This window comes from Bombina bombina, chromosome 10, assembly GCF_027579735.1.
Source record: "Bombina bombina isolate aBomBom1 chromosome 10, aBomBom1.pri, whole genome shotgun sequence".
NCBI classification, from domain to species: domain Eukaryota; kingdom Metazoa; phylum Chordata; class Amphibia; order Anura; family Bombinatoridae; genus Bombina; species Bombina bombina.
In genome coordinates, this window is record NC_069508.1 from 150,004,664 (window position 1) to 150,076,752 (window position 72,089).

The window sequence follows — 72,089 nt, forward strand, 5'->3', positions numbered from 1 at the left end:
ACTGCATGACAGGAAATAGTGCTGCCATCTAGTGTTCTTGCTAATGTATAACATTAGTACTACATGACAAGAAATAGCGCTTCCATCTAGTGATCTTGCTAATGTATAACATTAGTACTACATAACAGGAAATAGTGCTGCCATCTAGTGCTCTTGCTAATGTATAATATTAGTACTACATGACAAGAAATAGCGCTGCCATCTAGTGGTCTTGCTAATGTATAACATTAGTACTACATGACAAGAAATAGCGCTGCCATCTAGTGGTCTTGCTAATGTATAACATTAGTACTACATGACAGGAAATAGCGGTGCCATCTAGTGCTCTTGCTACTGTATAACATTAGTACTACATGACAGGAAATAGTGCTGCCCTCTAGTGCTCTTGCTAATGTATAACATTAGTACTACATGACAGGAAATAGTGCTGCCATCTAGTGCTCTTGCTAATGTATAACATTAGTACTACATGACAGGAAATAGTGCTGCCATATAGTGCTCCTGCTAATGTATAACATTAGTACTGCATGACAGGAAATAGTGCTGCCATCTAGTGCTCTTGCTAATGTATAACATTAGTACTGCATGACAGGAAATAGTGCTGCCATCTAGTGCTCTTGCTAGTGTATAACATTAGTACTACATGACAGGAAATAGTGCTGCCATCTAGTGCTCTTGTTAATGTATAACATTAGTACTACATGACAGGAAATAGTGCTGCCATCTAGTGCTCTTGCTAATGTATAACATTAGTACTACATGACAGGAAATAGTGCTGCCATATAGTGCTCCTGCTAATGTATAACATTAGTACTGCATGACAGGAAATAGTGCTGCCATCTAGTGCTCTTGCTAATGTATAACATTAGTACTGCATGACAGGAAATAGTGCTGCCATCTAGTGCTCTTGCTAGTGTATAACATTAGTACTACATGACAGGAAATAGTGCTGCCCTCTAGTGCTCTTGTTAATGTATAACATTAGTACTACATGACAGGAAATAGTGCTGCCCTCTAGTGCTCTTGCTAATGTATAACATTAGTACTACATGACAGGAAATAGTGCTGCCCTCTAGTGCTCTTGCTAATGTATAACATTAGTACTACATGACAGGAAATAGTGCTGCCATCTAGTGCTCTTGCTAATGTATAACATTAGTACTACATTACAGGAAATAGTGCTGCCATCTAGTGCTCTTGCTAATGTATAACATTAGTACTACATGACAGGAAATAGTGCTGCCATCTAGTGCTCTTGCTAATGTATAACATTAGTACTGCATGACAGGAAATAGTGCTGCCATCTAGTGCTCCTGCTAATGTATAACATTAGTACTACATGACAGGAAATAGTGCTGCCATCTAGTGCTCTTGTTAATGTATAACATTAGTACTACATGACAGGAAATAATGCTGCCATCTAGTGCTCTTGCTAATGTATAACATTGTTGCAAAACTGCAACAAAGTATAACAAGAAAACGAAGACAATTTGCTAATAGAAGTAAATTGGAAAGTTGTTTAAAATTGTGTGCTTTATCTGAGTTATGAAAGAAAACGTTTGGGTTTTATGTCCCTTTAAGACACATGCACACTCCTGACTCACCTATGATTACTCTTTAACAAAGGATACAAAGAGGACTAAGCAAAATTGATTACAGAAGTAAATAGGAAGTTGTTGAAAATGTCATGGTCTATCCAATACATTTAATTATAATTGTAACTTTACTGCACTATAAATACTTACAAACGTTTATTTATTATTTGTGCTATAAAACATGAAAATGCATTTGACACTTTTTATGTGTGTAGCTCAATCAAAAAGCACCAAACAGCGATGTTAAAACGCTATTGGCTAGATTCATAGCAACTCATGAGGGGCCCCTTTGTAAAGATGAAACCATTCTTTATATTCACTTCACCTTTCTTCTTAAAGGGACACTGAACCCAATTTTTTTTTTCTTTCGTGATTCAGATAAAGCATGCAATTTTAAGCAACTTTCTAATTTACACCTATTATCAATTTTTCTTCTTTCTCTTGCTTTCTTTATTTGAAAAAGAAGGCGTCTAAGCTACTATTTTGGTTCAGAACCATGGAAAGCACTTTTTTATTGGTGGATGAATTTATCCACCAATCAGCAAGAGCAACCCAGTTTGTTCACCAAAAATGGGCCGGCATCTAAACTTACATTCTTGCATTTCAAATAAAGATACCAAGAGAATGAAGACAATTTGATAATAGGAGTCAATTAGAAAGTTGCTTAAAATTGCATGCTCTATCTGAATCACAAAAGAAAACATTTGGGTTCAGTGTCCCTTTAAGCATATTTTTAGTAGGCGTTCCTACCATTAAAGTGAAGGTCAATTTTGATGAATTAGTGCCCTGTTTTTAATAATCCTATTAAAAACAAGGGCACTTTAATTCATCAAAATTGACATTTCACTTATTTTCTTTAAAAACTTACCTTTTAATCCTGGCAGCCGCTCCAGCACTTCCTCCGCCCGTTTGCCGTGATTGGAGGAAGCCGGGTTCATCATTTCTGACGTCTGCAGAGGCTTCCGACAGCCGAGGGAATCGCTGGAGCGGCTGCCACGATTAAAAGGTAAGTTTTTGAAGAAAAGAATTGAAATGTCAATTTTGATGAATTAAAGTGCCCTTGTTTTTAATAGGATTATTAAAAACCGGGCACTAATTCATCAAAATTGACCTTCACTTTAAAATCTATATTGGCGTTACGTGCCCATTACAAGAAATCTTGCACATCAAATGAGAACCAGTTGCTAAACAGTTAAATCAATTACAAACATCAAAAACTTTGAAGCATGGTTTATTAAATGTCTGTAGATGCAGAATAGTTGCATAACTATTTTGTTATAGAAAATGAGTCTCTCTGGATAGAACGAGAGGCATCTCGGAAACTTTGCAGACAGAATATCAAGCACCTGGAAGCTTACGTGTGCGCAGTAGGGCCCATGCTAAGTTTAGTATTAGATGTTCATTGACAATCCGGGGGCAAACTAAAAAGGAGATTGTGAGTGCGTCTAGAGTTGCGCCAAGAAGCTGAGATTTCAGACCACTGATAGTGTGGGGTGTGCTGTGTGCATCCCAATGTCTTAGATGGAGGTGTGCTAAGATTATCTCACAAGATCTGTAGACTTCTTCTGATAATGTTGTGAACTGTGTGACCTGCACTACGGATAGCACAATTTGTATCAGTGACCATCTTGCTGATTTGGTGTCAAGACTCATGGTGGAAGAGTTAAAAGGCTCCTAATGTCAATCTGTGCTTGGTTATTCTCTATGGAAGTCCTGGCGTTCTTGTTTCTGGCCTGCTCCCCTGGTTTTGTTTCTAGCATGCACCCTAGTTTACATCTTTTGCCTCATCCTTGCCTGTACCTTGAATTGTGGACTGATAAACTGGCTGCTACTGTTTTGCCTGCCCCTTTTGCTGTGGCATTTGTCTGTCATTCCTGTATTGGACCCTGGCCTGATGACTGAAAACTCTTCTGGATATTTCTTAGCTGCTGATAAAAAGTCCTTTATTCCCGGTGACCAGGGCCGGCTCAACTATGGGACCAAGTGGATCTAGGGACCCAGGCAGCACTTGAAAAGGGGCAGCACTTTATTGACTGAGTCAGTCACTGTCAGACCTCTGTCCTCTGTCTCCGTGTGGGAATGCACAAAGACACAGAATCAACCCCCTAACTTCTTTCCCACTTATGCTGAAATTGTGCATAAGCATTGGTTGCATGCAGGTATGCAAGCTTAGTAAGGTCAGTGACAAGGCTAGTAGGTTGATATGTTAATCAATAATGTTATTATTGGGGGGCGTCATTGTAATCTCTGACCCAGACAGCATAATATCTTGAGCTGGCCCTGCCGGTGACAAACTTGGCCTGTTCCTGACAATTGCTTGTAACACATGTCCTGATTTGGTTCCAAATCATTATCAAGGTAAATCCCTATTTACCTTATACAGAACAAGAAGCTGATCTTGGGTGTTCCCAGGATGTTGTTAGTATTTTTTACCTTAATCTTAGCCAAGCATGTGGAATTCAGAATGACTTTATTGTCCTTGTGAAGTATCTTGTTTAAGGGTGGTGTCTCGCTATTTCAAAGCTCATCAGGTTGCCTGTTTTTTATTTTTTGTTTAGTTTTACTATTGTGGACTGTTATAGAGGGTGTCTTTTTTCCTGTTTTAATGTGATTAATTTGTAAGGTTTTGAAGGTACTTTTGCGATTCTGTTATCCACATATTCTATGCGCCCAGAAGTGATGTTACAAGCTTTATATTCAGCTCTATTGGTTATAATATAGAGTAACTCTCAACTTGTGGCTGTGATAAGAGGTGAGTACAAATCTTTATGAATACTGAAATTTTCACATTGCTATGTTGCGACAATGTTTTTCCTGGAGATATTAGTCTTATGAACAGATTTTATTGAATCTAGACCAATGAGTGCAAAAGTCTAAGAACTGGTTCAGCACAAGAATAATAATTGGCTCTTCACTAAAAGGGTTACATTGTTTATTTTCCCTATAAAGTGTAGAGATCAATCCCATCTCTTTCCGATCCTGTTAATCTGCTGTTTATTGGCTCCTGATATGTGTTTCTCAAGTTCAGAGCAATCACTAGGCAAACGATAACACAATTTCCATGATGAGAAAAGTTTGGATTGGATCTGAACAGATAGCAAAAAAAAATCAACCACATGATTCATGGAAAGCATTGACTTTGGCAATTGCAATCCACCTGACCATGAGCTTTCACTATATTCTCAACACAAAATGGACATATCAAATTCAACAGACAAAGGGTCTTAATAAATTGCACAACTGGCCTTTTCTACATACAAGTATTCCAAGAAGATTAGGATATTGTGGTGATATTTTAAAATGTGTTACTTAGCGGTTTCACAATTTAGAGTATGAGAACTGTTAAAATCCCATTTTAGAAGATGAGGCAAGTTGTGGCCTACTTGTAAATATGGAAATCCACTTCCCACAGTGTTCTTGATTTTAGATTAAAATCTTGCCACATCAGAAAACAAGGTTCTCTCAGTTAATTGTTGAAAAAATATATACTTTTAAAATATTAATGTTTAAAAACATCACTGAGCAAATATGCCCAGTATACCCTTCATGTCCATATACAAATGGTATTCAGATTGTTTAACACCATTGTATCCAATTGCAACACACATGGACTCCATTAAAGAGACAGTAAACACCTTGGGGTAGATTTTAGTAGAATTAGTGAAATATATGTAGTAGAGTTAGAGGAGATAAGTCAGCAGGGTGCTTTTAATGCTCTGAGAATTAGAAATTAGCTGAATTTTTAGAGCTTAAAGGGACAGTCTACACTGAAGTAATGTTTAACTGAACAGATTTATTACCTTCTATAATGCTCCTTCAGCCGGTGCCCCATACTGCAGGACCAATGGCAAATGACATTTTCAAACAAAATATCCATTACTCAGCTGTTAGGAAATGGCCGCCTGACTCCACCCCCATGCTTCTTCTTCCCTCTTGTCATTTTTTGCGTGTTATGCTCATTCTCGTTAGTTTGCATGACATCACAACACCGTTCGTGTGACGTTGCGCATGCTCAGTTAGTCAGGGAAAAATTTGAGTATAGGACAGTGGAGGACTATAATTAATGTAAACAATTTAGGGCATCATCACGGCGTATCTTTTTATAGCGCATAGATTATGGCTCATTGGGAATTTAAAATAAAATAAACAATTGGAAAAAAAAAAAGTTAGTGTAATGTGTATGGTTTGTAGGTACTGGGTAAGGAGGCAGGGTGCGTGTTGATTGCAGTGCTTATAAATGTGCTTACAGTATTATCAGTGTATTGGTGCAGTTAGATCTTTGTGTGGGCAATTACTCTAAGCACTAATACACTGATAATACTGTAAGCACATTGTTTATAAGCACCACAACCAGCACGCACACTGCCTCCTTACCCAGTACCCACAAGCATGGGACACTCTGCCGTTCTGCAATCTCAAAACTTCCGGGGGGTTTTGGGTAGTGATGTTTCAAAACACAAGGAGCGCATGCGCAAAACACAGCAAAAGTGTACACACTAGTCTTCAATGGGTTATGTACGATTCCATATTATGCATAGGCAGTGAGAAAGTAAGCTGGAATGAAGATGTCATTAATAGGTGGAGTCAGGCGGCCATTTCCTAACAGCCAAATAATGGATATTTTGTTTGAAAATGTAATTTGCCGTTTGTCCTGCAGTGTGGGGAACCGGATGATGAAGCATTATAGAAGGTTATAAATCTGTACAGTTAAATTTAACTTCAGTGCAGATTGTTCCTTTAATTACATAAAAAGAGGGCAAAATAAATAATGAAAATATACTGCAAAGTTGTTTCATTATATATAACTAAACATTGTATATAGAAGTCTTAAGGTGTTTACTGTCCCTTTAACCTCATTAACCCGTCTTGGTTTTCTGTAACTAACAGTCATTATTGGTCTTTCTGGCTAAGAAAATGGAGATCAAATCTTATGGCAGTTCTCAATGTCAGCTGTCTTTGACTCGGAAAGATTTTGATCGATTTGATAAATAAAAAAATATGCCAATCCCGCATTTCCGATATCAACAGAAAATTAGAAAGATTAACATTGACCCCTTAGTCAATCAATCCAAGCTGCAGTCTTACTAGTAAAAGCTTCTGTAAGGATATTTTAAAAAGGGACAGTCTACACCAGAATTTTTATTGTTTTAAAAGAGAGATAATCCCTTTTTACCTATTCCCCAGTTTTGCATAACCAACACAGTTATATTAATACACTTTTTACCTCAGTGATTACCTTTTATCTAAGCCTCTGCAGACTGCCCCCGTATTCCAGTTCTTTTAAAAGACTTTCCTTTTAGTCAATCAGTGCTGACTCCTATGTAACTCCACAGTTGTGAGCACAATGTTATCTATATAGCACACGTGAACTAACACCATCTAGTTGTAAAAAACTGTTAAAATGCATTCAGATAAGAGGTGGCCTTCAAGGGCTAAGAAATTAGCATATGAGTCTACCTAGGTTTAGCTTTCAACTAAGAATACCAAGAGAACAAAGCCAAATTGATGATAAAAGTAAATTGGAAAATTGGAAAATTACATGCCCTATCTGAAAGTTTATTTTTGACTAAACTGTCCCTTTAACTAAAATGTGCACATCTATTGCATAGTAACATAATAGATGAGGTTGAAAGAAGACATAAGTCAATCAAGTTCAACCTATACAGAACCAATTTGATTTACAATAAGGAAGCTCAAATTGAGCTTAAATTAATAAAATTAGAAAGCCGACCCATTTATCACAAGCAATCATATCCCTGAATTCTGTTTCTAGACAGAAATGTATCTAAGCCATTTTTAACTATATCTAAGGTATTGGCATTAACTGCCTACTTAGGCAATGAGTTCCACAATTTGATTGCTCTTACAGTGAAAAAACATTTATGTTGCTGGAGATTAAATCCTCCAGCTTTAAATTGTGACCGTTTGTCACAAACAATTGCTTCCCGCCAACTCTGAATATGGGCCTTGAATATATTTATGTAAAGCAATCATAGCACCTCTCAAGTGCCCTTTTTCTTGAGAAAAATAGTCTAAATCCTCCATTCCACTTTTTTATTGTCCTTGTGAAGTATCTTGTCTTAGGGGTTTGTGGACCTTTTCTGAATTTTTTCCAATTCTGCAATGTCCTTTTTTCAATTTATTCCCCAGACCTGCACTTATACTCTAGGTGAGGTTTAACCAAGGATTTACATAGTGACAGAATTATGCTTTCCTCCCTAGCATCCATGCCTCTTTTAAAGGGATGTTAAACACTTTGAGATGGTAATATAAATTAATAAATTGTGTATATAAAAACAACTTTGCAATATACTTTCATGATTTATTCTGTCCCCTGTAATTCCATTCTGAAATTCTGAGCTTTTCAGTTCCTGTTAAAAATGGAAGTGCAGAAAACTGTTAAATCCAGCACAACCATTGGCTGCACACTCTAATGACCTATGTATAACTGTTTCTAAATGGCCACAGCAGAGAAGGTAACACAAGTTACAACATGGCAGCTCCCATTGTTTTATAGACACTAAAACTTTACACTTATTTTGTCAATATTTAAACAGCTAATGCAACTTTAGAAAATACATCTACATGTTATTCTCAGACTAATTTTTTCTTTGAATGCATCATTTTATCTAACATTTATTTAGTGTTTAATGTCCCTTTAATAGATGCTAGTATCTTATTAGCCTTAGAAGCCACCACCATGCATTGTGCACTTATTCTTAGCTTGTTATCTATAAGTAAGCCCAAATACCTTTCTTCCTCTGAGTCTTGAAAAATTAAGAGTAGACGTTTGGCTATGATAGTGCTAATTTCCTTTAGAACCCTTGAATGTACTCCATCTGTACCTGGAGTTTAAAGGGACACTGAACCCAATTTTTTTCTTTCGTGATTCAGATAGAGCATGCAATTTTAAGCAACTTTCTAATTTACTCCTATTATCACATTTTCTTCATTCTCTTGGTATCTTTATTTGAAAAGCAAGAATGTAAGTTTAGATGCCGGACCATTTTTGGTGAACAACCTGGGTTGTTCTTGCTGATTGTGGATTAATTTTACTGACCAATAAACAAGTGCTGTCCAGGGTCCTGAACCAAAAAATGGGCTTAGATGCCTTCTTTTTCAAATAAAGATAGCAAGAGAACAAAGAAAAATTGATAATAGGAGTAAATGAGAAAATTGTCTGCTCTATCTGAATCACAAAAGAAAAAAATTGGGCTCAGTGTCCCTTTTTAAGTTACCCTAATTTTATACATTTTTCCTGATATCATCTAGACATAACCCAGTTATTGGTAAGGGTTTGTATGTTCTAGTTTGTTTCAATGTCTCTCCCAATAGTTCCTCTCTTTTGTTTAGTGCAAAAAATAAATGGTTTAGTGCCTCAACCTTCCTTTGGTCACTGTTAATAATGCTACCCTTATCACAATTTAATGTACCTATATTTTTTTTCTTAGGTTTTTTTGTCATTTATATACTTAAAAAAACCTTTAAAGGTTTGACTTAGATATTTTACAATTAATCTTTCATTTTCAGTTTTGGCAAATTTGATTGCATGCTTTGTTACATTCCTTATATATTTGGAATGTTGAGTCTATACTATTTTCTTTTAATCATTTAAATGACCTATGTTTTTCTTAATTTCTCTTAACACATTGTTATGTAGTCACATTTTATTTTATAAGCGCTAATTGTTACCGCAAGCACATAAAGCTGGTTAATTATCACGATAATTTAGCGCTCCACTTGTAATCTAGTCCTTAATAAGCACTGAATGTTATGCTTAATTTTAATGATTGATTTAAGAAGTGTGAATATTTTTTTTAAGTAGTCACTGAACACACCTTATTGATTAAATGGTTAACATATTGTTTGTAATGTGCTGATTCTGTTTTATTATGTAATATAATGGAAATCTATTATCCATTTTTATTTATTTATTTTTATTGATCAGAAATTGCGTATTGTAATACGATGTATTCATTAAAAAAAAACTGATTTTGAAGTTTGGATAGTAGGAATACTGTTTTGTAGTATACAGATATGAAATTCCTTTTTATGTTTCGTGTTTTGCAGGTGGAATGTATTCCAAACCTTGACATACTATGTCAGCTGGATTATAAAGCACCCATAGCATCTCCCAGGGGCCACAGAGATTTGCCTCGCTGGAGTTCATGTAAATCATTATCAGATTCAAAAGAAGACCAATCTGATTCTGGTTAGTAATGGGTAATTTACAAATTCTACATAAAATGTTATTGATTGTTTGTTTTACACAATCCCTACATATTGTGAAAATAACAACCAGTGCCAACAAATTAATATTCTCTGAATGCAAAAACTGGTTATGGAACATGAAGGTCAACACAAGAGACTCATGATTTATATAGAGTACAATATCACAAAAAAACTTTCCATTTTACTCTAAATTTCGAATTTACCGCTTTTTCTTGGTACCCTTTATTGAACTTCAGTTCCTTTCCAGGAGTGAGCAGTATATGACATCTGTGTTTGCAACAATGCTTGTGACAATGTTGTACATATCTTTTTCAAGAGATGTAAATGCTCCTTAGCTGTTTCGGTAAAGAATACCAAGACATATGGGTAAATATGATTAGACGTGTATTCGTCATTTGTTTTTATAAATTAATGCTGAATAAGGCTGCGGGTAGTGGCATTCGGATCTTTGTGTGTTGCACTACTAACTGAATATGATAACAGAAGTAAATTTTTTTAATTGTGTATTCTGTCTGAACCCTGCAATTTAATGTTGACTTCCATATCCCTTTAAAGGGACATACATTAAAATGCATTGTAATTCTAAGCTGATACTTCTGCGTTGTATACTGTTTTGTTCTGTATTATTTATCAGTATTTATTCTTATCCCCTCTGCTGAGACCAAATAAGGACATATATGAAACTAAATCAGGCTTGTGAACTGAACAGGGGACACAATAAATAATGAGTGTCCAATGTGCCTAGAGCAGAGCTTTCCAAACTTTTCATGTTGGTGACACACTTTTTAAACCTACATCATATCGCGACACGGTAATTAATTCAGTTGTACTAGCAAAAAGGAGGTTAAACTAACTTGTTTTAAAATATATGGACACATACATAAATTATATAATAATTAAATGTATTTACAAGTAACAGTATGTATGTGCAAGAATTAAAAAAAAGTTTAACACCACCAATAGCTACTTACTATTTTAATGGGATTTATGAGGTTGATGGGATGAACACAATTTCTGAATATTTGGTGGAATATTAGATAAAGACACTCGCATTTCATCATCAAGCATTTTTAAGCTTCCACTTCCTATCCATATATCAAGAGCAGGAGCAGCAATGCACTACTGGGAGCTAGCTGCAAAAAAAACCCTCTGACTTCAGCTCAGCGTTTAAGCTGCCGCCCTCAGAGCTCCGTGAGCCCTACTGACTACTGCCCGTGCTGCAAACACACTGCTGTCCCACTCACTGACTACACATGCAGTCACGAGCCAATTAAGGAGACTACACGTGCAGTCAGGAGCCAATGTTCCGCCAAAGCCGCCAATGGGAATAGTTTCAATTCCCACTGAGCTGCGCCAATTGGTTAAGATGATCTGTGACCCACTAAGTATCAATCTTGTGTCAAACATGTGATATGCGTAGCAGGCAGGCGGAAAGTCAGAAACCAAAAAAAAGTTTTTTTTAAAAATTAAATAAAAAAAAAAATTGTGCTGAAGCAGGGACACACCTACACACTGCTGCCGACACACTAGTGTGTCCCGACACACAGTTTGGAAAGCACTGGCCTAGAGGGATATGGCTGCACCACACTGACGAGGCCCACAGAAGGCCAAAATGGTCATCAGGAATTGCTATATTCCTTGTTCAGAGAAGAACTGCCTGGTATTTTAGGACTAGACCATCCTTTATAGGCAGAATCAGGCTGATATACTTCCGGAAAGTTCGCTTCTGTGAAAAAGCACAATTGAGCTAAAAGAGGCTGCTCCCCAGGGTTGAGCCACCAAAGAACAAGCTACAGAGCCTTCTTTTTCTTTATATAGCAGTGGGGGCAAAGTGCCTTAGTTTATCGTTCATGGCAGTGAGATAGTGAAAAGTCAGCACTCAGTCAGCATTCCAGTTCTATAAATAGAGACCGTTATGATTTAATAACATATATATTATTTCTCATTTTATATATTATTTCTCATTTTAAATTGATTTTTTTTTACTACATGTGGTCTTCCTGTCACAGCCCTAGAAGGAGGAGGGGCCTTTACAGGAAGGTTTATCTTAGCCTGATGTCTAGTGAATAGACTAGATAACAGGAAGTCAGATTGGCTCATGCCCAGAACTGACAGAATAAAAATTTAGGTTTTGAAAATCTTCTGCTCTTATCACACTGTGGGGCAGGGCTACACTGAGAATTTCTAAGTTCTAATTTTGCAAGAAAAAAAAAAGTTGTTTGCTGTTTTTTACACAATCTTTTTCTTTTTATAAATAAAAAGAGAGAAGCGCTCAACCTGGAAATGAACAATAGCATAATAGCTTGTTCTATGGCTAGTTACCACCCAAGAAGCAGCCTCTTTTTGCTCAACATGTGCCTTTCACAGAGAAGAACTTTCCTGAAGCATATCAGTCTGATCCTGACTTCACAGTACAGTCCAGCCCCGAAATACCAGGCAGTCCTTCTCTGAACGAGAGAAACAGCAAAACCCCAGATGTCCCTAAGTGTGATGCGGGAATCCAGACGTGGACCTGTTGCTCAGTGTGCCTAGAGGGAAATGGCTGCACCTCACTGACGAGGCCCACAATAGGCCAAAACGTACGCCTGGGGTTTTGCTGTTTCTCTCGTTCAGAGAGGAATTGCCTGGTATTTTGGGGCTGGACTGTACTGTGAAGTCAGGATCAGACTGATATACTTCAGGAAAGTTCTTCTCTGTGAAAGGCACATGTTGGTCATAAAGAGGCTGCTTCTTGGGTGGTAACTAGCCATAGAACAAGCTATTATGCTATTGTTCGTTCCCAGGTTAAGCGCTTCTCTCTTTTAATTTATGCAAATTATGACACTTAGGGAAGTCTCCCTAAGTGTGATGCGGGAATCCAGATGTGGACCTGTTGCTCAGTGTGCCTAGAGGGAAATGGCTACACCTCACTAACGAGGCCCACAATAGGCCGAAACGTACGTCTGGGGTTTTGCTGTTTCTCTCGTTCAGAGAGGAATTGCCTGGTATTTCGGGGCTGGACTGTACTGTGAAGTCAGGATCAGACTGATATGCTTCAGGAAAGTTCTTCTCTGTCAAAGGCACATATTGGGCATAAAGAGGCTGCTTCTTTGGTGGTAACTAGCCATAGAACAAGCTATTATGCTATTGTTCGTTCCCAGGTTGAGCACTTCTCTCTTTTAATTTATGCAAATTATGACACTTAGGGAAGTCTCCCTAAGTGTGATGCGGGAATCCAGACGTGGACCTATTGCTCAGTGTGCCTAGAGGGAAATGGCTGCACCTCACTGACAAGGCCCACAATAGGCCGAAACGTACGTCTAGGGTTTTGCTGTTTCTCTCGTTCAGAGAGGAATTGCCTGGTATTTCTGGGCTGGACTGTACTGTGAAGTCAGAATCAGACTGATATGCTTCAGGAAAGTTCTTCTCTGTGAAAGGCACATGTTGGGCATAAAGAGGCTGCTTCTTGGGTGGTAACTAGCTATAGAACAAGCTATTATGCTATTGTTCGTTCCCAGGTTGAGCGCTTCTCTCTTTTAATTTATGCTTTTTCTTTCTATGTTCACTTTGATTTGACATATTTGTTTTTACCAAATGAGATCTGTTTAATATTATTCCCACTGCTAGGCTGCTCTTTACAGCCTCCTCAATCAGTTTCTTTTCTTTTACTCCTGCCTGATAAAATTCTCTCTTTAGAATTAACCTGTCACCTGGTTCTTAGCAGTAGCAGCCTCCTATATCCTAATTCTCAGCAGAAGTATTAGCCTGAGAGTGCTGGTTCTCAGAAGCAACAGTAGTCATTGTGGTGGTTCTTAGCAACAGTAGTCATTGTGGTGGTTCTTAGCAACAGTAGTCATTGTGGTAGTTCTCAGCAGCAGCAGTAGTCATTGTGGTGGTTCTCAGCAGCAGCAGCAGTAGTTATTGTGGTGGTTCTCAGCAGCAGCAGTAGTCATTGTGGGGGTTCTTAGCAACAGTAGTCATTGCAGTGGTTCTCAGCAGCAGCAGTAGTCATTGTGGTGGTTCTCAGAAGCAACAGTATTCATTGTGGTGGTTCTCAGCAGCAGCAGTAGTCATAGTGGTGGTCCTCAGCAACAGTAGTCATTGTAGTGGTTCTCAGCAGCAGCAGTACTCATTGTGGTGGTCCTCAGCAACAGTAGTCATGATTGTGGTGGTTCTCAGCAGCAGCAGGCTATTCTAGATCACTTGGATCTAGAGTGGATATAGCAGTAACGTGTGTCCTAGATATCACCACTAGTAATCTGTATTCTGGTTTTTAGTATTAGTCATTGTGGTGGTTCTCCAGCCTTGTGTTCTTGATCTCATTAACAGCAGTACCCTGTGTCATGGATATCAGCAGCAGTAGCTTGTGTTCTGGTTCTCAGCAGCAGCAGAAGCCTGGGTCCTTGATCTGCCCATAAGCAGAAGCATGTGTCCTGTTTCTCAGCAGTAGCCTGTGTCCTGATTTTTAGCTTAAACAATAACCCGTGTCCTGCATCTCAGCAGCAGTAGTAGCCTGTGTCCTGCATCTCAGCAGCAGTAGTAGCCTGTGTCCTGCATCTCAGCAGCAGTAGTAGCCTGTGTCCTGCATCTCAGCAGCAGTAGTGGCTTGTGTCCTGCATCTCAGCAGCAGTAGTATCCTGTGTTCTGATTATTAGCTGAAGCAGTAGCCTGTGTCCTAATTATTTGCTGAAGCAGTAGCCTGTGTCCTGCATCTCAGCAGCAGTAGTAACCTGTGTCCTGCATCTCAGCAGCAGTAGTAGCCTGTGTCCTGCATCTTAGCAGCAGTAGTAGCCTGTGTCCTGCATCTCAGCAGCAGTAGTAGCCTGTGTCCTGCATCCCAGCAGCAACAGTAGCCTGTGTCCTGCATCTCAGCAGCAGTAGTAGCCTGTATCCTGATTATTAGCTGAAGCAGTAGCCTGTGTCCTGCATCTCAGCAGCAGTAGTAGCCTGTGTCCTGCATCTCAGCAGCAGTAGTAGCCTGTGTCCTGCATCTCAGTAGCAGTAGTAGCTTGTGTCCTGATTATTAGCTGAAGCAGTAGCCTGTGTCCTGCATCTCAGCAGCAGTAGTAACCTGTGTCCTGCATCTCAGCAGCAGTATTATCCTGTGTCCTGATTATTAGCTGAAGTAGTAGCCTGTGTCCTGATTATTAGCTGAAGCAGTAGTCTGTGTCCTGATTATTAGCTGAAGAAGTTGCCTGTGTCCTGATTATTAGCTGAAGCAGTAGCCTTTGTCCTCATTCTCAGTTGAAGCATTAGCATGTGCCCTGGATCTCAGCAGCAGCAGTAACCTGTGTCTTCTCAGCTGCAGCAGTAACGTGTGCCCTGGATCTCAGCAACAGCAGTAACCTGTGTCTTCTCAGCAGCAGCAGTAACCTGTCTCTTCTCAGCAGCAGCAGTAACCTGTCTCTTCTCAGCTGCAGCAGTAACCTCTGTCTTCTCAGCTGCAGCAGTAACCTCTGTCTTCTCAGCTGCAGCAGTAACCGCTGTCTTCTCAGCTGCAGCAGTAACCTGTGTCTTCTCAGCTGCAGAAGTAACCTGTGTCTTCTCAGCAGCAGCAGTAACCTGTGTCTTCTAAGCAGCAGCAGTAACCTGTGTCTTCTAAGCAGCAGCAGTAACCTGTGTCTTCTCAGCTGCAGCAATAACCTGTGTCTTCTCAGCTGCAGCAGTAACCTGTGTCTTCTCAGCTGCAGCAGTAGCGTGTGCCCTGGATCTCAGCAACAGCAGTAACCTGTGTCTTCTCAGCTGCAGCAGTAACCTGTGTCTTCTCAGCAGCAGCAGTAACCTGTGTCTTCTCAGCTGCAGCAGTAACCTGTGTCTTCTCAGCAGCAGCAGTAACCTGTGTCTTCTCAGCAGCAGCAGTAACCTGTCTCTTCTCAGCTGCAGCAGTAACCTGTGTCTTCTCAGCTGCAGCAGTAACCTGTGTCTTCTCAGCTGCAGCAGTAACCTGTGTCTTCTCAGCTGCAGCAGTAACCCGTGTCTTCTCAGCTGCAGCAGTAACCTGTGTCTTCTCAGCTGCAGCAGTAACCTGTGTCTTCTCAGCTGCAGCAATAACCTGTGTCTTCTAAGCTGCAGCAGTAACCTGTGTCTTCTCAGCTGCAGCAGTAACCTCTGTTTTCTTAGCTGCAGCAGTAGCCTGTATCTTCTCAGCTGCAGCAGTAACCTGTGTCTTCTCAACTGCAGCAGTAACCTATGTCTTCTCAGCAGCAGCAGTAGCCTGTGTCTTCTCAGCTGCAGCAGTAACCTGTGTCTTCTCAGCTGCAGCAATAACCTGCGTCTTCTCAGCTGCAACAGCAACCTGTGTCTTCTCAGCTGCAGCAGTAACCTGTGTCTTCTCAGCTGCAGCAGTAACCTGTGTCTTCTCAGCTGCAGCAGTAACTTGTGTCTTCTTAACTGCAGCAGTAACCTGTCTCTTCTGAGCTGCAGCAGTAGCCTGTCTCTTCTGAGCTGCAGCAGTAACCTCTGTTTTCTCAGCTGCAGCAGTAGCCTGTATCTTCTCAGCTGCAACAGTAGCCTGTATCTTCTCAGCTGCAGCAGTAACCTGTGTCTTCTCAACTGCAGCAGTAACCTATGTCTTCTAAGCAGCAGCAGTAACCTGTGTCTTCTCAGCTGCAGCAGTAACCTGTGTCTTCTCAGCTGCAGCAATAACCTGCGTCTTCTCAGCTGCAACAGCAACCTATGTCTTCTCAGCTGCAGCAGTAACCTGTGTCTTCTCAGCAGCAGCAGTAACCTGTGTCTTCTCAGCTGCAGCAGTAACCTGTGTCTTCTCAGCTGCAGCAGTAACCTGTGTCTTCTCAGCTGCAGCAGTAACCTGTGTCTTCTCAGCTGCAGCAGTAACCTGTATCTTCTCAGCTGCAGCAGTAACCTGTGTCTTCTTAACTGCAGCAGTAACCTGTCTCTTCTGAGCTGCAGCAGTAGCCTGTCTCTTCTGAGCTGCAGCAGTAACCTGTGTCTTCTCAGCTCCAGCAGTAACCTGTGTCTTCTCAGCTGCAGCAGTAACCTGTGTCTTCTCAGCTGCAGCAGTAACCTGTGTCTTCTCAGCTGCAGCAGTAACCTGTGTCTTTATAGCTGCAGCAGTAACCTGTGTCTTTATAGCTGCAGCAGTAACCTGTGTCTACTTATCTGCAGCAGTGACCTCTGTCTTCTCAGCTGCAGCAGTAACCTGTGTCTTCTCAGCTGCAGCAATAACCTGTATCTTCTCAGCTGCAGCAGTAACCTGTGTCTACTTAACTGCAGCAGTAACCTGTGTCTTCTTAGCTGCAGCAGTAGCCTATCTCTTCTGAGCTGCAGCAGTAACCTGTGTCTTCTCAGCATCAGCAGTAACCTGTGTCTTCTCAGCTGCAGCAGTAACCTGTGTCTTCTCAGCTGCAGCAGTAACCTGTGTCTTCTCAGCTGCAGCAGTAACCTGTGTCTTCTCAGCTGCAGCAGTAACCTGTGTCTTCTCAGCTGCAGCAGTAACCTGTGTCTTTTCAGCTGCAGCAGTAACCTGTGTCTTCTTATCTGCAGCAGTGACCTCTGTCTTCTCAACTGCAGCAGTAACCTGTGTCTTCTCAGCTGCAGCAGTATCCTGTGTCTTCTCAGCTGCAGCAGTAACCTGTGTCTTCTCAGCTGCAGCAGTAACCTGTGTCTTCTCAGCTGCAGCAGTAACCTGTGTCTTCTCAGCTGCAGCAGAAGCCTGTGTTCTGGTCCTCAGCAGCAGCAGCCTGTGTCTTTCAGCAACATGTCTGTCTGTTGTGGCCTCTCTACAGCAAGCCTTTTATTTCTGACCTCTCAACATTAAGGTTGTGTCTTCTGGCATCTATAGCACAATCTTGTGTATCCTGGACTATCCACAGCAAGCCTGTGTCTCCATGCCTCTATGCAAAAAATGTTCAGCCAAAATGCCCTTTTAACCACTTATCGGTAAAAGTGTCTGCTAGTTTAACTCTTTGCTTTTTCTGCTGACATTTTTACTGGTGACTACTGATTTTACTATTTAGCATTTATTTTTCTTTTGAGTGGGAAATATAATGGTGATTGAAAAAGCTACATCTCCTATGTCACCTAATCAGGACCATATAAACTTCACTGTGGTTTCTAAACAAAGCACTGATTAGCAGCCATCCATTTGTACTACAATCAATCACGTAAGTAACCATATAATCTTAATGTTCTCAAGTGAGGAAAACCGTCATGTGTGCTAGAGCCTCATATATATTGCTCATATTATAACATATTTGATAGTAACAGTGATTGTGTTGGGGCGTGTCCATGAATTGCTTCTATATTACGGCTAAGATTAAGGCACCAGCCGAAATGCGTCAGCCTCTATTTGACACGGAGGAACATTGAAGTTTTTGTTGTATAATGGATTACAATGTTTAACATAGATAATAAAGTTGTTTTATTTGGATTTGGTGCTGCACATCTCTTGGATGGAATTATAATGGTGATGTCACTGGTTGAGGAAGATATCCCTGAAACGTCACTTTACTACACTAATAAAAGTGTGATTATATTGGAAAATCCTATTTAATTGTTACATGTAACTCTGCCGGCACCCTAGTAGATGAAAGAAGAGGTGAATGTGTGCTCCGCTGCTTTAGTGTATATATATTTATATATATATATTGTTTTCCAAAAACATTATTTTTATGATTGTATAAGTTACTGTTCACTGGAAGTATTATGTGTCCAGGTTTAACTCTTTCACCTGTATTTGTAACTGAGTTCCCAGGCATATAATGTGGTTATTTATACTGTGCAGATGTCTCAATGTGTTTCAGTATATTTATGTAAATAAAGAACAAAAGGCTGTTTGCACAAATCTGTTTTGCACTGTCATAAAAGAAATGTTACATTTTTTAGGAGTTTGTCCATGTGCACATATTTGCATCATTTATCAGAGCCAGTATCACATTTTGTTCCAGTTCAATGTGATCATCTGCATACTTGTGTATGAGGGTTTGGCAACTATGATTGACATTTCAATTTACCTTATTCCTTTCTAATGTATATTTTTTTTTGCCAGTGGTGCAAGGAAAAATTGTCAATCTTTTTTCAATATGAAGAACAGAATCTCACATGTTATTTTCTTTGCTGCCATCTAGTGACTATTTATAGTAATGCAGGTTTATTTAGAGTCAGCCCTGCTTGTCAGGGTCAGTATAGTAAATGCAAAGCAAACAAAAACAAACACGTCTGTGGTATTATGAAGACTATTTTTTCTATCAAATATTCTAAAAATTGTTATATACTCACTAATCTAAGTATCTCAGTAATGCAGTCACTCCATTTGATTAGCTCAATCAGACTGTAGAGTGGTGGCTAAACTATGTGATACTGACTGATTCATATCCAGAAATTGTGTAACAGAATGCAGACCTAATTTATGGTCAACCACTGTAAAGAGGGAGATCATATCAACTACAAACTAGATATAATCATGTTTCCTTGGCAACTCAAGAATATCCAACAGTGATTTGGAATCTTTCAGGAAATGTTAAAGGTTCAAAACATACAAAATCAATAAAGAATCTATGTGATACAAATTCTAAAATAAAAGTCACCCATGAGACAATTAGAGATCTAGCATTGACTCATGTGTTGGGCAAGATGATAATGGAAGACCCAACTAACTGGACTTCTTGTTAGCTTCAAAATCTAAATAAACTGCTTTAGCAAAATTTGACATGAAACCCAAACTTTTTCTTTTATGATTCAGATATACAATTATAAACACATTTCCAGTTTACTTCTATTTGCTTTGTTCTTTTGGTATCATTTGCTGAAGGAGCAGCAATGCACTCATGGGAGACAGATAATCACATTAATGAGCCAATGACAAAAGGAATATATGTGCAGCCACATAGTTGCAGTGCATTGCTGTTTCTGAGCCTACCTAGGTATGCTTTTCAAGAAAGGATACCAAAAATAGAAAGTTGTTTAAAAGTGAATGCTCTGTCTGAATCATCAAAGTTTAATTTTGACTTTATTGCCCCTTGAACCTTTTTCAATGTTAGCAGAATATTAACATGTTTAAAAATGATATTTTATAGTTTTCTCTGCCTTCGGTGCCCCATGGGTCAAGCACAAATCACATTTCCTTGATGTGTAGATTAATGTGCTGCTATTTTGTATGTTTGACATAATAGGAAGTTACACTCATTGAAATGTTCTTTAAAAATCTGAGAGCTATCATTTCAAACATCAAATGAGATTGTTACCCAGAGCTCAACCAGCCAGGGTAATGTGTTCAACATCTGTTGAAATCTGAGAGCCATTTCATTGAATGACATTGGAGAGCATTTTTACAGACAGGATATGCTAACAAATTGTTAAAAGAACACATTTAGCAGCAAAGCGACTATAAAAGAGACGAGGGCTATCGCTAATGGGAGACAGGCGCATCCTAGATCAAATGACGAATAAGACGTTATTTACTAATAATGTCATCACTGACTCTCTTTTTTTGAAAATGAGAGTTTAGACAATTACTAAGAGTATAAGAGGCAGATTGTTAGTCATAGGGTGCATTGTTAAATAACTAGCGGCTAGATTTAGAGTTTTGTCGGTAACGACCCGCGTAGCTAACGCCGGCTTTTTTCTGGCCGCACCTCTAAAATAACTCTGGTATTGAGAGTCCACAGAATGGCTGCGTTAGGCTCCAAAAAGGGAGCGTAGAGGCATATTTAACGCTACTGCAACTCTCGATACCAGAGTTGCTTACGGACGCGGCCAGCCTCAAAAACGTGCTTGTGCACGATTCCCCCATAGAAAACAATGGGGCTGTTTGAGCTGAAAAAAAACCTAACACCTGCAAAAAAGCCGCGTTCAGCTCCTAACGCAGCCCCATTGTTTGCTATGGGGAAACACTTCCTACGTCTGCACCTAACACCCTAACATGAACCCCGAGTCTAAACACCCCTAACCTTACACTTATTAACCCATAATCTGCCGCCCCCGCTATCGCTGACCCCTGCATATTATTATTAACCCCTAATCTGCCGCTCCGTAAACCGCCGCTACTTACATTATCCCTATGTACCCCTAATCTGCTGCCCTAACATCGCCGACCCCTATATTATATTTATTAACCCCTAATCTGCCCCCCACAACGTCGCCGCTACCTACCTACACTTATTAACCCCTAATCTGCCGGACCGCACCGCTATTATAATAAAGTTATTAACCCCTAATCCGCCTCACTAACCCTATAATAAATAGTATTAACCCCTAATCTGCCCTCCCTAACATCGCCGACACCTAACTTCAAACATTAACCCCTAATCTGCCGACCGGAGCTCACCGCTATTCTAATAAATTTTTAAACCCCTAAAGCTAAGTCTAACCCTAACACTAACACCCCCCTAAGTTAAATATAATTTAAATCTAACTAAATTAATTAACTCTTATTAAATAAATTATTCCTATTTAAAGCTAAATACTTACCTGTAAAATAAACCCTAATATAGCTACAATATAAATTATAATTACATTGTAGCTATTTTAGGATTAATATTTATTTTACAGGCAACTTTGTAATTATTTTAACCAGGTACAATAGCTATTAAATAGTTAAGAACTATTTAATAGTTACCTAGTTAAAATAATAACAAAATTACCTGTAAAATAAATCCTAACCTAAGTTACAATTAAACCTAACACTACACTATCATTAAATTAATTAAATTAATTAAATAAAATATCTACAATTACCTACAATTAAACCTAACACTACACTATCAATACATTAATTAAATACAATATCTACAAATAACTACAATGAAATAAACTAACTAAAGTACAAAAAATAAAAAAGAACTAAGTTACAAAAAATAAAAAAATATTTACAAACATAAGAAAAATCTTACAACACTTTTAAACTAATTACACCTACTCTAAGCCCCCTAATAAAATAACAAAGACCCCCAAAATAAAAAAATTCCCTACCCTATTCTAAATTACTAAAGTTTAAAGCTCTTTTACCTTACCAGCCCTGAACAGGGCCCTTTGCGGGGCATGCCCCAAGAAGTTTAGCTCTCTTGCCTGTAAAAAAAAACATACAATACCCCCCCAACATTACAACCCACCACCCACATACCCCTAATCTATCCCAAACCCCCCTTAAATAAACCTAACACTAAGCCCCTGAAGATCTTCCTACCTTGTCTTCACCATACCAGGTTCACTGATCGGTCCAGAAGAGCTCCTCCGATGTCCTGATCCAAGCCCAAGCGGGGGGCTGAAGATGTCCATGATCCGGTAGAAGTCTTCATCCAAGGGGGGCAGAAGAGGTCTTCCATCCGATTGAAGTCTTCATCCAGGCGGCATCTTCTATCGACATCCATCTGGAGCTGAGCAGCAGCATCCTGAAGACCTCCAACGCGGAACATCCATCCTGGCCGACGACTGAACGACGAATGACGGTTCCTTTAAATGACGTCATCCAAGATGGCGTCTCTCGAATTCCGATTGGCTGATAGGATTCTATCAGCCAATCGGAATTAAGGTAGGAATATTCTGATTGGCTGATGGAATCAGCCAATCAGAATCAAGTTCAATCCGATTGGCTGATCTGATCAGCCAATCAGATTGAGCTCGCATTCTATTGGCTGATCGGAACAGCCAATAGAATGCGAGCTCAATCTGATTGGCTGATTGGATCAGCCAATCGGATTGAACTTGATTCTGATTGGCTGATTCCATCAGCCAATCAGAATATTCCTACCTTAATTCCGATTGGCTTGGATCAGGACATCGGAGGAGCTCTTCTGGACCGATCGGTGAACATGGTATGGTGAAGACAAGGTAGGAAGATCTTCAGGGGCTTAGTGTCAGGTTTATTTAAGGGGGGTTTGGGTTAGCTTAGGGGTATGTGGGTGGTGGGTTGTAATGTTGGGGGGGGGTATTGTATGTTTTTTTTTACAGGCAAAAGAGCTGAACTTCTTGGGGCATGCCCAGCAAAGGGCCCTGTTCAGGGCTGGTAAGGTAAAAGAGCTTTAAACTTTAGTAATTTAGAATAGGGTAGGGAATTTTTTTATTTTGGGGGTCTTTGTTATTTTATTAGGGGGCTTAGAGTAGGTGTAATTAGTTTAAAATTGTTGTAAGATTTTTCTTATGTTTGTAAATATTTTTTTATTTTTTGTAACTTAGTTCTTTTTTATTTTTTGTACTTTAGTTAGTTTATTTCATTGTAGTTATTTGTAGATATTGTATTTCATTAATGTATTGATAGTGTAGTGTTAGGTTTAATTGTAGGTAATTGTAGATATTTTATTTAATTAATTTAATGATAGTGTAGTGTTAGGTTTAATTGTAACTTAGGTTAGGATTTATTTTACAGGTAAATTTGTAATTATTTTAACTATTTTAGCTATTAAATAGTTCTTAACTATTTAATAGCTATTGTACCTGGTTAAAATAATTACAAAGTTGCCTGTAAAATAAATATTAATCCTAAAATAGCTACAATGTAATTATAATTTATATTGTAGCTATATTAGGATTTATTTTACAGGTAAGTATTTAGCTTTAAATAGGAATAATTTATTTAATAAGAGTTAATTAATTTCGTTAGATTTAAATTATATTTAAATTAGGGGGGTGTTAGTGTTAGGGTTAGACTTAGCTTTAGGGGTTAATACATTTATTAGAATAGCGGTGAGCTCCGGTCGGCAGATTAGGGGTTAATAATTGAAGTTAGGTGTCGGCGACGTTAGGGAGGGCAGATTAGGGGTTAATACTATTTATTATAGGGTTAGTGAGGCGGATTAGGGGTTAATAACTTTATTATAGTAGCGGTGCGGTCCGCTCGGCAGATTAGGGGTTAATAAGTGTAGGCAGGTGGAGGCGACGTTGAGGGGGGCAGATTAGGGGTTAATAAATATAATATAGGGGTCGGCGGTGTTAGGGGCAGCAGATTAGGGGTACATAGCTATAATGTAGGTGGCGGCGCTTTGCGTTCGGCAGATTAGGGGTTAATTATTGTAGGTAGCTGGCGGCGACGTTGTGGGGGGCAGGTTAGGGGTTAATAAATATAATAAAGGGGTCGGCGGTGTTAGGGGCAGCAGATTAGGGGTAGATAAGTATAACGTAGGTGGCGGTCGGCAGATTAGGGGTTAAAAAAATTTAATTGAGTGGCGGCGATGTGGGGGGACCTCGGTTTAGGGGTACATAGGTAGTTTATGGGTGTTAGTGTACTTTAGAGTACAGTAGTTAAGAGCTTTATGAACCGGCGTTAGCCCAAAAAGCTCTTAACTACTGACTTTTTTCTGCGGCTGGAGTTTTGTCGTTAGAATTCTAACGCTCACTTCAGCCACGACTCTAAATACCGGAGTTAGAAAGATCCCATCGAAAAGATAGGATACGCAATATACGTAAGGGGATCTGCGGTATGGAAAAGTCGCGGCTGAAAAGTGAGCGTTAGACCCTTTTTTTACTGACTCCAAATACCGGCGGTAGCCTAAAACCAGCGTTAGGAGCCTCTAACGCTGGTTTTCACGGCTACCGCCAAACTCCAAATCTAGGCCTAGGTATTTTGTCATAAAAACAAAAATGATTATTATTTATTATCGTTATTTAAAAGCGCCAACAGATTACGCAGCGCTATACAAAGTGTTATCTATGTAAGTTATAGAGAAGAATTGTGATGTAAAGCCCAGTATGTGACACCTTTATTAAATGCAGTTACAGTGGAATGAATACTTTGAAACAAATTGGTTTGTTTGTTGTTTGTTTTTTATTAACAGGACACAAACCCCCAAAAATTATTTCATGATTCAGATAGAACATACATTTTTATACAACTTTCCAATTTATTTTTATTTCATTTTCTTGTTATCCTTGGTTGAAAAGCAGAAAGGAGGAGTGTGCACGTGTCTGCAGCATTATTTGGCAGCAGTTTTGCAATAATGTTATACATTAGCAAGAGCAATAGATGGCAACACGTAGTGCCCCAGAAATGTGCACACTACCTATCTAGATATCTCTTCAACAAAGAATAACATGAGAAACAAATTTGGTAATAGAAGTAAAATGAAACTTTTTTTAAATTGTATTCTCAACCATGAAAGAAAAATTTTTGTGTTTCATGTCCCTTTAAATTCTATGCTATATCTGGATCAAGAATACAAAAAAATTAAAGGACCACTAAATACAGTAGGTTTGCATAAACAACAAATGCATGATAACAAGACAATGCAATAGTACTTAGGGGCATATTTATCAAACTCTGTATGGAGCTTGAAGCCCCGTGTTAACAGAAGTTATGAAGCAGTGGTCTAAAAAACGCTGCTCCTTAACCTGTCTATGATATGATATGATCGGGTTGATTGACACCCCATGCTAGCGGCCGTTGTTGCACCAGCAATTCACAAGAACTGCTGATGCAATGATAAATGCCGAGAGCGTATGCTGTCGGCATTTATCAATGTGCAGCGGACATGATCCACAATATCAGATCATGTCCGCTCGCACATTAATAAATAGGCCCCTCATTCTGAACTTCAAATGAGTAGTACATTTTTTTCTGACAAATTTCAGTTATTCTATTTCCCCTCCCCCTGTATTATAAGACAGCCATCAGCCAATCACAAATGCATATATGTATATTCTGTGGATTCTTGCATTCTTTGTTTAAAATGATTTCTCTATATAAATCGTGAAAGATTAATTTTGACTTGAGTGGCCCTTTAAAGTTTCAAGTCCCTTTAAAGTGTAAAGATGATGTAATTTCCTTAATATATTGTCATTTGCAGACTGAAAAGTGACAATAGTAAACTAATAATCAGATTGCTCTCATATGTATATCTCATATTTTCAAATATTTACTGCCACCTCCATTGCTGCCAAAGGTGTGCATCAATACAATGACATCATTAGACTGTGACACTCTGTTTCCACATACAAACCATACCCGCATATCCCCCAGCTGTCCTGATTTTCGTGGGACAGTCCCGATTTTAGGGGTCTGTCCCGGGTTGCTTGCCATCTGTCCCGATTTCCCCTATGCATTTTTTTTACATTCTATTGGGCCCATACTCAGAAGCAGCTGGCTTTTCTTTCCCAGGGTTTAGATACCTGTTAGATTCCTTGTGGAAAATGAATGGTGTGTGGGTTAAGCAGGAGTAAGAAGGCTGTATATCCTCTGACTTCAGGTGCATGTCTAAGTGTATGCTGTGTAGTGTGTGTGTATCTGCATGTATAAGTGTATGCTATGTAGTGTGTGTCTGCATGTGTAAGTGTATGCTATGTAGTGGGTGTGTATCTGCATGTATAAGTGTATGCTATGTAGTGTGTGTGTATCTGCATGTATAAGTGTATGCTATGTAGTGTGTGTGTATATGCATGTATAAGTGTATGCTATGTAGTGTGTGTGTATATGCATGTATAAGTGTATGCTATGTAGTGTGTGTATATCTGCATGTATAAGTGTCTGCTATGTAGTGTGTGTGTGTATCTGCATGTGTAAGTGTATGCTATGTAGTGTGTGTGTGTGTCTGCATGTATAAGTGTATACTATGTAGTGTCTGTGTATCTGCATGTATAAGTGTATACTGCATGTATAAGTGTATGCTATGTAGTGTGTGTGTATCTGCATGTATAAGTGTATGCTATGTAGTGTGTGTGTATCTGCCTGTATAAGTGTATGCTATGTAGTTTGTGTGTGTAAGTGTATGCTGTGTAGTGTGTGTGTATCTGCATGTATAAATGTATGCTATGTAGTGTGTGTGTATCTGAATGTATAAGTGTATGCTATGTAGTGTGTGTGTATCTGCATGTGTAAGTGTATGCTGTGTAGTGTGTGTATCTGCATGTATAAGTGTATGCTATGTAGTGTATGTGTATCTGCATGTGTAAGTGTATGCTATGTAGTGTGTGTGTGTCTGCATGTGTAAGTGTATGCTGTGTAGTGTGTGTGTATCTGCATGTATAAATGTATGCTATGTAGTGTGTGTGTATCTGAATGTATAAGTGTGTGCTATGTAGTGTGTGTGTATCTGCATGTGTAAGTGTATGCTGTGTAGTGTGTGTATCTGCATGTATAAGTGTATGATATGTAGTGTGTATCTGCATGTATAAGTGTATGCTATGTAGTGTGTGTGTGTATCTGCATGTGTAAGTGTATGCTATGTAGTGTGTGTGTATCTGCATGTATAAGTGTATGCTATGTAGTGTGTTTGTATCTGCATGTATAAGTGTATGCTATGTAGTGTGTGTGTATCTGCATGTATAAGTGTATGCTATGTAGTGTGTTTGTATCTGCATGTATAAGTGTATGCTATGTAGTGTGTGTTTCTGTGTATTTGAGTGTGTGTACATGTATATGTGTAGCTTGTGTTACTGTGCATTTTTGCTGACTTTAAAGGTCAGAATCTAGAATATTAATGGGGAATGCAGAGAGCAGTTTTAAATTTATTATTAAATGTCCAATTAAGATAAAAATATTTAGCACTTTCTCTGCGAAGGCTAATTAAATACAGGGTTCACATAGCTATACCAGTGGTTTGAGCTTGTGTTTGATTTGCAGCCTAAGAGTATTAAAAGATATTACTTTATTTAGAATTTTATTTATATTACTTTGGTCTTATGATTTCTTTTAAGCCCCATTCCTGCTCCTGCCCACCACATATCACACTTTTGCAGCGGGGGTGGGGGGGGGATGTCCCTCTTTTGAATTTTGAAATGTTGGGAGGTTTGCCATAGCAAAACATAATCGAAGAGCACAAATGTAGGTGGAATTAATAGTTGAATCAAACCAAGAGTTAGATTGTGTGCAAGTTGTTAAATTTTAGCTGCTATGAAAAACACTAAATTTTTCATAGGAAGCTGAGAGGAGCCTTACAGCTTTTCAGTTGATCTAAATTAATTGCAAGACCTAATTTGATGAATGCTGACATGGATGTGAGCCTAGAAATAGAATATACTGCGTACATCATTACAGCTCCCTCCTTTAAATAAATAAAACTTATATAGGATAACAATATGGTGTATTTTATATCATTTTCTATTTTTGTGTTTGTGTTTTTTTATAGAAACAACAGAAATTTTTGTATTTAATGATGAAAAAGCCATGATGGATAATACCAGTTTCCAAATGCAGAATAGCCAAAGCATCAGGTAATCTAATATCTTCTAACAAACAGGAAGGCTCTATAAATAATGATATATCTTAAAACATACTCGGCTAGATTACGAGTTGTGCGTTAGGTTTAAAAAGCAGCGTTGGCCGGTCCCAACGCTGCTTTTTAACGCCCGCTGGTATTATGAGTCTTGAAATGACAGGCTCACCGCTTACTTTTTTGGTCAGACTCAGAAATACCCCAAATCCACTTACGTCAATTGCGTATCCTATATTTTCAATGGGACTTGCATAGCGCCGGTATTACGAGTCTTCCATAAAGTGAGCGGTAGACCCTCTCCTGTCAAGCCTGGTCCGCATTTTAAAGTCAGTAGTTAAGAGTTTTACACTACAACGCCGTAGCATAAAACTCTTAACTAAAGTGCTAAAAAGTACACTAACACCCATAAACTACCTATTAACCCCTAAACCGAGGCCCCCCCACATTGCAAACACTAAAATAATTTTTTTAACCCCTAAACCAGCCGCACTCCCGTAAAAAGAGCTGATTACTTTGGGGCAATGCCCCGCAAAAGGCTCTTTTAAGGGCTATTTGTAATTTAGTGTAGGGTAGGGCTTTTTTATTTTGGGGGGCTTTTTTATTTTGTTAGGGGGATTAGAGTAGGTGTAATTAGTTGTAATCTTGTAATTATTTTATTATTTTCTGTAATTTAGTGTTTTGTTTTTTTCGTACTTTAGATAATTTTATTTCATTGTAATTAATTGTATTTAATTTAGTTACTTTATTTAATTATACTGTAGTGTTAGGTGTTAGTGTAACTTAGGTTAGGTTTTATTTTACAGGTAAATTTGTCTTTATTTTAACTAGGTAGATATTAAATAGTTAATAACTATTTAATAACTATTGTACCTAGTTAAAATAAATACAAACTTGCCTGTAAAATAAAAATAAACCCTAAGATAGCTACAGTGTAACTATTAGTTATATTGTAGCTAGCTTAGGGTTTATTTTATAGGTAAGTATTTAGTTTTAAATAGGAATTATTTAGGTAATTGTAGTAATTTTATTTAGATTTATTGTAATTATACTACACTAAAAGTATTAACAGCGCAGCTAGGTAGAGTGGTGGATGTAAAATAAAAATGCTTTGGATGATATAACGAGTAGCTATGAACAATTTTCAATTGTTAAATAGATAGATATTGCACACTGGTAGATCAATAAAAATATTCATACATGTTCATAAATACATTTGTTAAAAAGAATGAGTAAATAAATCAAAAAATAGATTAAAAATAACAAAACAACAGGTAGATAAAAGTCACAAGTGAATCAAAACCACAGGTAAATAAAAACACTGCTGTGTTTTTAAGAATGATATTACCCACTGCAGGGAAGTAGTCTTAGGAGTACACTTGTATGGCTATATTAGTTGCAAGAATTTTTGTGTTGCCAACTCCTATTCATAGATTTGAAAATGAGGTGCAGCTGGTTCCAGAGGCTTGTTTCCAAATGCTCTCTTTAATTGAAAATCCTAGGGCGAAAGAAAGAGACAGCGCAACCCCACATCAAGGTAGTAGTTTCACAATTTTAATTCACACACAAAAGTAATGCACTTACAAACAGACAGTAAAGATGTCGCATTAATCCCTTTATAGGGAACAGCAAGAGGCAAGTCCCAGTTCTTTCAGGAATCTTATTCAGCTCCACGGCTATCAATACTGCCGCTTCGATATTGCTTGCTGACACACAGTCTCAATGAATCAGAGCCGTCCTTGGCTCCGCCCCCAACGCGTTTCGTCTGTGCTATCCAGACTTTCTCAAGAGGAAGTGATGCTGTCTGGCATGATCCCATGAGTCACTATTTACATCCGCTTGTGGATTCTGATTGGATGATCACTAACCTATCCGGTATTAGTATGCGGACAAGCCTCTCTCAGCCATATATTGTAAATTTTAAGTGTTTAAGATTGAACAGCCATATATCGTTATGAGAGATTAGATGTTTGCTTTAGTCTAAGCTGAATTTATCACGTACAACAAGAGAGGCTTGTCCGCATACTAATACCGGATAGGTTAGTGATCATCCAATCAGAATCCACAAGCGGATGTAAATAGTGACTCATGGGATCATGCCAGACAGCATCACTTCCTCTTGAGAAAGTCTGGATAGCACAGACGAAACGCGTTGGGGGCGGAGCCAAGGACGGCTCTGATTCATTGAGACTGTGTGTCAGCAAGCAATATCGAAGCGGCAGTATTGATAGCCGTGGAGCTGAATAAGATTCCTGAAAGAACTGGGACTTGCCTCTTGCTGTTCCCTATATTAATGCGACATCTTTACTGTCTGTTTGTAAGTGCATTACTTTTGTGTGTGAATTAAAATTGTGAAACTACTACCTTGATGTGGGGTTGCGCTGTCTCTTTCTTTCGCCCTAGTTTATTGTAATTATATTTAAGTTAGGGGGGGTTAGGGTTAAACTTAGGTTTAGGGGTTAATAACTTTATTATAGTGGTGGTGACGTTGTGGGCGGCAGATTAGGAGTTAATAAATGTAGTTAGGTTGCGGCGACATTGGGGGCGGCAGATTAGAGGTTAATAAATATAATGTAGGGTTCGGCGATGTTGGGGGCAGCAGATTAGGGGTTCATAAGTATAATGTAGGTGGCAGCGGTGTCCAGAGCAGCAGATTAGGGGTTAATAATAGAATATAGGTGTCGGCGATGTCGGGGGCGGCAGATTAGGGGTTAATAAGTGTAATATTAGGGGTGTTTAGACTCAGGGTTCATGTTAGGGTGCTTTACTCTGCTTTTTTGCAGGTGTTAGGTTTTTTTTCAGCCGGCTCTCCCCCATTGATTCCTATGGGGAAATTGGGCACGAGCACGTTTAGCCAGCTCACCGCTAACGTAAGCAGCGCTGGTATTGAGGTGAGATGTGGAGCTAAATTTTGCTCTTCGCTCACCTTTTTGCGGCTAACGCCGGGTTTGTAAAAGCCCGTAATACCAGCGATGTCTGTAAGTGAGCGGTGAGCTTAAACTGCTCATTAGCACCGCACAGCCTCTAACGCAAAACTTGTAATCTAGGTGACTATTTGTTATACTGCGTTACATCTGCCTATCAGATGGGAAGGCAATCTCTACAGCTAAAATTAACCCTATAAGCTGGTTTATTTACCCGTTTGCAGACGCGCAATAAATTAGCGCTCCATTTATAATCTAGCCCTAAATGCCCTATCATCCCTGAGATTAACTACACTTAAAACCAAACCTTAACAGTCATAATAAGCAGTCAATTAAGACACTGACATAGGGATTGGAAATTTAAGACCCCTGGGTCATATTTATCGTCCAGCACAGGACATCTGGCATAAACTCTTTAACTTAAAGGGACAGTCTACTCCAAAGTTGTTATTGTATAAAAATATAGATAATCCCTTTATTACCCATTTTCCAGTTTTGCACAGCCAACACAGTTATATTAATATACTTTTTACCTCTGTGATCACCTTGTATCTAAGCCTCTTCTGACAGCCCCCTTATCACATGGCTTTTTATTTATTATCTATTGACTTGCATTTTAGCCAATTAGTGCTGTGTCATGCATAACTCCGGGAGTAAGCACAATCTAATCTATATGGTACACATGAATTAGCAGTCTCTTGTGAAAAGCTAATAAAAAAGCATGTGATAAGAGGCTGTCTGTAATGGCTTAGAAACAGGTAGAAATTTAGAAGTTTAAATGTTATAAAGTATATTAAAGTGCCATAAAACATGCTAAGATCTGTGTATTTCCTTAAAGGGCTAATTAAGTAAAAAATAGTTTGCATAAAAAAAATTGCTGGCAAGTATTTTAAAATAATTTACAAAAATAAGCAAAAATACTTAAATAGCCATGCTGTCTGTAGCAGTCTGTCTGCTCCACCCCCCTTATCAGTGTTTAGACACAGGCATTGTATTTTAACTGAGTTCACATCTTCTAGTCATGCTCCAGCAGATAATCACTGTGCACTTTTGCATTCTACCAAAGCAACAATAGATATAGATACAGCCATAGAAGGAAATGTGTGGGGGGATTTGGAGCTTTACAATTCGGAAACTTGGTGAAGCACTGCAGTATAAATTTGCAGGTAAAGTAATTAAAATACATATTATTATATTTTGTCTCTATCCCAACTTGTTTTATGTCACTTTAATATTATTTACAATGTTGGTTGTGCAAAGCTGGGGAATGGGTAGTAAAGGTGTTATCTATCTTTTTAAACAATAACAATTTTGGTGCAGACTATCTCTTTAAAGATACTCAGGTGGCAGCAATTTGGGTCCTAAGTAACAAACCCTTGCTAAGCTGGTCCTGAGCGGGCTACCATGTTATCTGACATAGACACATAAGGAGGAGCTCTTCAGCCTGCCGCATACCAAGGAAGAGCAACCCCAGGCCCACAACTGGGGACATTGACCCTCCTGCAATAGCTGGCACTCAACTCTCTCTCTGTCTATGGCCTGAGCCCAGACCAACCACCCAGCAAGAGTACAATGTCAACTAAAAACAACTCCAAACCAGTAGGTCCTGGGCCAGATAGTCGTACAGCATGCTCAGCCCAGGGGAGTGAAAAACTACAATCCTACGACTTACAGTTCCAGTTCGACTTGCTCTCCTCAAGCCCCAGACACATTAAAGGCTTCCTCAGAGGCCTATTACCGAATGTCGCCCCATCTCCAATAGCAAAACAAAAAGGGGAGTGAGGGTAGGAAGCTTCTTGAATCCAGAAAAAAATAGCTGGTTGAACTGCTGACTTCCTCCTATAAGATAAGAAACTCCACTTCTGCTAACTAGTAACATTGTTGCAATACACACACACAAACGCATAAACCCTGCGTTTCAGGCTAGGAGGCCCTACACTTTCTTTCTTGGACTGTGCTGATAACAAATGAAATCTGGGTATTTGTTTGTTACTGGGTGTCAATCACTGACTGAACTAGAATGAAAGAGTGTCAAACGTTCTTCTAACTGTGTTTGATCATTTCTTTTTTAATTTTGTCTTAAATTGGTGCTTTTCTAGAATGTTTTGCAAAGTTATTTTTGAGAATATGCAATGATTGAAAATGTCTCAATTTTAGGGTAAAAGAGGGACGTGGAATAAAATTTTTAGTACCGCATAAGAAATAATGTAGTGTAAACTACCTGCCTGGGTGATTGTTATGCTTTAGGTAGTTTGTATAATTTACAAATGTGACATAGGAGAATTAAAGTACTGAAGACCTTCCAAGGTAAACCTGGTGAAGATACAAAAACAGAAGGCTTCAACACTTGTACATTTAACCTAGGTAAAAAGGGCCTCCTCTGTTGCCCACCAAATAAATTTACAAAGCAAAAATTCAAGACAGTTTAACTTAATTCCCATATGCAATTGGGCAACTAAGCCACAGGATATCACTGTATGTTGCAATGCCAATAACATTTAGTGGTCCAGAGAAACTGAAATAAAACTCCAGATGTTCCAAAATTACCTCTATCGTATGGTGAGTTGCCAACAAATGCAAACACAAGCATTTTGCAAAAAGTGTGATGAAGTTTTCTTTTCACTGTAGTAAGGAAATCTCTTTTCGCAAATATAGAAACTATGGGGCCGATTTACTAACCCCCGAATGCTGCTATATGCAGCTGTTTCCGTGTGAGCCTTCATGTTCGCCGGAAACAGGAGTTAAGAAGCAGCGGTCTTAAGACCGCTGCTCCTTTACTCGTCCACCAGCTCTGAGGCAGCGAACAGCAATCCGCCAGATCGTATATGATCGGGCTGATTGACACTGCAGGGGGCAGCATTGCCAGAACTGCTTGTGCAATGTTAAATGCCAACAGCGTATGCTGTCAGCATTTAGCGATGCAGGACGGACATGATTCGCTATACTCATGTCCACCCGGGGTATGATAAATCTAAGGATAAATTATTTGTTATTTTTGTTGGTGTCTGACGAAGAGGGAAACGTTACAAGAAATAAAGAGAAGATATTCCAATCATCAATCAGATTGTGGGAGTACATCGACTTCTTAAAGCACCACACAAGACTACACACCCCTTTCCTATCAACCATTAAGGGCCACTGATAGCCCTATATAGGAACCGACATGGACACTGAGCACACATCTTGAAAAAGCCCCGAGTGAGGGGAGAAACGCGTTGATCGTGTCTCAAATCCTACAGGATAACTGCCACCAAGCTGAACTCCTCTAAGGTCTGTGAATTGAAACAACCGATTGAAGGAGCGCACCAGACTGTCTATCATTTGAACTGACTACAACGGAGTAAGGACACCTGAGAGATCCGGCTAAATCTACACCAGCTAAGTCCACATAAGGATCGCTCACAACCCCGGCAACTAACAACACCGAACTTCCTCAAATCAGCTAGATATCAGTTGTGGTATTTGAAAAAGGATGACGTAAGTGGACGACACCCGGAGAAGACGCCCACATTGCTAATACAATCCACGAACAGGCTAAACAGCCTCTAATCTCTACTCACACTGTGACATACAAATAGCGCAAGGTACCGCTCTCGTATATTAGCTTGATCCAATGCTAACATAGTATGATCATCTAAATACGATTGTTTCTTCTACTATTAGTGCACGTTCAAGATCATTGCACTTATTGACTTATCTCCTACTAGTAACTTTGGTTATACGCTGGACGTCCAGTTTTTTAGCTGTATAGCTTTTATCTGCTTTGTGTATATCTTACAGTTTTACACTTTTATTTGCTTTGTGTAGATACTACATTTTTTTTTTATATATATTTTTTGTGTGCTAGACTTCTTAAATTTATGTGAACACTGTGGTAATATATGCGAACACCTGTGGTTAATCAACCCCCTTTCTATATGCTTTCTACAAGCTAGTTTAAAGGGCCTCATTAATTACTTGTTAGTATTATATATATATCTACAGACTGCATTAACTTATCTGCCCATTTTTTTCTTGTGCATTCTATTTCGTCTTACTTATTCACTATTACTACCTGTTATTTTAACTTTGTGACAAACTAAATACATTTTTAAATTGAATATATTTTTAAACTTCATCTTTTTAGGCATTGTATTTATTATTATACAGCTGTTCATTTTATATTCATTGTGAATTTTTTATTTTTTATTCATTGTGAATTACTTATCAGTCCTTTATATTGGGTAAATCTTCCCAGAGTACCCCATCTTATATTCAGTATAACCCTAGCTTCAGCGCCAGTATTCTCACACTATCTTACTTCTATTATAAATCTACCCCTATATATGTGATTCATATCTATACATCCAGTAAAAAGATATATAAGATTATTTTTCATATATTTTGTAATATATATATATATATATATATATATATATATATATATATATATATATATATATATATGTGTGTGTGTATGTATGTATGTATGTGTATATGTATGTGTATATACAGTATCTCACAAAAGTGAGTACACCCCTCACATTTTTGTAAATATTTTATTATATCTTTTCATGTGGCAACACTGAAGAAATGACACTTGGTACAATGTAAAGTAGTGAGTGTATAGCCTGTATAACAGTGTAAATTTGCCGTCCCCTCAAAATAACTCAACACACAGCCATTAATGTCTAAACTGTTGGCAACAAAAGTGAGTACACAACCAAACAATTCCTACACGCTGCTCAGAGGTCCGACGCCGCCTCTCGCTCACTGCCAAATGGAGCTGCAAATGTTTAGGGAGGCACTAGACACTGTGAAGTGGTGCACGCCAGCGGTCGAGCATACCGCAAATACAAAATCCAAAAGATCCAATTAGCCAGCACTCGAGGGGAATATGTTGAAATAAAATCCAATACTTTATTTAGGCATGTTAAAATAACACACTCCAAAGTGTGAAGAACAAGAAACAAGAACTCCTTACGCGTTTCGTGCCTGTTGGCACTTAGTCATAGGATAGTCTGAGCACTCACTTGTTTCCCCTTTTGTCGGCTATTCGACCAATCATTTAGATCTTTGCAAGCTGAACATAATTACTGTTACTTAGACCAGCAAGAGGTGAAAACAGTGTTGCTTTTTCTTTAAAAGACATAATAATGTAACAAATTAAAACCAGAGATATATTAGATAAATATTTACATCAATACATGGAATAGCAATCTTTCTCATAGATAGTACAAAGACAAATAGGAATACAAATAAATGCACACAAGTATTGTCAAGTAAATATAAGTGCTCCAATGCATCTTTGTGTAAAAAAAAAACAATTGTTGCATGTGTCCTAGCCTGTAAGTATGATACATATAAACTACAATTATTAATAGGCAAATTATTCCAAAACACACAAAAAATGTGTATATCTTTAGAATAGAAATTTGACACTTAGTATATATACCTACTCATGAATTAATAGTATCTGGTTCATATCTCCTATTGTTGTTCTATATATACCAATGTAATAATATAATTATATAGCATTATATCTATTGGTCAAAAGCACAAACCCACATGTATTAAAACATAATGATTCCAGAACATTCAATGATCATACAGACAAGACAATCACAGTAAAATAAGTTATATACACAAAAGTAAACCCTAAAATGTGTATAAATAATGGATAATGGTTCAAACAAAAAAAGTTTTTTACAAGAGTGTTAATCCACAAAGTAACTCATCTCATTTCTTATTCATACCCTGTGGTAACTTAGTTTTCAACATAAATATCCAATACAATTCTTTTTTCAATAAAATCTTACTCCTGTTCCCACCTCTAGGTGGTAACTTAGCTAAATCAATAATTTTAACTCCAATCTTTGGTTCATTCAAAAAATGAAAACCATTTAAATGCCTGGCCACACTCGGATCTTTATTATAATTCATGATATCTCTCTTATGTTCTCCAAATCTCGACCTCAGGCTACATGGGGTTTGTCCCACATACTGATCGTGGTAAATTAAACACTCCAAAAGATATACCAAGTGCTCCGTCCCACAATTACCATAATGGTCCATTTTAAATTCCTTACCGGTAGTTGTGGTTGTAAAGGAATCACCTTTCATTTTGAAGCCACATGTGCCACAATTACTGACACCACATCTAAACGTACCCCTTTTATGTAGCCAGTTATCACCTTCTACTCTTATTCCTACGAGACACCATACTTGGCGATAGTCTTTTTGCCAAAGTTGGTGGTTTCTTTGAAACAAATCTAATATTACCAATTAAAGGAGCCAAAATTTCATCACCCTTTAAAACAGATACGTTTTTCTTCAAAATATTACAAACTTGTTTAAATTGGATTGAATATTCAGTTGAAAAAACAATAGGCTGCTTATTCCCAGCTGAATTCCAATTCTGTTTCCTTCTCTTTATAGTTTCTGAATCCATAGTTTTAATCTCTTCTAAATCTTGTAACATCTTAGATTAATCATACCCTCTGTTTTTTAACCTCTTAATAAGCATACTTGCCTGAACTTCAAAACAAGATTCTGAGTTAGTGTTTCTCCTTAATCTTAAAAGTTGGATTCTTGGAATTGATTTGATCAGATGCGCAGGGTGACATGATGCAGCATGCAAGATTGTATTGCCTGAAGTGGGCTTTCTAAACATGTCAGTCACAATAGAACCCAGCGCATCCAAGCCGGTCAATTCCAAATCAAAAAAATTAACCTTATTACCTGCTAACTCTCCAGTAAACCTAAGCCCTAGATCATTATTATTAACAAATTCCAGAAACAACTGAAATTCAAATGGTTCTTTTACAATGAAAATCAAATTATCAATGAATCTGTTATACTGTATGATGTTATCACAGAACGGATTCATATTTCCATAGAGATAGTTGAGCTCCCACCAATCAACATACAAATTCGCAAATGAGGGGGCAAATTTCGCCCCCATTGCAGTGCCACAGATCTGTAAGTAATAGGCACCATCAAACATGAAAAAGTTGTGCTTTAGTAGGAACTCAACAATCCCGCAGATAAACAATTTGAACTCTACAGAGAAATTGGTATCTCTGTCCAAAAAAAATCTGATGGCCATTATGCCCAAAGAGTGCGGTATACTCGAATATACGGAGGTTGCATCAATAACTATCCATTTATACCTATCTTTCCATTTGATATTTTTCATAATAGGTAACAAATGACCAGAATCTATAAGATAACTACTCAAGTTTCTCACCTTTTAAGACATGAATAAGTTGGTTAGAAAGTTGTCATTGAATTGTTATTTTCATATAAATAATGATGTAATAGATGATTCGTATATAGATGAATTGCATACGGAAAATGCTGAAATCATTTGTCATCTTGATTTTTAAAGATTTGGAGGATTCTACTGGTTATATCAATGATGATGAATGCCCTAAACCCGTAAGAAAGGGATCAAATTTCTACCCCACTAATTTTAGGGGTTCTTGCTTGAATGTCTTTCATAAAAAGGTGGAGCAAGAAATTATAGATTTGGGGGAAACTAATAAGAGCAAAGGGTTTCAGCACAATCTTACTGTTAAAGAAAGGAAAGCTATCAATGATTTACAAGATAACCACAACATTGTCATCAGGTCCTCGGATAAGGGTGGCAATGTTGTGGTTATGAACAAAGAGGAGTACTTTAAAGAGGCAATTGGGCAATTGCAGGATGGTACAACTTACAGGTTTATCTTGTAATCCTATACATGATTTTAGTATCAAAATGAGGAGATTACTAGATCAGGCAGTAGCCTTTAATATTTTAAAAGAGGAGGAGATTATTTCATTGGTACCTGAGCATCCTATTGTGCCTATTTTTCATTTTTTTACCCAAGATCCATAAGGATCCTAAGAGACCACCAGGGAGGCCTATCATCTCCGGGATTGGCTCACTTTTTGAGCCACTCTCGGAATGGGTAGATGGCATTTTGCAGCCCCTGGGGAGAAACTTGTGTAGTTATCTTATAGATTCTGGTCATTTGTTATCTATTATGAAAAATATCAAATGGAAAGATGGGTATAAATGGATAGTTATTGATGCAACCTCCTTATATTCGAGTATACCGCACTCTTTGGGCATAATGGCCATCAGATTTTTTTTGGACAGAGATACAAATTTCTCCATAGAGTTCAAATTGTTTATCTGCGAGATAGTTGAGTTCCTACTTAAGCACAACTTTTTTTTTGTTTGATGGTGCCTATTACTTACAGATCTGTGGCACTGCAATGGGGGCGAAATTTGCCCCCTTGTTTGCGAATTTGTATGTTGGTTGGTGGGAGCTCAACTATCTCTATGGAAATATGAATCCGTTCTGTGATAACATCATACAGTATAACAGATTCATTGATAATTTGATTTTCATTGTAAAAGAACCATTTGAATTTCAGTTGTTTCTGGAATTTGTTAATAATAATGATCTAGGGCTTAGGTTTACTGGAGAGTTAGCAGGTAATAAGGTTATTTTTTTGGATTTGGAATTGACCGGCTCGGATGCGCTGGGTTCTATTGTGACTGACATGTTTAGAAAACCCACTTCAGGCAATACAATCTTGCATGCTGCATCATGTCACCCTGCGTATCTGGTGATCAAATAAATCCCAAGAAGTCAACTTTTAAGATTAAGGAGAAACTCAGAATCTTGTTTTGAAGTTCAGGCAAGTATGCTTATTAAGAGGTTAAAAAACAGAGGGTATGATGAATCTAAAATGTTACAAGATTTAGAAGAGATTAAAACTATGGATTCAGAAACTATAAAGAGAAGGAAACAGAATTGGAATTCAGCTGGGAATAAGTAGCCTATTGTTTTTTCAACTGAATATTCAATCCAATTTAAACAAGTTTGTAATATTTTGAAGAAAAACGTATCTGTTTTAAAGGGTGATGAAATTTTGGCTCCTTTAATTGGTAATATTAGATTTGTTTCAAAGAAACCACCAACTTTGGCAACAAGACTTTATTACACTTGCATTTGGGTTTATTCCTGTGCACGAATCACTTGATCTTTTTTGTCTACTAGATTTACTATTATAGTACTATCTGTGTATGGGATTGGTTAGATTTTCAATTACAATTTCGTTGTCTCTGTTTTTTTACTCTGTACAATGACAATAAACAAATCTAATCTAATCTAATCTAAAGACTATCGCCAAGTATGGTGTCTCGTAGGAATAAGAGTACAGGTGATAACTGGCTACATAAAAGGGGTACCTTTAGATGTGGTGTCAGTAATTGTGGCTTCATAATGAAAGGTGATTCCTTTACAAGCACAACTACCGGTAAGGAATTTAAAATTGACCAATATGGTAATTGTGGGACGGAGCACTTGGTATATCTTTTGGAGTGTTTAATTTGCCACGAGCAGTATGTGGGACAAACCACACGTAGCCTGAGGTCAAGATTTGGAGAACATAAGAGAGATATCATGAATTATAATAAAGATTTGAGTGTGGCCAGGCATTTCAATGGTTTTCATTTTTTGAATGAACCAAAGATTGGAGTTAAAATCATTGATTTAGCTAAGTTACCACCTAGAGGTGGGAACAGGAGTAGGATTCTATTGAAATCATTATGTTTTAATACATGTGGGTTTGTGCTTTTGACCAATAGCTATAATGCTATATTATTATATTATTGCATTGTTATATATAGAACAACAATAGGAGATATGAACCCGATACTATTCATTCATGAGTAGGTATATATACTAAGTGTCAAATTTATATTCTAAAGATATACACACATTTTTTGTGTGTTTTGGAATAATTTGCCTATTAATAATTGTAGTTTATATGTATCATACTTACAGACTAGGACACATGCAACAATTGTTTTTTTTTACACAAAGATGCATTGGAGCACTTATATTTACTTGACAATACTTGTGTGCATTTATTTGTATTCCTATTTGTCTTTGTACTATCTATGAGAAAGATTGCTATTTCATGTATCGATGGAAATATTTATCTAATATTTTCTATCTCTGGTTTTAATTTCTTACATTATTATGTCTTTTAAAGAAAAAGCAACACTGTTTTCACCTCTTGCTGGTCTAAGTAACAGTAAATTATGTTCAGCTTGCAAAGATCTAAATGATTGGTCGAATAGCCGACAAAAGGGGAAACAAGTGAGTGCTCAGACTATCCTATGACTAAGTGCCAACAGGCACGAAAAGCGTAAGGAGTTCTTGTTTCTTGATCTTCACACTTTGGAGTGTGTTATTCTAACATGCCTAAATAAAGTATTGGATTTTATTTCAACATATTTCCCTTGAGTGCTGCCTAATTGGTTCTTTTAAAAGTGAGTACACCCCTAAGTGGAAATGTTCAAATTGGGCCCAATTAGCCATTTTCCCTCCCCAGTATCATATGATTTGTTAGAGTTATTCAGGTGTGAATGGGGAGCAGGTGTGTTAAATTTGGTGTTATCGCTCTCACACTCTCTCATGCTGGTCACTGGAAGTTCAACATGGCACCTCATGGCAAAGAACTCTCTGAGGATCTGAAAAAAAGAATTGTTGCTCTACATAAAGATGGCCTAGGCTATAAGAAGTTTGCCAAGACCCTGAAACTGAGCTGCAGCACGGTGGGCAAGACCATACAGAGGTTTCACAGGACAGGTTCCACTCAGAACAGGCCTCACCATGGTCAACCAAAGAAGTTGAGTTCACGGGCTCAGCGTCATATCCAGAGGTTGTCTTTGGGAAACTGACGTATGAGTGCTGCCAGCATTGCTACATAGTTTGAAGCGGTGGGGGGTCAGCCTGTCAGTGCTCAGACCATACGCCGCACACTGCAACAAATTGGTCTGCATGGCTGTCGTCCCAGAAGGAAGCCTCTTCTAAAGATGATGCACAAGAAAGCCCACAAACTGTTTGCTGAGGAAAAGCAGACTAAAGACATGGACTACTGGAACCATGTCCTGTGGTCCGATGAAACCAAGATAAACTTATTTGGTTCAGATGGTGTCAAGCATGTGTGCCGGCAACCAGCTGAGGCGTACAAAGTCAAGTGTGTCTTGCCTACAGTTAAGCATGGTGGTGGGAGTGTCATGGTCTGGGTCTGCATGAGTGCTGCCGGCACTGGGGAGATAGTTTATTGAGGGAACCATGAAGGCCAACATGTACTGTGACATACTGAAGCAGAGCATGATCCCCTCCCTTCAGACACTGGGCTGCAGGGCAGTATTCCAAATGATAACGACTTTAAACACACCTCCAAGACAACCACTGCCTTGCTAAAGAAGCTGAGGGTAAAGGTGATGGACTGGCCAAGCATGTCTCCAGACCTAAACCCTACTGAGCATCTGTGGGGCATCCTCATATGGAAGGTGAGGGAGCGCAAGGTCTCTAACATCCACCAGCTCTGTGATGTCATCATGGAGGAGTGGAAGAGGACTCCAGTGGCAACCTGTAAAGCTCTAGTGAACTCCATGCCCAAGAGGGTTAAGGCAGTGCTGGAAAATAATGGTGGCCACACAAAATATTGACACTTTGGGCCCAATTTGTACATTTCCACTTAGGTGTGTACTCACTTTTGTTGCCAAAAGTTTAGACATTAAAGGCTGTGTGTTGAGTTATTTTGAGGGTACAGCAAATTTACACTGTTATACAGGCTGTACACTCACTACTTTACATTGTAGCAAAGTGTCATTTCTTCAGTGTTGTTGAGATACTGTGTGTGTATGTATATATGTGTATGTATATATGTGTATATATATATATATATATATATATATATATATATATATATATATATATATACACACACATACACACACAGATTTTTCTTTCCATAAATGTTTTGTAGATGATCCATTTAATAACTTTGTGCTGATTTTCAGACTCCTAACCAAGCCCCAAAGTTTTAGATGTATACTGATGTCTACAGTTTTCTGTGGTTTCTGTTTGTGTAACGGGTCTAAACTGGGCGTTTTTAAAAGGTTTTATGCTGGATTTTTAGATCAGTATCTGTGCATAGTCTTCTTTATAGTAGTGTCTGTCACATGCAGTTATATGAAGGTGTATAATGTCTCTTTGAATGAGGATTCTGGATATTCATAATTAAGGTATAATTCACTTGCAAAAAGTAAACATGTTATCAAGCCACTTTCCTTGATCTATAATATAGGCAGAAGAAATGTGGTGCGTGTGTATAAATGGAATTTGATATGCTGCCCAAATAATTCATAGGCCGATACCAATAGTCACTCCCCATCAGTATGATGACCGGATTACGTTGGTCTGATGTAATAGGTGGGCGTGACTGAAAACAAACGTGTAATGCAACGGGTACCGGCACTTCTGATATATAAATGACCAGTCAAGCGCCTCGCTTTGTCTGTGTCAACATTGAGAAGGCCTGTAAAAGGGCTGAAACGCGTCTGATTTGTACTTTTTACGTGCTCTTCACCCCGTCACCGTTCCGGTTATCAGCCAGGAAATGGGGGGGGGGAACGTGCTTTTAATAATTAGTGTATTTTGGTGGTGGTTTTGGTGTTAGGGAGCAGATATCTCTATAGTTTACATATGTATAATAAAAATATTTTTTATTTATTTATACTCATTTATAGTAGAATAAGTGCTAGAAACCCGTTCTTTCCTTTTCTTTTTTGTTGTTGTATTTGTTCATTTAAAGGGGTAAGACCAGACAGAGCCAGCAAGAATAGGCTCAGTCCTTTTCTTCATATCTTACCGGTTCACAGTGACAGCATATAGTTTTCTTTGGTTACCATTAAAATTGGTCATTTGAAAAATATGGGCTACAATACAAATGGCGCTCAAAAATGCAAGTGGTATGGAGTGCTGGTATGGAAAGCTAATACTGCTAGTGTAAAATTCAAACCGCTTCTTTTTTGCGTTCAGATTTTATTTTATTTTTTATTTTATTTGTGTGCTTGGCAGTAATTTTGTGAACAGAATTAATTGTATTAACACAAACACTCCCATTGGTGGGTAGGGGAGATAAGTAATAAAATGATAATTTAGTTAAAATACGGAAGAATTTGTGTGTAATGAAAGTGAAAAAAGGTAAGCAGGTCGGATTTCACTGCAAGGCAAACACATTTGAATGGGTTGTGGTTTCAAAGAACAAAACCAGCTATCTAATATACAAAAAAAAAATAAAGAAGCAATTTCTCATACACTTTATTCTCTGCTGCTGGTATAACAAGTAATTGGAAACACATTAATGTAAAACCAATTTTATAGTACACTGTCCCTTTAATTCATTTTACAATTGTAACATGGTCTGTGTTATACAGTTGAAGTTAAATAGTTTTCAACTAGTGTGTATAATATTTATGTAACTAGTGTGTGTATAATATTTATGTAACTAGTGTGTATATAATATTTATGTAACTAGTGTGTATAATATTTATGTAACTAGTGTGTATATAATATTTATGTAACTAGTACGTATAATATTTATGTAACTAGTGTGTATAATATTTATGTAACTAGTGTGTGTAATATTTATGTAACTAGTGTGTATAATATTTATGTAACTAGTGTGTGTAATATTTATGTAACTAGTGTGTGTAATATTTATGTAACTAGTGTGTATAATATTTATGTAACTAGTGTGTATAATATTTATGTAACTAGTGTGTGTAATATTTATGTAACTAGTGTGTATAATATTTATGTAACTAGTGCGTATAATATTTATGTAACTAGTGTGTATAATATTTATGTAACTAGTGTGTATATAATATTTATGTAACTAGTGTGTATATAATATTTATGTAACTAGTGCGTATAATATTTATGTAACTAGTGTGTATAATATTTATGTAACTAGTGTGTGTAATATTTATGTAACTAGTGTGTATAATATTTATGTAACTACAGTAGTGTGTGTATAATATTTATTTAACTAGTATGTATATAATATTTATGTAACTAGTGTGTGTAATATTTATGTAACTAGTGTGTATATAATATTTATGTAACTAGTGTGTGTATATACTGTAATATTTATGTAACTAGTATGTATATAATATTTTTGTTACTAGTGTGTGTATATAATATGTATGTATCTAGTATGTATATAATATTTATGTAACTAGTGTGTATATAATATTTATGTAACTAGTATGCCTCTGTATTTTGTTTTTCAGTAAACAAGTTGCTTTTAGAGAAGAACTTTACCATCAAACAGAAAGTCCAACAAAAACAAAGATTATTGATTCTTCCAACACAATAAAAGAGAATAATATTGTGTCTTTGAGTATTGAAGATGAAATAAAGAAGCCGAATATTAAAATAATAACGGTCAGACAACAAAAGGAAGCTATGCCTGTTCAGGTAATTTATAAAAGGCTATGGAGTTTTTATTTTTTTCTATAAAATACTTTATTTATTCATAGTATATATATATATATATGTGTGTGTGTGAAAGGCACAAAAAGGTCAAAATTAAATTGGTTGAAGTTTAGCATGCAGTTTTAAGAAACTTTTCAGTTTATTTTTATTATCAAATTTATGAAGTTCTCTGGTATTCTTTGTTAAAAAGCATACTTAAAGGGATATGAAAAACACATTTTTTTCTTTCATGATTCGTATAGAGCAATTTTAAGCAACTTTCTAATTTACTCCTACTATCAAATTTTCTTCTTTCTTTTGGTATCTGTATTTGAAAAAGCAGGAATGTAAAGCTTAGGTGTCAGCCCATTTTTGGTTCAGCACCTGGGTAGCACTTGCTGATTGGTGGCTACATTTAGCATACATTTAGCATGCTGTTATTAAAGAAATGTTTCAACAAAGGATACCAAGAGAAAGTTGTAAATGTATTAAAAAAATAAATTAGGTTTTTGCTTAAAGGGACAGTCAACACCAGAATTGTTGTTGTTTAAAAAGAAAGATAATCCCTTTATTACCCATTATCCAGTTTAGCATACTTAACACAGTTATAATAATACATGTTTTACCTCTGTAAGTATCTAAGCTTCTGTTGACTGCCCCCTTATTTCAGTTCTTTTGACAGACTTGCATTTTAGCCAATCAGTGCTCACTCCAAGGTCACTTAACGTGCATGAACTCAATGTTATCTATATGAAACACATGAACTAATGCCCTCTAGTGGACAAAATGCATTTAGATTAGAGGCAGTCTTCAAAGTCTAAGAAATTAGCATATGAACCTCCTAGGTTTAGCTTTCAACTAAGAATACCAAGAGAACAAAGCAAATTGGTGATAAAAGTAAATTGGGAAGTTTTTTTAAAATTAAATGCCCTATTTAAATCATGAAAGTTTTTTTTGGACTTGACTGTTCCTTTAATTGTAAACTCTCTCTGAATCATGAAAGTTAAATTTTTACTTGTGTTTCCTTTCAAGCATACCTGTGTATTCTGAATAACACAAAATAAATGTATGTTATAAATAACATATATAATAATTTCCTTGTTCAATAAGATATGCCAATATTTTATAGGGACAGTAAAGGGAAAACTAAACATTCATGATTTAGATGGGACATGCAATTGTAAACAACTTTTAAATTTACTTTTATGATAATATTTGTTTTGTTCTCTTGTTTTCCTTTGTTGAATCATAAACCTAGCTACGCTGATAGGAGCTTAGGAGCATGCACATTTTTAACAGTCTATGGCAGCAGTATTTGCAACATTGTATAATCAATGTTTAAAAATTGCTGCCAAATGGCTTTAGACACATGCACGCTCCTGAGCTATTACTCTTTAAAAAAGGATACCAAGAAAACTAAGCAAAATTAATAACAGAAGTAAATTGAAAAGCTATTTAAAATGTCATACTTTGTCCAATCAATTTAAGTTTAATTTTGAATTTACTATCCCTTTAATACTAAAAATAAAATATATAAAAATAATTTAAAGGTATATTTTTAAAGTAAAGGATATACTGTCTCTTACAAGGAGATATTATGTAAAATGTTTTCTTTTTTCTTTCACAGACTGTAAGTGAAACAAATCCCATTATTTATAATATTGAGAATAAACGTTGTTTCCTTAATAATTGGTCAGTGTTGCAAAAGGATTTTATTACAAATAAAAATGACTTGCTAAATCAGATGAGCAATCCTTCCACGAGAGCAAGCACAGTTCTTCAGGACAACATTAACTACGCAAAGAACCTGATAAAAAGCAAGCAAAGTGCTATGTCTGTTATTAAATCCAACAACATTAAAGAAAGTAAAAGGTTGTCATCAGCAAAGGGGAAAATCAATCTTCATTTTTTAGGAGCTGATGGAACTAAGCATACACTGGAACGTAAGGCTGATACCAAACTTCACGTCTTCGCAGTTGACCGTACGCAGCAAATATTCAAAGACAAAGAAGAAAACAAAACTCACAATTTAGCAGATGAAAATACAAAAGAGTTATCTGAACCCATAGAGAACAACAATATTCACATTTTAGCAGATGAAGGTACGAAGGAAATTTTTGAATTAAAAGAGGAACGTACAGATCTAATGGACAAGAACTCGGCAGTTTACAGAGCAGAGAATATTACTGTACAAAAAATCAAATCGGCAATGACAGCTGTCCATACATGTAAAGTAAAAGAGTCGTCAGATGATGCCTTACCAATTATTAATGGTTTAAATCCCAGAAAAGCCACCAAGGAGATATCTTCTCATCCAAGCCCTATACTACCATTAAATTCATGCGTAACTAGTACAAAATCAACAACAAATCTACACGTTCAAACACCTGAAAATATGGTGGAAACAAGAAAATGGAGCTATATATCCATCTGTAAGCCATTAACACCTCCGGAATGTTACCTTAAATCTTCACCAAACAATAGCTTGGGACCAATACATCCCCCAGAAGTCATTAAAGACACAGTAAGACCTTCTAGCAAAAAGGAAGAGCATCTTAAATCATCCGTTTTATTTACAAGAGCTGTGGTTTTTCAATCTTGCAAAGGAAAATCTGTTTCTCTGTCTGCAGATTCCAATGTACAGAACCCAGATGTGGTGGTGGAGACTGAGAATGAAATAAAATGTAATGAAAACGTTAAGAAAGAAAGTGAATGCCAAGAAAATGTGCCACTAGATAGTTTAAGTGGAACCTCTGGTACATCCCCAATGGCAGAAAATTCAGAAATACCTAAGAGCTCTTTAGATGGTCCAAAAGAAGAGATACCCAAAACACCATTACCTTCTATACCAGGGCATCCCAATGCATTTCCAGTTATTAACATCCCTACAGCACAATCTGATCTTCCTGATTAAATCTCCTATTAATATAATTACAAAAAATCCAATGTTTGTGATTCAATCTCCAAAATATTTGGAAAATAGAGGACATGAATATTTTTGAGGTGCAGTGAGTTTTATGTTTTATTTTTTCTCTTATGCAAATTGTATTTACAATTTGTTATTTCATTTTAAAACATAGTTAAAGTTATATTGTACTGTAAGATTTTTTTTTTCACTTTAACATTTTCTCAGTGATTTCTTTTGCCTGCTGGAGTGTATTACATTTTTACAAATAGTGTCTTTACCTTTCTTTTGTCCTTGGAACTAGTTACTTTTGACTGTTGAGTCCAACAACTTTACTGAAATCCCAGTACTGCAGTATTGGCTGAAGGAAATCTATGTAGTGTAAATAAAAGGCAGCAGCAAAAATAAACCTTCCATTTTACTTAGGTAGTGTTGCAATTTTTTATAGAAATTCTTTTTTTTGCATGGTGGCAGTCTGCACTGATGCCTGATACTTGTTTAGCTCATGAACTTTATCCAAAAAAGTTAATGGGGCCAATTTATCAAGTGCGGGGCTGCCCGATATCGCTAAATGCCGACAGCATACGCTGTAGGCATTTAACATTGCACAAGCATTGTGCTAGCAAGCCAGAAACTTTGGGTGGAGACAGCAGCATTCCGTACTTGTTAAATCCAGCCCAATGTGTTAAATAAATAGTGTACACTAGTGCAGACCGCCACCATTTAAAAAAAATAAAATACCCATAGAAAAATAGCCCTTTGCTGGCACTTACCTGTAAGGATGTACTCTTCCCCTCTCGCTAAGCCCAGCCCAGGACGAATGTATTCAATGCTTACATGAATGGTTATGCATATACATAAAAAATTCAATTTAAACCATGTTGTAATGTTTATATCAATACTAGGCACATTTTGCAATGCACTGCCTAGCATTAATATAAACATTGCAACATGATTTAAATGGACATTTTTATGTATAAAATAAGCATTTCATTTTTCTGTGGCTGACCATAGATAACTATATGCTTCCAAATGAATACTGGAATACGACGGTGCAGGAACAAGCAGGTGGTCTGTGTGGGTGGGACTATTTGGGGCAAGGATGGACAACTCTGGTCAGAAATTTGGTGGTTCCTGGGCAGGTTTTGGAAGGAAACTAAGGCAGAAATTTTCGTAAGGAAACTAAGGCAGAAATATGCACGAAAAAGAGAAAGGGTAGAAATTAGACAAGAGCTCCTATTTTAGGATTTTTCTACATTTAGAACTGAGACTGTATGATGTACTGAGGGGTTGGTGAATTTAAGCTACCTCTATCAGGTTCATATGTGTGGTTATCTGGCTTTGATACTAGCCCGTGCCTCACCAGCCACTGACCTCACTGCATGTCACTGGTTCTGAGCTAATTTATCTACCAGTCAGAACAGCTGCAGGGCCAGGGATCTGAGCTAATGTGAGTATCTACCAAACTAAACTGAGAGACTGTAGGCCCAGGGGTCTCAGCTAATGTAAGTATCTACCAAACTGAGAGACTGCAGGGCCAGGGGTCTGAGCTAAAGCAATTATCTACCAAACGGAGAGACTGCAGGGCCAGGGGTCTGAGCTAATATAAGTATCTACCAAACTGAGAGACTGCAGGGCCAGGGGTCTGAGCTAATGTAAGTATCTACCAAACTGAGAGACTGCAGGGCCAGGGGTCTGAGCTAATGCAAATATCTACCAAACTGAGAGACTGCAGGGCCAGGGGTCTGAGCTAATGCAAGTATCTACCAAACTGAGAGACTGCAGGGCCAGGGGTCTGAGCTAATGCAAGTATCTACCAAACTGAGAGACTGCATGGCCAGGGGTCTGAGCTAATGTAAGTATCTACCAGACAGAACAGCTGCAGGGCTAGGGGTCTGAGCTAAAGTAAGCTGCTACCAAACTGAGAGACTGCAGGGCCAGGGGTCTGAGCTAATGTAAGTATCTACCAGACAGAACAGCTGCAGGGCCAGGGGTCTGAGCTAAAGTAAGCTGCTACCAAACTGAGAGACTGCAGGGCCAGGGGTCTGAGCTAATGTAAGTATCTACCAGACAGAACAGCTGCAGGGCTAGGGGTCTGAGCTAAAGTAAGCTGCTACCAAACTGAGAGACTGCAGGGCCAGGGGTCTGAGCTAATGTAAGTACTGTATCTACCAGACAGAACAGCTGCAGGGCTAGGGGTCTGAGCTAAAGTAAGCTGCTACCAAACTGAGAGACTGCAGGGCAAGGGGTCTGAGCTAATGTAAGTATCTACCAGACAGAACAGCTGCAGGGCTAGGGGTCTGAGCTAATGTAAGTATCTACCAGACAGAACAGCTGCAGGGCTAGGGGTCTGAGCTAATGTAAGTATCTACCAGACAGAACAGCTGCAGGGCTAGGGGTCTGAGCTAAAGTAAGCTGCTACCAAACTGAGAGACTGCAGGGCAAGGGGTCTGAGCTAATGTAAGTATCTACCAGACAGAACAGCTGCAGGGCTAGGGGTCTGAGCTAAAGTAAGCTGCTACCAAACTGAGAGACTGCAGGGCAAGCGGTCTGAGCTAATGTAAGTATCTACCAGACAGAACAGCTGCAGGGCTAGGGGTCTGAGCTAATGTAAGTATCTACCAGACAGAACAGCTGCAAGGCTAGGGGTCTGAGCTAATGTAAGTATCTACCAGACAGAACAGCTGCAGGGCTAGGGGTCTGAGCTAAAGTAAGCTGCTACCAAACTGAGAGACTGCAGGGCCAGGGGTCTGAGCTAATGTAAGTTGCTACCAGACAGAGCAGCTGTAGGGCCAGGGCCTTAGCTAATGTAAGTATATCACGCAGAGAGACAGCAGGGCCAAGGATCTGAGCTAATGTAAGTATTTACCATACAGAAAGACTGCAGGGCCTGGGGTCTGAGCTAATGCAAGTATCCATAATCTACTGGACAGAGAGACTGCAGTACCAGGGGCCTGAGCTAATAATGTAAGTATCTGAGCTAATGTAAGTATCCATAATCTACTGGACAGAAAGACTGCAGTACCAGGGGCCTGAGCTAATAATGTAAGTATCTGAGCTAATGTAAGTATCCATAATCTACTGGACAGAAAGACTGCAGTACCAGGGGCCTGAGCTAATAATGTAAGTATCTGAGCTAATGTAAGTATCCATAATCTACTGGACAGAAAGACTGCAGTACCAGGGGCCTGAGCTAATAATGTAAGTATCTGAGCTAATGTAAGTATCCATAATCTACTGGACAGAGAGACTGCAGTACCAGGGGCCTGAGCTAATAATGTAAGTATCTGAGCTAATGTAAGTATCCATAATCTACTGGACAGAGAGACTGCAGTACCAGGGGCCTGAGCTAATAATGTAAGTATCTGAGCTAATGTAAGTATCTACTGGACAGAGCAGCTACAGGGCCAGAAGTCTGAGCCAGTGTAATGATCTACCAGATAGAGACTGCAAGGCCCCATGTTTATGTAATATAGCACTGAAAAGTTAACCATTTCTAATTATCAGCTCTTGAAATGCTCCCTGCTGACTTTTTCAGAACTGAATTTCCTTCAAAATATATCACTTCTTTGTATTTTTTATTAATAAAAATTAAAATAAATGATAATGTTCTTAAATACTCTTTATTAATGATCAACTTACAGGGCAAGTCACTCACTTCATATTATTAATTACCTCCTAACATTTCAAAATATAAAAGTGTGATATGTTGTGGGCAGGAGCAGGGATGGGACCAGAGGAGTGGGCTTAACAAGTGGCAGAACATAACACACATGAAGTTTTTTTGTTTGTTTTTTAAAGTATAAGCACTCTGATAACTGACTTTTGTTACTAGGGGGTTGCTTTCTGGTTACCTAGGTAACCACTAAAGCCTCCTTGCCCAGTCTGCAAACAGTAGTGTGTGCTTGAAGCAAACGTTTTAACTGACAGCAGAATGAATATTCCTAACAAATTAAAGCGGCTACTTTTTTTGCAGTGTTTTTCTTATGTTTGTACATGATACGCCTGAGGTTTAGCAGGTATTAAGTGCTCTGTGTAAAAAAAAAAAAGGCATTTGGAGCAGTATATAAATCCCACAAAAACTTTAACCCTGTATACAACTTTCAAATAACTTACTTATGCTGCTGAACGGGTCAGAGACCACTACAGATCACTGCAAAAAATGAAACTATTCAGCTGAGCAGACAGCTGACACATTGCCCTGGCTGCTGCTGTGTCGGCACCCTCCTCAACCACGCAACGCCGTCCCTTAACCAGCAACGCCGCCCCTCAATCCCCCCACCCCCACCCACCCACCCCCGCTACAAACAGTGATCAGACTTTTTTCTACTTTTAGTTGTAGCAACGGTTTGATATCAGCCCGCCCCTTGTCCCTCACACTCTTGCCTGGGTAGTAAGGCCGCCTCTCTAACATGCAGGATTAGAAGCAATGCCTGCTTTATGTAACGTAATAATGGAGACTAAAGCGGTCTTTACTCACACTGCAGAGATAGGGATAGGAGTATGTTGCAAAACCCATCGTACAACTGTAAAGCAATACATTGTGAATAAACAGCCTGGGATTAAAGGGGAGATAAATCTCTAGTGATGATGATGTTTCAACTCTGAGGCTGAACTTCTCTCAGATCTTACCGGTGGCCAGAGTAGTCCTGACCGCCGTCCTAAGAGACTCACAGCGCATTGCCACACTCCACTAGTAAGTAGACACAGTGAGGCTCCTGAGGTGACTAGTCAGAACTTCTAAGTTAGTGTCTGAGACAACACCGTGGCACGGTCACTGCCTTCTCATGCCTGAGCCAACACGGCACACAGCATGCAATCACATGCGCCAAAAAACACTGACTGGTGTATTGGTAGCATGTGGTCACGTGATGACTATGTATGAGCCCAATATAATGTTTTATTTTTTTTAAATGCATGGGGCAATGCGGGACAGACGTCAATCATCCTGGGACAGCGGGCAGACCCCTAAAATCGGGACAGTTGGGGGGTATGATTGGGCACACTGATCAAAAACAGGCTGCAGACACCCTAGTATAGTGCAGAGTCCTTCACGTTTTGCAAGTGAAAAGGAATTAAAAGTTAAAAAGACAGTCTAGTGTATAAATTAAAAACATCTGGTACATTTTATTTTTAAATAAAGTACTTGAATTACGATTAAAAGCATATTGCTAGGTATGACAAGTGACGTCACCAGGATTTACTGGCTATGACCCATATATAAGCATACATTACAAATTATCTGCATGGAAAATAAATGGTTAAACTGTCATTTTGTATCTTATCTCCTTTGCTTTGGCCATTTAGGCATCCTGAACTGATCAAGTCACTGTGTAGAATATTTCAGGGTTAGTGTTCTGGAACATGCACAGTATATATTAAAAAAAGCTGAAAATACACAATTTTAGGGTTAAATGATTGCAAAAAATGCAAAATATTTAACGAAAGTACAAGTTATTTTTTATACTACTCATTATTGTCCCCTTTAAAGGGACAGTCTACACCAGAATTTTTATTGTTTTAAAAGATAGATAATCCCTTTATTACCCATTCCCCAGTTTTGCATAACCAACACAGTTATATTAATATACTTTTAACCTCTGTGATTATCTTGCATCTAAGCCTCTGCAAACTCCCCCTTTATTTCAGTTCTTTTGACAGACTTGCAGTTTAGCCAATTAGTGCCTGCTCCCAGATAACTTCTCGTGCACGAGCACAGTGTTATCTATATGAAACACATGAACTAACACCCTCTAGTGGTGAAAAACTGCTTAAATGCATTCTGAAAAGAGGTGGCCTTCAAGGTCTAAGAAATTAGCATATAACCTCCTAGGTTAAGCTTTCAACTAAGAATACAAAGAGAACAAAGCAAAATTGGTGATAAAAGTAAATTGGAAAATTGTTTAAAATTACATGCCCTATCTGAATCATGAAAGTTTATTTTGGTCTAGACTGTCCCTTTAAGTTCTAGTAGCTTTAACAGACACAGTTATGTACGAGACACATTTTAAAATGCTCTGCTCCAAGTAAATACAATTTTATTGAAATGGTGTTTTATTATCAGTTTGGCAAGTAGGAAGACTTAGGAATCAACTAATTTCACCTAGGAAAATAAACAAATTATACAGCAGTTACTTAAAAAAAACAAAAAAACACTTTATTTTACAATTTGATACAGTTTGGTACAACAAAATTCTTTATACAAATCATTTTCATTCTCATAGTCTAGCTTAATACATAATCGTCTTTCATGATTCAAAGCATGCAGTTTTAAATAACTTCCCAATTAACTTCTATTAGTTAGTTCACTCCATTATTTTGGTATCCTTTGCTGAAAAGCATACCTGGGTATGCTCAGGAGCAGCAATGCACCACTGGGAACTAGCTGGTGATTGTTGAGTACATGTCATTGGTTCACCTAATGTCTTCAACTAGCTCCCAGTAGCCACTGCTGCTCCTTCAACAAAGGATACCAAGAGAATAAAGCAAATGATATAATGGATGTAAATTGTAAGGTTGTTTAAATTGTATGCTCTATCTGAATCATAAAATAAACATTTTGTATTTTATGTCAATTTAAGGCACAGAGGTAGTAAAGTCATTAAACTGTCAGAGACATCAAAATTATTAACTAAGTAGGAGTACAATATGAAATGTTTGAAATTAAGTTTTTACATGTTGTAAAAAATAAAAGTTAAAATTGATCCCTACAAGAGTACACTGCAGCCTGTGCTCTTTTTAAATAGACATTCAACACTTTAAGACTATAAAATAAAATGATTGTTATAAAAAAAACGTAGAAAAAAAACACAAAATAAACCATGCCCAGCAAAAAAAAATTGCAGAGTACACGCTATGGGGCATATGTATCACGCTCCGTATGGAGCTTGATGCCCCGTGTTTCTGGCGAGCCTGCAGACTCGCCAGAAACAGCAGTTATGAAGCAGCGGTCACAAAGACTGCAGCTCCATAACCTGTCCGCCTGCTCTGAGCAGACGGACAGACATCGCCGCAAATCAACCCGATCTAGTACGATCGGGTTGATTGACACCCCCCTGCTGGCAGCCTACTGGCCGCGAGTCTGCAGGGGGCGGCGTTGCACCAGCAGCTCTTGTGAGCTGCTGGTGCAATGCTGAATACCGTGAGCGTATTGCTCGCCGAATTCAGCGATGTCTGTCGGATCAGGTCCGACAGACATTGATAACTAGAGGCTAATGTATAAAAGCACATAACCAGAAACTCATACGTAGATATTCACATTAACACACACACACATATTCTCTCTCACACGCCCTCTCTCTTTCAAACTAACACAAAAGACATTCTTTCATATACAGACTTTTACAAACACAAAGACACACACACTCTCTCAAACACTAAAACAATTAAGCACACAGACACACACACACAGATACACTCCCACACTCTCAGACAAACTCACAGACACACATACACACAGATACACTCCCGCACTCAGACAAACTCACAGACACACATACACACAGATACACTCCCGCACTCAGACAAACTCACAGACACACACACACAGATACACTCCCGCACTCAGACAAACTCACAGACACACACACACAGATACACTCCCGCACTCAGACAAACTCACAGAAACACATACACACAGATACACTCCCACACTTAGACAAACTCACAGACACACATCCACACAGATACACTCCCGCACTCAGACAAACTCACAGGCACACAGATACAGTCCTGCACTCAGACAAACTCACAGACACACAGATACACTCCCGCACTCAGACAAACTCACAGACACACATACACACAGATACACTCCCACACTCAGACAAACTCACAGAAACACATACACACAGATACACTCCCGCACTCAGACAAACTCACAGAAACACATACACACAGATACACTCCCGCACTCAGACAAACTCACAGACACACATACACACAGATACACTCCTGCCCTCAGACAAACTCACAGAAACACATACACACAGATACACTCCCGCACTCAGACAAACTCACAGACACACACACACAGATACACTCCCGCACTCAGACAAACTCACAGAAACACATACACACAGATACACTCCTGCACTTAGACAAACTCACAGACACACATCCACACAGATACACTCCCGCACTCAGACAAACTCACAGGCACACAGATACAGTCCTGCACTCAGACAAACTCACAGACACACAGATACACTCCCGCACTCAGACAAACTCACATACACACAGGTACACTCCCGCACTCAGACAAACTCACAGACACACATACACACAGATACACTCCCGCACTCAGACAAACTCACAGACACACATACACACAGATACACTCCCACACTCAGACAAACTCACAGACACACATACACACAGATACACTCCCGCACTCAAACAAACACACATACACACAGATACACTCCCGCACTCAGACAAACTCACAGACACACATACACACAGATACACTCCCACACTCAGACAAACTCACAGACACACATACACACAGATACACTCCCGCACTCAAACAAACACACATACACACAGATACACTCCCGCACTGAGACAAATTCACAGACACACATACACACAGATACACTCCCACACTCAGACAAACTCACAGACACACAGATACACAGATACACTCCCGCACTCAGACAAACTCACAGACACATCCACACAGATACACTCCCGCACTCAGACAAACTCACATACACACAGATACACTCCCACACTTAGACAAACTCACAGACACACATACACACAGATACACTCCCGCACTCAAACAAACACACATACACACAGATACACTCCCGCACTGAGACAAATTCACAGACACACATACACACAGATACACTCCCGCACTGAGACAAATTCACAGACACACATACACACAGATACACTCCCGCACTCAGACAAACTCACAGACACATCCACACAGATACACTCCCGCACTCAGACAAACTCACATACACACAGATACACTCCCACACTTAGACAAACTCACAGACACACATACACACAGATACACTCCCGCACTCAGACAAACTCACAGACACACAGATACACTCCCGCACTCAGACAAACTCACAGACACACACACACAGATACACTCCCGCACTTAGACAAACTCACAGACAAACATCCACACAGATACACTCCCACACTTAGACAAACTCACAGACACACTCCCACACTTAGACAAACTCACAGACACACTCCCGCACTCAGACAAACTCACAGACACACATACACACAGATACACTCCCACACTTAGACAAACTCACAGACACACATACACACAGATACACTCCCACACTCAAACTCACAGACACACATACACACAGATACACTCCCTGCTATATAACCTGTCCAGCTGCTCTGAGCAGACGGACAGACATCGCCGCAAATCAACCCGATCTAGTACGATCGGGTTGATTGACACCCCCCTGCTGGCAGCCTATTGGCTGCGAGTCTGCAGGGGGCGGCGTTGCACCAGCAGCTCTTGTGAGCTGCTGGTGCAATGCTGAATACCGCGAGCGTATTGCTCGCCGAATTCAGCGATGTCTGTCGGATCAGGTCCGACAGACATTGATAACTAGAGGCTAATGTATTAAAGCACTTAACCAGAAACTCACACGTAGATATTCACACTAACACACACACACATATTCTCTCTCACACGCCCTCTCTCTTTCAAACTAACACAAAAGACATTCTTTCATATACAGACTTTTACAAACACAAAGACACACACACTCTCTCAAACACTAAAACAATTAAGCACACAGACACACACACACAGATACACTCCCACACTCTCAGACAAACTCACAGACACACATACACACAGATACACTCCCGCACTCAGACAAACTCACAGACACACATACACACAGATACACTCCCGCACTCAGACAAACTCACAGACACACATACACACAGATACACTCCCGCACTCAGACAAACTCACAGACACACATACACACAGATACACTCCCGCACTCAGACAAACTCACAGACACACAGATACACTCCCGCACTCAGACAAACTCACAGAAACACATACACACAGATACACTCCCGCACTCAGACAAACTCACAGGCACACAGATACAGTCCTGCACTCAGACAAACTCACAGACACACAGATACACTCCCGCACTCAGACAAACTCACAGACACACATACACACAGATACACTCCCACACTCAGACAAACTCACAGAAACACATACACACAGATACACTCCCGCACTCAGACAAACTCACAGACACACATACACAGATACACTCCCACCCTCAGACAAACTCACAGACACACATACACACAGATACACTCCTGCCCTCAGACAAACTCACAGAAACACATACACACAGATACACTCCCGCACTCAGACAAACTCACAGACACACATACACACAAATACACTCCTGCCCTCAGACAAACTCACAGAAACACATACACACAGATACACTCCCGCACTCAGACAAACTCACAGACACACACACACAGATACACTCCCGCACTCAGACAAACTCACAGAAACACATACACACAGATACACTCCCGCACTTAGACAAACTCACAGACACACATCCACACAGATACACTCCCGCACTCAGACAAACTCACAGACACACATACACACAGATACACTCCCGCACTCAGACAAACTCACAGACACACATACACACAGATACACTCCCACACTCAGACAAACTCACAGACACACATACACACAGATACACTCCCACACTCAGACAAACTCACAGACACACATACACACAGATACACTCCCACACTCAGACAAACTCACAGACACACATACACACAGATACACTCCCGCACTCAGACAAACACACATACACACAGATACACAGATACACTCCCACACTCAGACAAACTCACAGACACACATACACACAGATACACTCCCGCACTCAGACAAACACACATACACACAGATACACTCCCGCACTCAGACAAACTCACAGACACACATACACACAGATACACTCCCGCACTCAGACAAACACACATACACACAGATACACTCCCGCACTCAGACAAACTCACAGACACACATACACACAGATACACTCCCACACTCAGACAAACTCACAGACACACAGATAGACAAACTCACAGACACATACACACAGATACACTCCCGCACTCAGACAAACTCACAGACAAACATCCACACAGATACACTCCCACACTTAGACAAACTCACAGACACACATACACACAGATACACTCCCGCACTCAGACAAACTCACAGACACACATACACACAGATACACTCCCGCACTCAGACAAACTCACAGACACACATACACACAGATACACTCCCGCACTCAGACAAACTCACAGACACACATACACACAGATACACTCCCACACTCAGACAAACTCACAGACACACATACACACAGATACACTCCCGCACTCAGACAAACTCACAGACACACATACACACAGATACACTCCCGCACTCAGACAAACTCACAGACACACATACACACAGATACACTCCCTGCTATATAACCTGTCCAGCTGCTCTGAGCAGACGGACAGACATCGCCGCAAATCAACCCGATCTAGTACGATCGGGTTGATTGACACCCCCCTGCTGGCAGCCTATTGGCCGCGAGTCTGCAGGGGGCGGCGTTGCACCAGCAGCTCTTGTGAGCTGCTGGTGCAATGCTGAATACCGCGAGCGTATTGCTCGCCGAATTCAGCGATGTCTGTCGGATCAGGTCCGACAGACATTGATAACTAGAGGCTAATGTATAAAAGCACATAACCAGAAACTCACACGTAGATATTCACACTAACACACACACACATATTCTCTCTCACACGCCCTCTCTCTTTCAAACTAACACAAAAGACATTCTTTCATATACAGACTTTTACAAACACAAAGACACACACACTCTCTCAAACACTAAAACAATTAAGCACACAGACACACACACACAGATACACTCCCACACTCTCAGACAAACTCACAGATACACTCCCGCACTCAGACAAACTCACAGACACACACACACAGATACACTCCCGCACTCAGACAAACTCACAGAAACACATACACACAGATACACTCCCGCACTTAGACAAACTCACAGACACACATACACACAGATACACTCCCGCACTCAGAGAAACTCACAGGCACACATACACACAGATACACTCCCACACTCAGACAAACTCACAGAAACACATACACACAGATACACTCCCGCACTCAGACAAACTCGCAGACACACACACACACAGATACACTCCTGCCCTCAGACAAACTCACAGAAACACATACACACAGATACACTCCTGCCCTCAGACAAACTCACAGAAACACATACACACAGATACACTCCTGCCCTCAGACAAACTCACAGAAACACATACACACAGATACACTCCTGCCCTCAGACAAACTCACAGAAACACATACACACAGATACACTCCCGCACTCAGACAAACTCACAGACACACATACACACAGATACACTCCCACACTCAGACAAACTCACAGAAACACATACACACAGATACACTCCCGCACTCAGACAAACTCACAGACACACATACACAGATACACTCCCGCCCTCAGACAAACTCACAGACACACATACACACAGATACACTCCTGCCCTCAGACAAACTCACAGAAACACATACACACAGATACACTCCCGCACTCAGACAAACTCACAGACACACATACACACAAATACACTCCTGCCCTCAGACAAACTCACAGAAACACATACACACAGATACACTCCCGCACTCAGACAAACTCACAGACACACACACACAGATACACTCCCGCACTCAGACAAACTCACAGAAACACATACACACAGATACACTCCCGCACTTAGACAAACTCACAGACACACATCCACACAGATACACTCCCGCACTCAGACAAACTCACAGACACACATACACACAGATACACTCCCGCACTCAGACAAACTCACAGACACACATACACACAGATACACTCCCACACTCAGACAAACTCACAGACACACATACACACAGATACACTCCCACACTCAGACAAACTCACAGACACACATACACACAGATACACTCCCACACTCAGACAAACTCACAGACACACATACACACAGATACACTCCCGCACTCAGACAAACACACATACACACAGATACACAGATACACTCCCACACTCAGACAAACTCACAGACACACATACACACAGATACACTCCCGCACTCAGACAAACACACATACACACAGATACACTCCCGCACTCAGACAAACTCACAGACACACATACACACAGATACACTCCCGCACTCAGACAAACACACATACACACAGATACACTCCCGCACTCAGACAAACTCACAGACACACATACACACAGATACACTCCCACACTCAGACAAACTCACAGACACACAGATAGACAAACTCACAGACACATACACACAGATACACTCCCGCACTCAGACAAACTCACAGACAAACATCCACACAGATACACTCCCACACTTAGACAAACTCACAGACACACATACACACAGATACACTCCCGCACTCAGACAAACTCACAGACACACATACACACAGATACACTCCCGCACTCAGACAAACTCACAGACACACATACACACAGATACACTCCCGCACTCAGACAAACTCACAGACACACATACACACAGATACACTCCCACACTCAGACAAACTCACAGACACACATACACACAGATACACTCCCGCACTCAGACAAACTCACAGACACACATACACACAGATACACTCCCGCACTCAGACAAACTCACAGACACACATACACACAGATACACTCCCTGCTATATAACCTGTCCAGCTGCTCTGAGCAGACGGACAGACATCGCCGCAAATCAACCCGATCTAGTACGATCGGGTTGATTGACACCCCCCCTGCTGGCAGCCTATTGGCCGCGAGTCTGCAGGGGGCGGCGTTGCACCAGCAGCTCTTGTGAGCTGCTGGTGCAATGCTGAATACCGCGAGCGTATTGCTCGCCGAATTCAGCGATGTCTGTCGGATCAGGTCCGACAGACATTGATAACTAGAGGCTAATGTATAAAAGCACATAACCAGAAACTCACACGTAGATATTCACACTAACACACACACACATATTCTCTCTCACACGCCCTCTCTCTTTCAAACTAACACAAAAGACATTCTTTCATATACAGACTTTTACAAACACAAAGACACACACACTCTCTCAAACACTAAAACAATTAAGCACACAGACACACACACACAGATACACTCCCACACTCTCAGACAAACTCACAGATACACTCCCGCACTCAGACAAACTCGCAGACACACACACACAGATACACTCCCGCACTCAGACAAACTCACAGAAACACATACACACAGATACACTCCCGCACTTAGACAAACTCACAGACACACATACACACAGATACACTCCCGCACTCAGAGAAACTCACAGGCACACATACACACAGATACACTCCCACACTCAGACAAACTCACAGAAACACATACACACAGATACACTCCCGCACTCAGACAAACTCGCAGACACACACACACACAGATACACTCCTGCCCTCAGACAAACTCACAGAAACACATACACACAGATACACTCCTGCCCTCAGACAAACTCACAGAAACACATACACACAGATACACTCCTGCCCTCAGACAAACTCACAGAAACACATACACACAGATACACTCCTGCCCTCAGACAAACTCACAGAAACACATACACACAGATACACTCCCGCACTCAGACAAACTCACAGACACACATACACACAGATACACTCCCACACTCAGACAAACTCACAGAAACACATACACACAGATACACTCCCGCACTCAGACAAACTCACAGACACACATCCACACAGATACACTCCCGCACTCAGACAAACTCACAGGCACACAGATACAGTCCTGCACTCAGACAAACTCACAGACACACAGATACACTCCCGCACTCAGACAAACTCACAGACACACATACACACAGATACACTCCCGCACTCAGACAAACTCACAGACACACATACACACAGATACACTCCCGCACTCAGACAAACTCACAGACACACATACACACAGATACACTCCCGCACTCAGACAAACTCACAGACACACATACACACAGATACACTCCCGCACTCAGACAAACTCACAGACACACATACACACAGATACACTCCCGCACTCAGACAAACTCACAGACACACATACACACAGATACACTCCCGCACTCAGACAAACTCACAGACACACATACACACAGATACACTCCCGCACTCAGACAAACACACAGATACACTCCCGCACTCAGACAAACTCACAGACACACATACACACAGATACACTCCCACACTCAGACAAACTCACAGACACACATACACACAGATACACTCCCGCACTGAGACAAATTCACAGACACACATACACACAGATACACTCCCGCACTCAGACAAACTCACAGACACACATACACACAGATACACTCCCACACTCAGACAAACTCACAGACACACATACACACAGATACACTCCCGCACTCAGACAAACACACATACACACAGATACACTCCCGCACTCAGACAAACTCACAGACACACATACACACAGATACACTCCCACACTCAGACAAACTCACAGACACACATACACACAGATACACTCCCGCACTGAGACAAATTCACAGACAAACATCCACACAGATACACTCCCGCACTTAGACAGACACACATACACACAGATACACTCCCGCACTCAGACAAACTCACAGATACACTCCCGCACTCAGACAAACTCACAGACACACATACACACAGATACACTCCCGCACTCAGAGAAACTCACAGACACACAGATACACTCCCGCACTCAGACAAACTCACAGACACACAGATACACTCCCGCACTCAGACAAACTCACAGATACACTCCCGCACTCAGACAAACTCACAGACACACATACACACAGATACACTCCCGCACTCAGAGAAACTCACAGACACACAGATACACTCCCGCACTCAGACAAACTCACAGACACACATACACACAGATACACTCCCGCACTCAGACAAACTCACAGACACACATACACACAGATACACTCCCGCACTCAGACAAACTCACAGACACACATACACACAGATACACTCCCGCACTCAGACAAACTCACAGACACACATACACACAGATTACACTCCCGCACTCAGGACAAACTCACAGACACACATACACACAGATACACTCCCGCACTCAGACAAACACACAGATACACTCCCGCACTCAGACAAACTCACAGACACACATACACACAGATACACTCCCACACTCAGACAAACTCACAGACACACATACACACAGATACACTCCCGCACTGAGACAAATTCACAGACACACATACACACAGATACACTCCCGCACTCAGACAAACTCACAGACACACATACACACAGATACACTCCCACACTCAGACAAACTCACAGACACACATACACACAGATACACTCCCGCACTCAGACAAACACACATACACACAGATACACTCCCGCACTCAGACAAACTCACAGACACACATACACACAGATACACTCCCACACTCAGACAAACTCACAGACACACATACACACAGATACACTCCCGCACTGAGACAAATTCACAGACAAACATCCACACAGATACACTCCCGCACTTAGACAGACACACATACACACAGATACACTCCCGCACTCAGACAAACTCACAGATACACTCCCGCACTCAGACAAACTCACAGACACACATACACACAGATACACTCCCGCACTCAGAGAAACTCACTGACACACAGATACACTCCCGCACTCAGACAAACTCACAGACACACAGATACACTCCCGCACTCAGACAAACTCACAGATACACTCCCGCACTCAGACAAACTCACAGACACACATACACACAGATACACTCCCGCACTCAGAGAAACTCACAGACACACAGATACACTCCCGCACTCAGACAAACTCACAGACACACATTCACAACATACTCCACAAAGACACACACACACACATGAAAGTGCAGATTTTGCAGAAGAAAACAATGTTTTGTTTGTTATTGGTTTTTTTTGCCAAATTGTCCTTATTCAAAATCACAAGAAAAATGTTTCTATCAAGCCCAATAACTTGCTGCAATATCAATATCTGTGTAAAGTTTGCAGTTGTTATGCATAAATGTAGTATGTGTCTATACATGTGCAAGCGTAAGTAGTGCATCTGTGCTGCACCACACCAGATATGTTCAAGTCAAGAGAAGACAGTTAAAGGGACAGTCAAGTTCAAATTAAACTTTCTTGATTCAGACAGGACATCTCATTTTAAACAACTTTCCAATTTACTTTTTTCTTCAAATCTGCTTTGTTCTCTTGGTATTCTTAGTTGAAAGCTAAACCAAGGTAGGCTCATATGCAAATTTCTAAGCCATTGAAGGCCGCCTCTTATCTGAATGCATTTGACGGGTTTTCCCAGCTAGAGGGTGGTTAGTTCATGTGTGCCATATAGATAACGTGCTCACGCCATGGAGTTACCTAGGAGTCAGCACTGATTGGCTAAAATGCAAGTCTGTCAAAAGAACTGAGATAAGGAGGCAGTCGGCAGAGGCTTAGATCCTGTGTAATCACAGAGGTAAAAGTGTATTAATATAACCGTGTTGGTTACACAAAACTGGGAAATGGGTAATAAAGTGATTATCTATCTCTTTAAACAATAACAATTCTGGAGTAGACTGTCCCCTTTAAACGGAATGAGACACCATAACTGTTTAAAAACAAAATCCCCTCCTGGTCCTCACACACCCTCTCTCCATGACCGCTTGTTCTTGTTTGACTCACTCTCATTTCCGGTTTTGATCTCTTCTCCTGCCCACCAAAACCTAACTCTCCTCTCACTTTCTCTCCTCGATGACCGCTTCTTTCTCTCACAGAGTCTGACTAGTCGTGATTGTCATTTCCAGTTCCTGGCTCTTCTTCCCGACCATGACCGCGCAAAGGCTGTTTTAAGTTGCAATCACAGTTGACGTCACTGGCTGGGGGGCACATACCACAGCCAAGCATCATGTCATGTTGGAGGCAGTGACCTAAGCAGAACAGTTCCTGTACGGTACTACTAGGCAGCGCAAATTTGCACCACATTTCCCACCAAACTTGGACATTTGCGCGATTCAGCTTCAAACCTGGATACACAAATGGAAACCCAGACTGTCCAGGTCAACCTTAGTTACAACATGGCTGCCACCTACTTCTTTATGAATGCTAAAACTTTATGCTTTTTTTCAATATTTAAAAAACTACTTTAACTTGAAAAATACATCTGATATTATTTTCAGACTAATCTAGTATTTATAATATTTTTTGATGTACAAATCAGTCCCCAAATGTTCCTGTCCTCAAGAGGTCACAAACAGTCCATAATATTCTCCAATTGTCTAGATATTTGAGGAAGGAAAAAATTCAAATTAATGAATTATATTATCTCAAACCATTGACATACTAAGTACCCATTGTTAGCTACAGAATTTTCACAATTCACCTCATAATTTGACAGAAAGATGGTGGCAATTATTATGATTAATCAATTTTAACTACACATTTGCTGGCCTATAAAGCATTACTAGTTACAAAGTCCACAAGAAACTACTCTCAGAATACTGAAAGCCTCACAATTATTTACAAAAAGTCCCACTGGAAATATCAAAACCTGATTACATGAGAAATTCTGGCCAAAGGTAGGCAGAAAGGTTTTTCAGTCCAAAAAAAATGATTAAAAGGAAAATTCTTATTTATAAAAAATGTTTATGGTTTGTTCTATTTGGTTAGTAAATATTTGTTTTAAAATAAAATTCTGTATGTGTTTACCCATGATGAAAACGAGTTAGGTATTAATTTATAGTTGTGCTCTTCTGAGGAAAATGCATGTGCACCGGTCACGGCTATATTCTTCTGTAGAGCAGAGGTAGGGGCATTTCAGGTGTTCAACTTGTACAACACATTTAATGCTTTGAAGACCTAATGCTTTGAAGACAGTAAGGTAATAATTAGACATTCATGATTTAGACAGAGCATACAATTTTAAAACAACTTTCCAATTTACTTCTATTGTTTAATTTGCTTCCTTCTCGGTGTTATCTTTTGCTGAAAGGTTTAAACTCAGGAGGAGCAAAGATCCTAGGGTCTAGCTGCTGATTGGTGGCTGCATATATATACCGAATGTCATTGGCTCACCCATGTGTTTAGTTAGAAACCAATAGTGCATTGCTGCTCCTTTAACAAATTATACCAAGAGAATGAAGCAAATTTGATAATAGAAGTAAACTGGAAAGTTGATTAAAATTGTATGTTCTACCTTAATCATAAAAGAAAATGTTTTGGGTTTCATGTCCCTTTAAAGGTGATAATGTATTTAAAGGGGCATTGTAGTGCAAAAGTAACACTCTAATTCATAAGTGCATGTGATTTTTGCTCAACCCCCCATAGAACGCTATGTATGTAAACCCTGTAAAGGAGGTTAAATACATAGGTTAAGTTGCTTTCACTTGGGAACCACAAGCATTGCCATTCTGAGCTGAACACAGCCAGTGATGGCTATGATTATGCTAATGTTGCTGCCAATTGGTTCGCTGGTATTACGAGTCTTGAAGGTACAGGCTCACCGCTCATTTTTTTGGCCAGACTTCGAAATACCGCAAAATACACTTACGTAAATTACGTATCCTCTTTTTTCAATGGGACTTGCATAGCGCCGGTATTACGAGTCTGCCAAAAAGTGAGCGGTAGAACCCTCTCCTGTCAAGACTGGTACCGCATTTTAAAGTCAGTAGTTAAGAGTTTTACACTACAACGCCATAGCATAAAACTCCTAACTAAAGTGCTAAAAAGTACACTAACACCCATAAACTACCTATTAACCCCTAAACCGAGGCCCTCCCGCATTGCAAACACTAAAACAAATTTTAACCCCTAATCTGCCGAACCGGACATCGCCACCACTATAATAAATATATTAACCCCTAAACCGCCGCACTCCCGCCTCGCAAACATTAGTTAAATATTATTAACTCCTAATCTGCCGTCCCTAACATCGCCGCCACTATACTAAAGTTATTAACCCCTAAATCTAAGTCTAACCCTAACCCTAACACCCCCTAACTTAAATATAATTTAAATAAATCAAAATAAAAATTACTATAATTAACTAAATTATTCCTATTTAAAACTAAATACTTACCTATAAAATAAACACTAAGATAGCTACAATAACTAATAGTTACATTGTAGCTATCTTAGGGTTTATTTTTATTTTACAGGCAACTTTGTATTTATTTGAACTTGGTAGAATAGTTATTAAATAGTTATTAACTATTTAATAACTACCGTAGCTAAACTAAATACAAAAGTACCTGTAAAATAAAACCTAACCTAAGTTACAATAACACCTAACACTACACTATAATTAAAATGACTTACCTAAATTAAATACAATCAAATAAAAATTATCTAAAGAACAAAACACTAAATTACGGAAAATAATAAACAAATTACAAGATTTTTAAACTAATTACACCTAATCTAATCCCCCTAACAAAATAAAAAAAGGCCCCCCCAAAATAAAAAAAGCCCTACCCTACACTAAATTACAAATAGCCCTTAAAATTGCCTTTTGCGGGGCATTGCCCCAAAGTAATCAGCTCTTTTACCTGTAAAAATAAATTACAAATCCCCCCCAACATTAAAACCCACCACCCACACAACCAACCCTACACTAAAACCCACCCAATACCCCCTTAAAAAAACCTAACACTACCCCTTGAAGATCACCTTACCGGGAAAAGTCTTCATCCAACCGGGCCGAAGTCCTCAACGAAGCCGGGAGGAAGTCTTCATCCAAGCTGGCCGAAGTGGTCCTCCAGACGGGCAGAAGTCTTCATCCAGACGGCATCTTCTATCTTCATCCATCCGGCGCGGAGCAGGTCCATCTTCAAGACATCCGACGCGGAGCATCCTCTTCATCCGACGGCTCTTCTGGAATGAAGGGTTCCTTTAATGACGTCATCCAAGATGGCTTCCTTCAATTCCGATTGGATGATAGAATTTCTAGTCAGCCAATCGGAATTAAGGTAGAAAAAAATCCTATTGGGCTGATGCATACAGCCAAAAGGGATTGAAGTTCAATCCTATTGGCTGATGCAATCAGCCAGATAGGATTGAGCTGGCATTCTATTGCTGTTCCAATCAAAAATGCACAGTAACACACTACATAGCATACGCTTACACATGCAGATACACACACACTACGTGGCATACACTTATACATGCAGATACACACCCACTACACATCATACACTTATACATGCAGATACACACAAACTACACAGCATACACTTATACATGTAGATACATACACACACACATTCATAAGCATACACTTATACATGTAGATACACACACACACAAACATACATACAGTTATACATGCAGATACACACACACACACTACATAGCATACACTTATACAGGCAGATACACACACACACTTTATAGATACAGATATACACACCACGACTATATCATATATGGGGTATCTGTAAATCATTTGTATTGGTCCTGGGGTTGGCAAGCACATTAGCTGGCAGTCTGAGGCTTGCCACTGTTCCGTTACCACTGGTAGTAGCACTGATCATCGTATAAAACTGAGGGCATGCTAGTATTATCACCAGGGGTTAGACGTCATCACTACCAGAGGTTAGAGGTCACCATTACCTGAGGTCAGAGGGTATGCAGCCTTCTTACTCCTGCTTAACCCACACACCATTCCTTTTCACGGGGAATCTAACAGGTATGCTAAAGCCTGGGAGAGGAAAGCCAGCCAAGAATTTTTTTTAAAATGCATGGGCAATGCGGGACAGATGGCTAGCAACCCGGGAGCTGCGGGACAGACCCTAAAATCGGGACTGTCCTGCGAAAATCGGGACAGTTGTGGGGGTATGTGTCATTATATAGTGCTGGGTGTTATTATTCTGATGCAGATACCACTGATTCTATATCCAGTCTAGGAGAAACCAGCAATATCTTCAAGCAATGCAATGCAAATGCAAACGCAGACAGGAGCTCACTGCTAACTCCAAAGTACATGCAATAAACAAAGGTGTCCATAGCTTCCAAATCTTTTTCTTATTAGTCATACAATGTAATACTGTTCACAAACTCTCTGTTTTGTAGCCCACACAGGTTACTTAATTAACATACACCTGTAGGTGTTTAATCAATTATAATACATGTTAAGGCCAGGTAACCACTCACCTACCCAGGGTCTAATGGTAAATCCTGAGTACTACTGCTATTTTTGTACCTTTGAATCCTTCCCTAAATAAAGAAAAGATTTGGGAAGCTTATGCTGTGGACACCACTGGATTCTATAACCAGCCCTCCTCTGGCTATACCTATGAGCCAGTGTCACTAATGTTGTCATTATATAGTGGTGGGTATTATTATACTGATGCAGATACCACTGATCTTATAACCAGTCCTCCTCTGGCTATACCCAGTGCGCCAGTGTAACTACTGTGTCATTATATAGTGCTGGTGTTATTATACTGATGTAGATACCCCTGGCCCTATAACCATCCCTTGTCTGGCTATACGCATGTGCCAATGTCAATACTGTGTCATTATATAGTGCTGTGTGTTATTATACTGATGCAGATACCACTGATCCTATAACCAGCCCTCCTCTGGCTATACCCATGAGCCAGTGTCACTACTGTGTCATTACATAATGCTGGGTGTTATTATACTGATGCAGACACCACTGATCCTATAACCAGTCCTCCTCTGGCTATACCCATGAGCCAGTGTCACTACTGTGTCATTATATAGTGCTGGGTGTTATTATACTGATGCAGATACCAATGATCCTATAGCCAGCCCTCCTCTGGCTATACTCATGAGCCAGTGTCACTACTGTGTCATTATATAGCGCTGGGTGTTATTATACTGATGCAGATTAATTTTTAAATAGGAATTATTTAGTTATTAATAGTAAGTTTTATTTAGAATTATTTTAATTATGTTAACGTTAGGGGGGTTAGGGTTACATTAAGGTTAGCGTTAGACTTAGGCTTTGGGTTACGTTAGGGGTTAATATATTTATTTAGTGTTAGTGATGTAGGAGGCCAGAGGTCTAAGGGTTAATAACTGTAGTATAGTGGAGGCGACGACGACATTGGGGACGGCAGATTAGGGGTTAATAAGTGTAGCAGGGGTGTATTATGGCCTAGGCCAACAAGGCCGGTGCCTAGGGCAGCAGATTTGGGAGGGGCAGCACATCTGCCCTATCATCTCTCTAAAAGCCAGCACACAGTACAGTGAGCGATAAAATGCAGGCTTTTACAGAGAAGAAAAGGCACGTGCACTGATTAAGATCACTCTTTACAGGCAGTGCTCCTTTAAACCGTTGCTTCATTTAGAGCTGCTGGCATTTGTGCAGTGGAAGCGTTCTTGGTGAGAAACTTGACCGGGGATATGCTTACAAGGTGAGGCTGGAGAAGACCTTGTGCCGATATGCTGCCTCCCCTTGTCAGCTGTGGTGGATCAGGGAGTGCAGTGCTTATTGTATGTCTTAGTTACTAACAGATTGGATGCGTCTGTGCACTGCTTAGATCAGCTTGTGATGTCTAATTGTAAACTCTCAGCGCTAATGTATGTTAGCTACTAATAGCTAGCTTTCTCTGCATTCATGAACCCACAAAGTAAATAGTAAACGGACACTTAAAATGTTTCATTACTTGAATGATGGTAAATACTGTATGTTGTTGCATGTAAAGGGCAGTGATAGTTTTCAAAGTATATTCTTCTTTCTCTCCCTTCTTTCCCTTTCTCCCTCCCTTCCTCAACTCCCTCCCTCAACTCCCTCCCTTATTTCTTTCCCT

General features: G+C 39.4%; 1 long non-coding RNA gene across 1 annotated transcript; it reads left to right on the plus strand.

Annotated features, from left to right (window-relative positions):
* Positions 1-9,671: 9,671 nt before the first annotated feature.
* LOC128641333 (uncharacterized) lies at positions 9,672-45,114 on the plus strand. Its single transcript, XR_008399473.1, has 3 exons — positions 9,672-9,807; positions 27,818-27,902; positions 44,960-45,114. It is a non-coding gene; the product is annotated as an uncharacterized LOC128641333 (long non-coding RNA).
* Positions 45,115-72,089: the final 26,975 nt, after the last annotated feature.